The sequence below is a fragment of the Peromyscus eremicus genome, chromosome 6 (genome assembly GCF_949786415.1).
Source record: "Peromyscus eremicus chromosome 6, PerEre_H2_v1, whole genome shotgun sequence".
In the NCBI taxonomy this organism is placed as follows: Eukaryota; Metazoa; Chordata; class Mammalia; order Rodentia; family Cricetidae; genus Peromyscus; species Peromyscus eremicus.
The window spans coordinates 7,157,693-7,229,781 of record NC_081421.1 but is presented as its reverse complement, the minus strand read 5'-3'; positions in this window follow the sequence as shown (position 1 = coordinate 7,229,781).

Here is a 72,089-nt window from a genome sequence, read left to right as displayed (position 1 = left end):
CATAGAGTTATTGTGGCATGTTTTGTTGTTGTTGTTGTTGTGGTTCATAGGCAGTATAGCTAAATAGGACTATTGGTTTCTTCCTTCCTTTGGAAGTTTGAATGGTGCCGTCCATACCATAAAATCCTGTCATTGGGGAGGAGGCATACAAGCTCTTTCCAGCTCATATCCCTCTATGCCATGTGTCTGAAATTCATGGTGTCTTCAGCATTAGGGATTTACCTTCCACTTCTGGGTGGAATAAAGAGCAATAGCAATAATATGTAATGTTTTAAAATAATTGTTACTAAAGTTTTAGGTATTCTCTTTTAATTCTCTTATATTTCATTAATACTGGCATTCACCTTTAAGGCAGCATGGCAACTAATTAGATGCAATTTTGAAAAATTTGTTTATGACCAGCAATACTCCCAGTCTAACATTAGAGCCCCCTCTTCTGCCAGATAACCACCCAAATGAACTTAGAATCTTCATTTGTGTTTGCTTACACAGGCTATCTTTCCCTGATGGTGTTCAAATTGAATTTTGATTCCACTGCCCATCACTGTTAACAGTCTGAGTCTCCTTAGCATTTATGAATATGTAGTTTGCACATTCCTTGAAGGGATGGCTTGTGTTTCATTTACATTTTAAGGTGATTTCAGCTAAGTATGTTCTTGATTATTCTGTAGTGTTATATACCTTTATGTAAATAAACTCCTGCTTCATAAACAGTCATAGAGTGTAGTTTCTGTACCAATATGTTTGGCTAATGTTTAAATCTATATTCAGTTCAAAAGAAAACTATGAGTGTTTCTGTCAGACAACTATAGATAAATACACAAAATTTATTTTATTAAAATCATGGAAATGATGTGAATCCAAATCTGGAGGTTTCTTAAGTAGGAAGATGAAAATGGTATTTAAGTTTCTGGGGTCCTCCCAAGGACTGAAGACTGCTACTTGAGATATCAACACAGCCTAAATATATATTATCATAGTGCTTGGAATCAAATGACCTTGACCTAAATTTCATTCTGAAATACACTAAAATGTACCTCTCAAAAATATTTTCTGACCGTGATGGTTTAAATGTGATGCTCCACCCCAGCATAAGCCTCAGACGTTTAACATGGACCTCAGTTGATGGCTTTTTGGAAAGATTAGGAGGTGTGTCCTTGCTAGAGGAAGTGTGTTACTGGGGACAGACATTGAGGTTTCAAAAGTCTCAGAATCATTTCCAGTTTGCTTTCTCTGTTTTCTTACTGTAGATTGAGATGTGAGTTCTCAGAAATAACTCAAATGTCATGTCTTCTCAGCCTGATGATGCTGTATTCCGATTCTTGTTGAGTTCTAAGTCCCAAATAAACCCTTCCTTCTGTAAGTTGTCTTGGTCTTAGTTTGCTATCATAACAGTAGAAAAGTAAATAAGACACCTTCTTAGAATTTCATACCTAATGTCACATCAATAGTCCATAGAGCAGAACTGTCACCATTCATGGGTGAGTTCTGCAGCCATATTCTGGTATCTGGGTCACAGGCCTCACAGGATTCCCTGCTGTCCTCATTGAAGCCTTTATTCACCTTTACTCCAGTTTATGTGTTGCAGCATGCCCTGAAGTTCCTTCTTTTCTTCTCTAGTCAGAGCCCAGGCTCTGTAGTGTAACTGACTGCCACTTAGAAAGACACCTTTGTCCAGAGAAAATTATCTTGGCAAGTCTGTGAGCCTTACTCTTTGGCTTCCTCATATGAGAATGAACTAAGCTGGGTGGTGGTGGCACACGCCTTTAATCCCAGCACTTGGGAGGCAGAACCAGTTGGATCTCTGTGAGTTCGAGGCCAGCCTGGGCTACAGAGTGAGTTCCAGGACAGGCACCAAAACTACATGGAGAAACCCTGTCTCGAAAAACCAATAATAATAATAATAATAATAATAATAATAATAATAATAGTGATAATAATAATAATAATAATAATAATAATAATAATAATAATAACTAGTCCTGCAAAGGGCCTGGGGCTCTACACATGAACGTGTTGCTGCAAAGACTATGATAAATTATGCTTAAGTCTGGAATTTGTTGCCGCTTGCAACTGATATTTGAAAATTCTGAAGTCAGGCTATTGGGGTTTGTAGTTGGTACACATTACTTAAGCACAGGACTATGAAGATTGGATATGGCTTCAAACAGTAGGAAGAGAGAAACTTGAGACAAGTACAAGGTAATTAGTCATACACTTTTGTTTTTGTAATCATGTCACTATTCTCTCATTTGTTCTTAACAAACATGTAAAACAATTTAAAATTCCCCATGTAGTTTAAGAATTCCTTGAGAAATTATGCACATACCACATGGATATTATTAAGAAGTGAACAATGTAAAGGCTATTTATTAAAGAAAGGGTCTTATATTCTAGCCCTGAAGCTCTATGATTCACTGTGTCGCACTGACTAGCCACATGCTCAGAACAATCCTCCTGCTCTACCCTTCTCTTTGCCAGGATTTTGGGCATGAGTCACCATAGCCAGCTTCCAAAGTTTATCTTAATTATGTGGGAAATGACTCACTCGGAAAGTAAGGTGGGAGAATCATTGATTTGAGGCCAGATTGGGCTATATAGATTGCCTGTGAATCAAAGCAAGAACATATACTGTAAGAACATAGTTAAACTAAAGTAGATATTTTAAAAGTATATTTCTATATTTGCCATAAAAGTAACAAATATTAACACTATTCCCATAAAACATAGATGCAAATTTTACTAATTCTCAATATGTAAATAAACTATAGTTATAAGATACATTGAATATTTATTATTAAAGAGAAAATATGCATTTTATTCAATAATCTGTAATTATGATTATTTTTCAAATGGAAAAGTACTTATCTATCATAAATTAACTTTTATACAAAATTGAAATATGTCCAGTTCTTTTCATTCTTCTGTGAACAAAACTATTCTCTCATTGCCTATACATTTTTTTTCACTCGCAGATTATTAAGTAAAATAATATAAAGGACTTCTGTCCATTGATGACCATTTACTCTCCCTGATGTTTAATTCTGAGTATCCTATAGTGTTCAAAACTCTCAGAAAGTTTTAATTGTAAAAAACTCCATGACCAAAAGAAAGTTGGATGGGAAAATGTTTATTTCAGCCTCTAGTTTCACACCACACTCTACCCCTGAAGGAATCAGTGCATGTATTCAAACAGGGCAGGAACCTAGAGCCAGAAGCTTAATCAGTGACTATGGAGGAGTGCTGCTTACTGGCTTGCTCCCTATGTCTTTCTCAGCCTGCTTTCTTATAGTATCACCTGTCCTAGGGCGAGCCCACATATGTTCTGTGTGCACTGACCTGAATCACTATTGAAATTATACATTACAGACTTGCCTACATGTCAGTCTTATAGAAGATTTTTCTTGACTGAAAGTCCCTCTTCCTAAATGAATCTAACTTTTGTTAAGTTATTATGAAACTATCCAGTACACAGTCTATAAGCTGAAGAAAGAAATAGATAAATTTTATTTTTCTATTAAACTGAGTATTTGCTTAGCTCAATCAGATAGGAAACAAATAATGTTTTGTGGAAAGTCCATCCTTTTTTAGAACTGAAGTTTGTTGAACCATGAAGTGTTTTCTAAACATTATGTTTCACTATATCTCCCATCAGGAAACAAAAGTGTCCTTTTCCATGTATGGAAGTCAACAACTAACATATGGCATTTGCCATGTGATTATTGCCATAGTTTCTGTTTTCAATTGAAAAATTTTGAATCTCTGAATCCCCAGGACACACTTGCAAAGTACATAGTGTGTCATTTTATTTTAAAGTGAGAATTCCAAAAAATAAAGGAATTTGACACAGTCTCCTGAACCTCATGTAGAGAGATGGTGACTGTTGATGCCATAATTTCATGATTACAGTAGGAGAATTGGTCACTGACTTCCACAGTCCATTGCCTCTGAGTTCCTCTTATTTGGACAGTTGATTCTGCTAATTGTATGATAGTATGGTTTATATATAAAAACTGTCCATTTCTAACATAGATCTGAAGATTAGATGATTCTTATTGGCTTCTCTTTGCACATGCTAGGTTATACAGATTTAGAATTAGAATCAAGATATTATATGCTTTATTCTCCCATGAGATTATGTGAAGCTATTGCTCTGTCTACTGAGTTGGTCTAAACACAATTTAGGCTTTTTAAAATAAGGTACAAGTTTCTACATTCCCTACCTTGTTTTTCAAGGATGAAACTCATGAATGAACTTTTATTTATAACTGTAATATTGCACAAATAGTAAGATGAATAATCTTTAAGTAAAGCATCTGTAATTTTTTTACCTCTCTTTTTTCTGTCTCTCCTGTCTAACTATTTATCTACCTGTCTATCTATCTATGCATCATCTACCTATCTACCACCTACCTATTATCTATCATCATCCTCTATCTACTATCTATCATAATCTATCCTCTATCTATCTATTATCTATAGAGGCAATTAATGAGGCAATTCCATGTAGTTTAACTGGTAATTAAAAGAGGTTTATTTCAGAGGTAACTTACAACCAATAAGAGGTCGGTTACAGGATCCAGGAGAAATGAGATGCAGTCCAGCATGGTTCTCTGGAGAACTCTGACTTGGTCTGCAATCCAACATCCAGGATCACAAGGAGCCCAGAGAACCCGCAAATAGGAATCTCGGGTCTTAAAGTCTCTTCTTGGCCATGCCCGGGAGGCAGGTGATAGGCAAGTGTGGCAGACCTGCTGTCTCACTGGGGGCAGTGCTTCAAGGACAAAGCTGGGACAGCTACCCACTGCATCTCCCCCTTTTGTATAAATAAGAAAATTCTAACCTAATACAAAATTATATACAATAGGAATGATTATCAAATACTGTCCAGTAGGAATAAGGGGTAATGATCTATACAAGATGGAGCTACAAGCAACAAGAACAATACGAAACGAGAGACACATACTAAAAATCGAGTAGTCTGGAGCATAGGTAAATGGCATGTTACAGAGCTCATTCCAAAAGAAGTCCTATCCTGAAAAACCTGAATCTAATATTTACTATGTTCTAGCTAAGGTACAAGAATATTGTAACTGTAACTGTTAGTTTTCAATCCCATCAAAGACCTGAGAAGGAATATAATAATAACTGAGAATAGTGAGAAGGAAACAAGCAACTTTTGGGGGTCTTGTGAGAGTAGATAGAGACAGCTGGCAGCCTGGACAATCACCTACAATTTCTCAGTATCATTGGTGCATTCAAATTGGCTATAGGTCTAGAGTATCTGTTAGACCATTTTCTGAAGCAGGTATTTGCTTGACTATTGAAAGACTATCTTACCCAGTCTTGGCAGAGTTAAATTCCTTTGCCTACTTTGTTACCTAAAGGATGGCATCTTATAGTTATCAATTTAAAAGGCTGTTTCTTCTCAATACCCTTACAAGAAAAAGGAAAAGGAAGATTTGCCTTCATAGTGCCTCCTTATAACCCTCTGCTGGTTAAGAGATGTTAATGGAGAGTTCTCTCACAGGGAATGTTAAATAGCCCAATCCTGTGTCAATATTTTGAATGACAGCCATTGGAAGCAATATGTAATAAATTTCCTAAATCTATAATTTGTCATTACATGGATAATATTTTACTAGCTGATACAAATGAAGATACCTTAGAAAGAATGTTTGAAGAAGTAAAGAAAATTTTGCCTTGTTGGGGATTACAAATTGCTCCTGAAAAGATACAAAGAGGAGATTCTATCAATTACTTAGGATATAAAATAGGTCTACAGAAAATTAGACCCCATAACGTTCAAATTAGGAGTGATCAAGTACGGACTATTAATGACTTTCAAAGATTATTCAGAGACATTTTCCATCTACGAACTATTGTTGGCGTAAAAAGGGATGCAGTGAGTAGTTTATGCAAAACCGTAGAAGGGGATAAGGACTTAAATAGTCCAAGAGAATTATCAGATGAAGCTGAGAGAGAATTGGCCTTGGTGGAAAAGAAAGTACAGGAAGGACACGTGGATCATGTAGATCCAAAGCCGGCTTGCATTTTGGCTATTTTACCCTCTAGGCATTCTACTACAGGAATTTTAATGCAGAGGGAAGATGTTATATTGAAATGGCTATTTCTACCAAATAAACAGAGTGAAAAATTAAAAACTTATGTGGAAAAGATCTCTGACTTGTTTTTAAAAGGAAAATTGAGACTTCGTCAATTAACAGGAATAGACCCAGCAGAAATTATAGTACCTTTAACTGAGGATGAAATTGACAAATTATGGAAAGAAAGTGAACCTTGACAAAGAGCTTGCAGTAATTTTATGGGAGAGATTAACAGCAAATATCCCAAAGTGATAGAATTCAACTTATAAAGAGAGCTGATTGGATTCTGCCTCGCATTGTTCTGGAAACACCCATATCTGGAGCACATACATTTTATACAGATGCAAACAAACAAGGAAAGGCAGGTTACAAATCAGAAAATTTAAGTAAAGTGGTTCAAAGTCCTTATAATTCGGTTCAAAAATTGGAATTGTATGCTATTCTGTTGGTATTAATGGATTTTTTCAGAACCTCTCAACATAGTTACTGACTCTCAGTATGCTGAAAGAGTGGTATTACATATTGAGACTGCAGAATTTATCTCTGATGAGTCAGAATTAACCTTGTTATTTATTCAGTTACAAGAAATAATCAGGAATAGGAAGAATCCTTTATATATAACTCACATCAGATCCCATACAGGCCTGCCAGGACCTCTAGCACAAGGTAATGATGAGATTGATCAGTTACTAATAGGAAATGTGCTAGAAGCCTCAGAATTTTATAAGAAATATCATGTAAATAGCAAGGGTTTGAAGAAGGATTTCTCTATTACTTGGCAACAAGTCAAGGAAATTGTAAGAAAATGTCCTACTTGTCCCTTCTGTAACCAAACTCCATTGCCCACAGGAAGCAATCCAAAAGGTATACAAAGAAACAAATTCTTACAGATGGATGTGTTTCATTTCACAGAATTTGGAAGATTAAAGTATGTACATCATACCATTGAAACCTATTCAGGATTTTGGTGGGCAACTCCTGTGAGTTCTGAAAAACCTGATTCTGTGATTACACACCTACTAGAAGCTATGGCCATCATGTGAATTCCTGTACAAATTAAGACTGATAATGCCCCCAGCATATGTCTTAAATAAAATGGGAGACATTTTTGCTTATTACAATATAAATCATGTTATAGGTATGCCACATAATCCCACAGGCCAAGCTGTCACGGAAAGATCTAATCGAACTTTAAAGGACTTGCAGGCATGTAGGGTTTTTTCATTGTTTTGATTTTAATTTTTGTTGAAACAAAGGATAGAAGCTTGCAGGTTTTTTCTACTAGAGCACTGCAGATTTAAAAAAAAAAACACACTGAAAAGAGTGATATTTCAAAACATCTTATCAGCCGTTACTTTCTTTGCCTTATTTTAATTGCTTAATTGACCTGAAAGTACTCTCTTCTTAATAGGGGCAAAATCTGCATCTTACATGGTGTTTAATTGTCTAAGTTAAAAGAACAATGACAAAATACATAAAATTTGATAAAAGGGATTAGTGAATGATTATATATTCATGAATATGTAAATGGAATGACTAGATAAATACTTCTATTTCATATTACTTGGAAAACCCACACAATATTATTTTCTACTGGTAACTTTTAAATTACTATTAAAAAAAACAGGGATATGAATAAGAACTATGAAAAAAAAAATGGATTCTTTGTGTGTGTGGATACAATCTTTATTTAATGAAGGGATTTTTTTCTTAACTCTGTGAACTATTTCTTATAAAAGGACAGATTTGTATGCTTTTAATCATGAATTAGTCCTTTATGTGTTATATTTGGAGAACATGTAAAATTCTTGTAGAAAATATCTTGAATATGACCAATTCAAGCTAGGGCAGCGATTAAACAGAACTCCTTCCAAATATTGTCCTAAGTGCTTAAGAACCAGGATGAACTGAATGTCTGTTTTCTCTGACCAACATAAGAACTCATGGCATTGGCCAACTAGTGGAGATTTTGAGTTTAAGTACCTTCACCACAAGGATAAGGACTTGAGTGTGGATCCATAGCTTCCGTGTGAAAACCAGGTATGATAAGTCTTGTCTGCAATTGAGAATTGAGGGGAAGAGTTGGAAAAAGAACAGGCATATCCCTGTAGCTCATTGACCAGCCAAAATAATATTATCAATGACCTCTAAGGCTCCTGGATGAATTCTGTCTCACAAAGTAAAGTGGAAGTGATTTAGGAAGATACCCAATGCTAAGTTTGACCTCCAAACATTCACATATACACATTGCATGCACACGTTTATACATACATTCAGACAACACACAAACAGACACACATGCACATAGACATAATAACAAATAATTTTTTAAAAAAATACACAGCCTTTATCAGTCTAAAACATGAAATGAGAAGGTGCATTGAACACAGAATGCTTTTTTCTTAATCGACATATATAGTTACACACGAACCAATTACGTTTTCTTCAGCATTGAACTATGTGACTGTATTCATTACCTTAAGTGATTGTCACAAAAATTAATCTTTCTCTGTCAGATGTGGGATTGGTGAATATCTTTTCCCATTCTGTAGGCTGTCGCTTTGCTTTGTTGACCGTATCCTTTGCCCTACAAAAGCTTCTCAGTTTCAAGAGGTCCCATTGATTGATTGTTTCTCTCAGTGTCTGTGCTACTGGTGTTCTATTTAGAAAGTGGTCTCCTATGCCAATGCATTCAAGACTACTTCCAACTTTCTCTTCTAGCAGGTTCAGAGTAGCTGGATTTATGTTGAGGTCCTTGATCCACTTGGACTTAAGTTTTGTGCACGGTGATAGATATGGATCTATTTGCAGCTGGTGATGGGATGGCCAAACACCCTAATTGTCGTGCTAGAAGCCTCATCCAACGACTGAGGGATCTGGATGCAGAGACCCATGACTAGGCCCCAGGTGGATCTCTGGGAGTCCAATTAGCGAGAATGAGGAGGGTTTATATGAGCGAGAATTGTTGTGACCAAGGTCGGATTAAGCACAGAGACAAATAGCCGAACGAATGGAAACACATGAAATATGAACCAATGGCTGAGGGGTCACCAACTGGATCAGGCCCTCTGAGTGGGTGAGACAGTTGATTGGCCTGATCTGTTTGGGAGGCATCCAGGCAGTGGCACCTGGTCCTGTGCTCATTGCATGAGTTGGCTGTTTGAAACCTGGGGCCTATGCAGGGTCCCTTGGCTCGGCCTGGGAGGAGGGGACTGGACCTACCTGGACTGAGTCCACCAGGTTGATCTCAGTCTGTGGGGATGGCTTTGCCCTGGAGGAGATTGGAATCGGGGGCGGGCTGGGGGGGAAGGTGAGGGGGGCAGGAGGGGGGAGAACAAGTGAATCTGTGGCTGATACGTAGAACTGAATTGTATTGCAAAAAAAAAAAAAGGGTTTTGACAGCTGGTTGTGTTTATAGTCTGTGCAAAAATTTCTGGTTTATTGTTAGAAATTGTAATAATGTTAGAAATAATGACAAAGCCAAATGTTTACAGTTTAATTGCAGTTCTCCAGAAATCTTATGTGGCTAGTGAAAATGAAAATTAGACAACCTCTCAAAAGATGGTGAACACCTTTGTTCAAATGGGAAGGTAACAGTACTGTTTCATGGTAATCATTACAATGGAAAAGTGCTTGAGGATCTGGCTCCTTATAATTATGTTGAGAGTGGTCCTTAATGAGAAGGGGTATTTTGGAAACAGCAGTTAAATTAATCACTGCATAAAATGTCAAAAGATGAATGTCACTGCTCTCATATTGAAAGTATCTGCATTAATACATATCTCTAATTAGTTTTTTCTTTGAGAATTTACAGATGTTTTGTCAAATGTTCCTACCAAAAATGAAATGTTTCTATAATCAAAAAAAAATTAATCTTAAATTAAGTGAGAATTAAATAGTTTCTCATTTAACTCAAAGCACAGAAACAGGATATATGATATCTATGATTTAGCAAGTACTATAACAGACAGTATATTTGAAAATGACACATTTCTTGATGAGATTGTCTAAATGCATCCCTTTGAAATATACTTCAAAATTATTTAACAATATGAGAGAATTAAGAGATTGGAATAAGTCGCCGGGCGGTGGTGGCGCACGCCTTTAATCCCAGCACTCGGGAGGCAGAGCCAGGCGGATCTCTGTGAGTTCGAGGCCAGCCTGGACTACCAAGTGAGTCCCAGGAAAGGCGCAAAGCTACACAGAGAAACCCTGTCTCGAAAAACCAAAAAAAAAAAAAAAAAAAAAAAAAAAGAGATTGGAATAAGTCATAAAAGATTCATGCTTATGAGAAGTGATAATGTCCAAAACTTTTTAACCATAGTCTTTCTAATATTTGGACCTAGGAACATTAAATTTGTTGTTTATAAATTACTCTTCCAAAATTATTTTGTTATAGCAGGTGAAATATCCTAAGAACCTCCCATATAACCTCTGTACCACAATTTAGTTTTTTTAAAAATATATAATCTGACAATTTATTCCATTTTTTGTTTTGGATTGTTGAGACAGTCTCAGGTAGACAACGCTTGCTTTGGACTTGTTTTGTAATCAAGGTGTGATTCATTTTTTTATTAATTAATTTATTTTACGTCTTGACAGCACCCTCCCCTCCTTCCTGTTCTCTCACCTGCTCCTCATTCTGCACCATCCCCAGTTCATTTCCCTCCTTAATTTCTCAAAAAGGGCCAGGCCTCCCATGGGATTCAGCAAAGCATGGCATTTCAAGTTGCCATAAGACCAAGCACCCCCCACCCCCCGTATTTAGGCTGGGCAAGGAAATTCAGCATTAGTAATGGGTCCCAAGAACCAGCTAAAGCACTAAGGACAGCCCCTGATCCCATTACCCGGAGTCTCACAAATAGATTAAGTTATGCAACTGTCTCATATCGGCAGAGGGCCTAGGCCAGTCTCATGAAGGCTTCCTCTTTGTTGTTTCAGACTCTGAATTCCCATGAGCCAGGCTGCCATTTCTGTGGGTTTTCCTCTGATGTCCCTGACCCCCCTCACTCCTGTAATCCCTACTTTTCTCCTCAGCTGGACTCTGAGCTAGGACCAATGTTTAGCGTTGAGTCTCTGTCTCTGCCTCCAGCAGTCACTGGATGAAGGCTCTCTGATGACAAACTGGGTAGTCATCAATCTGATTATAAGGGATGGCCAGTAAAAGCTATGCATCCTCTGCTGTGAGGAGTCTTACTGGGACCTTCCTTGTAGACTCATGGAAGTTTCCACCAAGGTTGATTTCTACACACAGGTCTACCTCCTATGTGCTAGGATTACAGGAATGAGACATTATCTGAGAGCTTTTAATATGAGCAAGATTTTGCAGTAACATGTAATATAAAAGGAATATAAAGGTAAATATTTTCTTTTATGATATTATTCAAAGTCTGATTTTTATTATTTTAAAGAACTCCTTCTTGATATTCCATTATGCTTTATTTGTGAAGCTATACAACTATTAAGTATTTCTCCCAAGTACAGAGTACTTTCAAGGTCCTTTACAGACCAGATATACAAGGAGAGGTATTTCAGAGCTGTATGTAGTAGCAAATCAATTCATGTTTGAATATTTGGCACTAAACTTGTTTCTCTCAGCATTCTTTCAGCAATATTTTGCATAGTTTTATAGATAAATTTCTAAATGATCTTAATAAATAAAAAAAACATGGAGCCAGAAATTTGGGTTAAAGCCCTAGAGAAAGATCAGAGGAATAGGACAAACCAGGAGCTAACCTCACCTTACCAACTCGGCACCTTTTAAGGAGAGCTTCTTCCTGTATACTCATGTTTATAAGCCTTTTTGTTCTGTTCTCTCATTGGCCCTCTTAGCCCAGCTACATCCCTTCCTCTTCCTACACATTTCTGTCACTGTCTGTCTGTCTGTACAGACCTCCAGACCTCTATGGTTGGTACTGGGATTAAAAGTGTGTGTTACCACACTTGGCTCTGTTCCCTAGTGTGGCCTTGAACACACAGAGATCCTGCCTACTAAGTGATAGGATTAAGGGTATGTGCTTCTACTGTGTGACTTCTTTGTTTACTTATAATGGCTTGCTATTTCCTCTGATCTCCAGTCAAACTTTATTTATTAAAGCGCAAATAAAATAACACCAAATTTCAGCACAAATAAAATATCACCACATAGTTTTGCCATCAATGTTGGAATTGAATATGTAAATTTATTTTTTTTTTCCCAAATTCATTCCTTTTTCACATGTGGCTAGTGGGAATAGGAACGAATGGAAGCAGGACCACCTCTATCTGAGAGCTAAATTGCTACAGAAAGTCAACAGGAATACAGCTGAGGGAATGTGACTCCAGGGGTTTCAAAATTCTCCACGGCATTGAAGAGAGTGGTGCGGTCTTTCAATAAGATCAATACATGTAACTTGTGTAGAACAACAATCAGTAATGTGAAAGCTGCACTAGGAATCCCACAGCAATCTGTTTCAGTGTCTAACAGGGGTGTAGTGGAAATTCAAAGCAGCTAAGCTCATGAACAATGATATTTCTAAGACGTTACTGGACAAAATTTACAGGCAAAATTAAAAATACATGTGTTTTCTGTTCAGCCTACAGTATGTGTGACATTGTGACCAGTAGCATTAACAATATCATTAATGTGTGAGAATATAGTTGAGGGATTTAAAACTATTTAGAACAGAAGAAAATGATCAAACTTTGCTCAAGACACTACAAAGTAATGAAAGATAATGGGTGTTTGTGGTGAATGGTTTGATAGAACACAAGCTTTTAAAGACGAATTTTAAAATTTCATCCTCATTAATCTGCATTTTTTCCTCCATGAGCTAAAGAAAGTAAGAGGATTAATTGACATTGAACTTTGTATCTTTACTTCTGATATCACAGTTAACAGTCAAGCCTATTTTGAGAATTGGGAAGTGAAGACATTTAACGAGCAATGTTCCATAGTAAATATTACATATATTGCTCCAACAATTATTGTTTTAATATTTTGAGAAAAAGTCAAAAAGTAATTGACTATTATTTTAGGACAAAACCAGGTTATTGATTTAATGCTTCTGTTAGTATTTTATGTGAAAATGTTGCCAGAATGTTTGACTTTTAAACAGCTGTGTTCTAAATATTCTGCATGGATTATTAGAGTTTAACCTGACAACAAATCAAAGAGCTTTGGGGTCACTAGGAATACCCTGACTAGACATGAGAGAGGGTGGTCCTCATGCCTGAATTTTGGATTTTTCATAGATAATTTATGGCTTTCAGGAGAAGAGTGGCAGTCCAACTGGTATAAGTTCATTTAAACTGTATGGGGACATATATAGGAAGACAGTTATATGTGCTATGTAAGCATAGTTGTATATAAGTTTGGGGAAATAAAAAATATGATTATTTACATCTTTCTCAAAAAACTTAGTATTACTTCTCCTTTCTTCATCCCTCCTCTGTGCTGAACTTCCACCATCCTCCACAAATAAAACTCTCCAGGTTTTTATTACCCCTTTCATATCATTATATCGTGTTCTTCCCAAGTTTGTGATCCCGCTCCACCAGTGATACCTTTTTAATTTTCTGGTTTCTGTGGTTGTTCTACCTTATATTCTCACATCTGGAGATATAGAGCTAGAAATCATGGATGACAGAGTACATGTGGCACTAGCCTTTCTAGGTCTGGGTTATCTCAATCAACATAATATTCTCCAGTTGCATCTACCTTCCTGCAAATTTCATGATTTCACTTTTCTTTACAGTTGAATAGAATTTCACAGAGTGTATAAACCACATACTAATCATCTATTCATCCTCTAAGGGAAATTTAGGTTCTTTTTACCTCCTAGATGTTGTGAACAGAGAAGCAATGAGCATGGCTAAGTGAATATCTTTGGAATAGAATGTTGAGTACTCTGGGCATATGCCAAAGATGATATAGATCATGGATCATGTCATAGATTTATTTAAAGTTTCTTGAGGGTTGTCTATATGGATTCCCAGAACAACTAAAGAATTCAGCTCTAGAGGTCATGTCTTCAAATGGGACATTTATTTTTTTTCTGGATATTAGTCATCTATTAGTAGTGTTATTACCATTTGAATAGGAGAAAAAAATCAGACTTTATTAAAATTGCTTGTTGTTTTTGTTTAAATTTGGTGATTTAGTCAAAAAGCTATACTGTCTCTTTGTCATGGTCTTGATTTCAATTTTATTCATACTCAATAATGAGATGAAAGAGATTCAAAACAATGCCGGTAAGATCCCTAGTTGCTAAGCACATATACCACCTGACACCCTGAATTTGATTCTCAGAACTTAGGTGGACAGAAGATGAGAATGAATTCCCTTTATTTGTTCTCTGACTTCCATATACCTTCCCTGACATACCAGTGTGTGTACACACACAAACACACACATACACATTTAATAAAATGGATTATTCTCTACAACAATGATCAAGAGTCCAGATCAGACATAGTTAATTTGCTCTACCAAAAAACTTTGTATGTTTTATGTTTTCATAGTACACCATATTCATAAATTATTTGACATAAGCATACTAATAAAACTTTCATTCAAATACTATGTTCAGAAATTTTACGTATGTGTCTAGAGATTTCAGAATTAGAAGAAGCATTAACTTAATCCACAGATTCTAGCACAGGAGAACAAAGCAATTTCTACACAGGTAAATTGAAGAGATGGAACAATTACATAACTCATGCAGACTAAATGAATTTCTCTGTCATATATTTAGACATAATGGGAATTGTGGAAGACAAAAATTGGACATTTTGTATAATTTGTCAAAAATACTAACATCTAAATCAAATAAATTCAGTTTTAGTTAACAGTCAGAGATTTTTCATTGAACATGCAACTGTCAGATAAAATTGACTTATAATTCCAAAGTATGTTTGCTAAGTATACAACACTTTAAGTGAAATAGATATAGCTATACTAATTGTAAGTTAAGAGCCTGTGAAGATTGTCAAGAAGCTATGTGCCTATTGCTCTTTTTATGTTTATGCAAATTTATATTCCCTAAAGTAATATTTCCATAATTGATTCTTCTTTATTATTTATCTTATTTTCCAGTATGTTTTTAATTGAAATAGAACTGCATCACTTTCTCTTTTCTTGTCTCTACATCCCGTCCCTCCAGCTGCCCTCCCATAGTCTCTCCCAATACCCACTTCTCAAGTTAATATTCACATATACATATAGAGAGCCACACACATATATACGACGATATATGTATATATATATATATATATATATATATATATATATATATATATATAGAGAGAGAGAGAGAGAGAGAGATATTCAAGCCAATGAGCTTATTTTTGTTGCTTGTGTTTATATGGATTCAGAACTGACCACTCTACATTAGACAACCAGTAAGGTAAGAGGAGCATTCCTGGGAAATGCTAAAACATAAAACATGTGGTAAACATGTGTGATATTGGGAGGCACATTAATCATGAATGCAGAAATGGCAATAATTATTTATAATCCTTGGCTTTATGGTTTTCCTTTAAATGTTAATAGTGTTTAGTAATACACTGTGGTTAGTAATATAACAACATAAAGCAGCTGCTAGCACTCTAAAGCCATGAAGTAGTTCCTGCATCCCAGCTGTCAGGAAGGAATGGATGCCCTCTCTGTGGTCTTTCTTTCATCTTTTTTCAAATACCAAACCCTTTCTTTTACTTGTATTCACTCACAGTAGTAACACATAAAATCTGTCCATTGTGAACAAATTCCTGAAGTCATAAATTAGATATAAGTAATTTTGGAAGACTACAAAGCCATAGTTACAAAGGGCCAGCATTTGGGCATGAAAAGATCTTAAGTCATACTTGCTTTGTAAAAGAGATTCAGCATGACACTCTCACCAAATCTGAGAGATAATAATGAACTATAAGTGATGAACAATAGAAACTTTTAGTTGTGAAATCAATCTTTTCTTAGGAATTAAAGTTCAATATCTTGACAGAATAGAATGTAATCTTACAGCAGATGTTTAGCAAACAAAGAAATGAAAATTATTCTAATTAGTCAACAGCAGAGATGAACAAGTTACAGAGAAAACAAGATAGAAGAAAAACATCAAACTAAAGAAAGGAAAGATCCTTCGTAAGAAAATGATAAACCAGCTTCTCTTTCCTAAAACCTTTGTTCATTCCACATAGTCCTGTAGAAAAGGCCTTTGGAGCTCTCTCTGTGTTTGAAGAGTCAATCTTCCTCTAAATCTAATGCTTCTACAGAAAAGAACATTGAGCCTGGTCCAAAGAGATTGTGGAGTAAATCCTTCTTTTTGCATCTTGACTTTAATCTTAGATATTTTCTCCTGAAATAGTTGCTTCTTATACATTTTTAAAGATCAAGATAAAACATTTGGCTTATTATATTAAGGGTAGCAGAATCTATTCCAGATGAAAGTCCACAGACTATTTTGTTAGTTGTGATAAAAGAACAGAGCTGTTAATGAACTGTAGTGAGCTAGTAAATTGGAAATCGGGTTAAATTCAAATAACTGTCCCTATCTATTTTTATCTTTCTTTCCCTGTCTGTGTGTGAACATCTATCTGTGCATATACTTTAATTAATTCTGTTTTTAATTTGATGTCAATAAGGTGAATTTACTCAACATGTAAAATTCAGAAATGACTGTTTACAAACACATCTTACATAAATAAAGAGACCAAAGTCAACCCACTCTAAATATTAAGAAATTGTATATTGTAATATACATTAATTGCATCACTCATTAATTGGCATGATAAAAATATATCAACATTGTAATTTGATTGTTAGATATGTATCATGTTATATTATGTTTCATAGTCAATCCTTGTCATATTGGAATGTTAATATGTTCCAATATATTCCCATGTACTTAGATTATTTAATGAGAATTATTTGTGCCCTAGAGTAATAAAATCATGTTTATGATTGTGTTACATGGTATTGATGTTATTTTTATGAGCATCACTGAGAAATCTTCACATCATCTGATGAAAAATGAACTATTTCTTAATAACCTTCTTCTATATTACCAAATAAAATAATAAAACTGGTAAATAACAGAGTTTGTTGATAAAAAAGTTTTCAAGACCTGTGAAGCTTTTTGAACTGCTAGAACAAAAGGAAATCATTAAATATAGATTTTCTTGTGGCCCTATGCTTAAAGACCCAAAAATATGATGAAAAAACTAGATTGAATACATACTTCAAGCACAGTGGTAATATATAAAAGCAATCTTCAAAAGGCAATAATTTCTATGTAGCAAAACAAACATAGTGAGAAAAGTCCCAGGTAAACATGTCTACTTAGTATAATAGCAACTATTAATGTACTATAAAGATAAAGAACCTGAAACTGAAAATTTTAAAATATTGAGAAAAAAATTGAATGAATTACAAGAAGATGTCCAGATTCCCCACATTTATAGGCAGGCTAGGTTTATATCAACTAATGGATAAATAAAAGATGAATGATTGATATCCACAATTGGACATGAATTCATGACATTTTCAGAAATGTAGATGAAACAAGAAATAACTATGTTAATCAATATAAGCTAGACTGAAAAAGTTAAATAACACATGCTATCCTTCGTATATGGAATTCATATTTAAATCAAACACATTTATAACATGAATGTTCAAAGAAGACCATGAAGGAAGAAGGATGACTATTTGGGGAAGATGAAGATGCAGACCAAAGATGAGAGGAGAATAGATATGGCCGTGAGAAGAGGAAGGACTGAAACCAAGTACAATGAGATATATGCATGAATATGCCATAATGGAATCCATCAATTTAATGCTAACTCAAAAATAAAATATATTTTCTATTGGATGCAATAACAAAAATTAGAACTACATAAAATTCAGCTATTCCATTCATGGCTACACATTTAAAAAAATCTAATAAGACAGTTCACTACATGCTGCCCACTGTAGCGAAGGTTTGGAATAAAGACAATAAAAAATATCTGGGAAAAATATAACATAGATATCATACAGAGAAGTACTGAAAAGAGAAGGTTGTTCATTTCAGGGAAGGAGAGAGAAATAGAAAATAAATGAGATCAAAGTACGTATTTTACTTGAACAAAATGACATGAAATGTGTATACTAATAAATTGTATTTTAGATAATTTGACTATCATATTTCCATAATTATGGCATTAGAAAGTTGTATGCCTCCCCAGTTTCCATCTAAGCACTGGATTCTCAAACAGACCTATTCCTGTGAGGAGTATTTACAGCTAGATGGAAGAATATACAAAAATAGAAGGTCAATGGGAAAAACATGATCTCTAAGGCATAGCATATAAAGATGGGGATGCTTTAAAATTTTTCTCCATATTAAAGTGACCTGATTGTACTATGTATTTTATATGAAGAAGAATGCTGCTCAGAGTATGTATAAACGTGCATATAAGATGCTTGCTAGACACTTCCCTGAATGAGATACCTTGGAGTTATGAACCGCAAGATACTCTTAGTCCTGAGATTAATGTAGGATGCCCCATTAGGATACAAGAGAAGCACATGTTCTAATTGTTATAATTTCCATTTTAAAATATGCATAAACTTTTCAATACTTAATATATAAACTGGCTTTGATGTCCCTAAAAATCTGGCAGGGAATCATGCGTAAAAAGCAGGTCTTATAACTATGTGGGTGAAGGGAACTTCACCAAGGTTTTATAGCAGTAGTGACATTTTCACTTCTAGTCTGCATGGTAATACTTCTTTTAAACTAAACTCAGCCATCTCCACAAAATTCAGGAATCACTTTAAATTTTCTTATATGTAAAACTGTGGAGTAAAGTGCCAGTGATACATAAGTTAGAAGAAACAACAGAAGAACTGACATTTCTACACTGAGACAATGAATATACAGTTGCTGTCGACACAAGGTTAACAACAATGATGTTTCCACTTACATTACCGAAGAATGTTATTCTGAGTTATTTTACAATGAGGAATCTAGACACACAAATCACACAAAAATTGGAAAACATTGAAACTGTTTTCTTTAATTTTATCTCAGCTTTGAAAGTGAATATTTGTATTCATACTATCCTTGATATGTCTAGAAGTAAAATAAATTTAAACATATTGGCACAGTGTGTTCAATTTTTGTGGTAGAAAAAAAATGCTCAAAGTAGTTTGAAGACACAAACATTTAAGGGCTCCATGGTTTGGCACAGATAATCAGGGGTCTTTCAACAAAAAGGAAATGACAAATGGATGAGAGGCAAAGGCATTGCCTGGAAACACAGGTTCAGACTGTTTCCAGTAATTCACAAATATAAAAGTGAGAAAACGAATATATTTCTTTTGTGGGTATTTATGAGAAGATAGGAAGATGCTGACAGAAATAAAATAGAGGTCATTCCTGGTAGAAGGAAGACATTCTAGATTCAATGACATGTGTTATTTGTTAATCAATGATGGTAGCACATAATCCAAAGATCTGTTATCTTATCAACTACCATAGGTACATGAGTTATTCTAGTGCCTATCATTTTCCAATTACTGAATGAAATTGTTCTTTGGAAGATTCCATGATCAGTGGTAGTAGGTTCTTCATTGCAACCTTATATCAGATTTCTGGAATGTAGCAACTTGATTTAATATACCACTGATTGCTTAGAGACTGTTAACATGGACAAGGTATGAAGTACTTTAGATTGTCAATTAGAAACTGGTAAAAAGAAATAAGTCTGGGAGGAATAGTCCTACTGAGGTCAGTTTGTCTCTTCTGAGTATGAGGATAAAGAATGCAAGCAGTGAGTAGTGTGCATATCTGCATCTACATCTCCATGTATGCCATCTCCATGTCATCCATATCTTCCTCTCTGCCATCTGTCTTTGTATTTATGTATTTCTTGCAGTCTGTTAGATAAGATGAAAAATTAACTCTCCTTGTTATAAAATATTTAGGCATATTTTTTTGTGCCATGGAGGTTGTGAAGGCTGTCAAAGCTAGATGATGCTTCTTACAAGTGTCTAAATTCAAGATCTGTAGATGAATTTCTAAACAGTCTTATTAAATAAAAAAACAATAGCCAGATATAGGGATTAAAGCCTGAGAGAGATCAGAGGAATAGGAACAGCCAAAGCTAACCTTACCTCAACAACTCTGCTGCTTCCAAATGTGAGATACTTCCTGTCTACCCATACCTATATTCCTTGCTCTTCTGCTATCTGATTTGCTCTCTTTGTCCAGTTACATCACTTCTGCTTCCTGCCCAGCTCTTTCCCTTCCTGTCTGTCTGTTCAGACCTCCAGACCTCCATGGTTAACTAGTGTTGGAATTTAAGGTATGTGCCACCACACCTGGTTCTATTTCCAGTGTGGCCTTGAACTCTAGAGGTTTCTCTGCATGTTGGGGCATCATAGGCTTAACATATCTGACAGACTCATTTGTGAAGCAGGATGTACACAAAGCCAGCAGCTTGACCCCACATTCAATGCAAGTATTCCATTTACCAGATAAACTTGAATTCAGCCAATGTCATGTCATGATTCAGGATTTTAAATTCTGGAAATTTCTGGTGTTTTTGGAATTCAGCTTCTCATTCTTCTTAGTTTGTGGGTGGCTTCATCTCTTTTATTAGATGTCAGTCTATCATTAAGAGGCCAGACTCTGTTAGCCTAGTTACTCTTTCAAGAATAACTGCTCTACTGTTCCACTTCACACCAGAAGCTATTGGTCCACTGCCTGTTCAGCTGCCTTTGAAGGAAGGGGCACTGTAACTTTTCTGGATTGCAAAGCCACGTCAGAGATACTGCCATATTTTCCTGGCCTCAGTGGATGACTGTTGCCAAAGCTGCAACCACACTTATCTTGGCAAGCATCGGCAGTCCCTTCACTTTTGTGTGTGTGTGTGTGTGTGTGTGTGTGTGTGTGTCCTGCTTATCTATTTTGGACAGCGTACTGTCAGCAGTTGATGTGAGGGCACTTTCCTGCCTAGTGGATAACTTTTGCCACAATGAAAGTTAACTCCATGTGGAGATTCTTCAGTTCCCATATCTTCTCTAACACAGATTCGTGCTGCCAGGAGCAGATATGTCTTATAATCATAAAAAAAAAGAAAAAATTCTATGTTATTAAAACATCTTAAATGCCATATTCTGTAGATCTCTGAAGGTTTTGAAGATGACCTATCTATCTGAAATACATGCATTTACTGTTTACTTAAGTATTATTTTATCCTTCTGCGGTCTTTTTTGTGATTTGTAGTATTTATTGATTTACATACATTTGTCTCTCCCTGAATTCTTTTTTTAAATATTTTTATTTTATAATTAACTTAATTTCACGTATCAGTCATGGATTCTCCCGTTCTCCCTCCTCCTACCCCCAGCCCTCCCCCCCAATCCACCCCCCATTCCTACCTCCTCCAAGGCAAGGTCTCCCCTGAGGAGTCACCTTCTGTGATATTTGATGTAGTTATAATTTTCCTTGGTTATGATAAAAGATAAATTATATATGAAACTTTAGACTGACAAATATAGGATAGATAGAATATTTTCTTTAATTTTGCCAGATACAAATAGGCTAGATATTGTAACTGTAATTCTTTATTGATAACTGTTCTATTATAAGTAATCTTACTATGTTAAAGTTAAAATCTTCCTTTTTGATTAGACAGAAAAGGGAAAGTGTGGTATTGTGTTCCCCAAAATATTGTGCATGCTAATAAACTTATCTGGGGTCAGAGATAGAACAGCCACAATATTAAACATAAAGGATAGGCAGTGGTAGCACATGTCTTTAATCCTAGCATCCCAGAGGCAGAAATCCATCTGTTCAAGGATATAGCCAAGCATGGTGACTCATGCCTTTAATCACAGAAAGCAAGCCTTTAGTCCCAGGGAGTGATGACAGAAAGCAGAAAGGTATATAAGGAGTGAGGACCAGAAACTAGAAGCATTTGGCTGGTTAAGCATTTGGCTGGTTAAGCTTTCAGGCTTCTAGCAGCACAGTTCAGCTGAGAGCCATTCGGATATGAGGACACAGAGGCTTCCAGTCTGAGGAAACAAGACCAGCTGAGGATCCAGCGAGATGAGGTAGCTGTGGCTTGTTCTAGTTCTCTGACCATCCAGCGTTTCACCCCAATAACTGGCCCCGGGTTTGATTTTATTAGTAAGACTCTCTAAGATTCCTGCTACATCTAACACCCAACGTTCATGGTACGAATTCTCAAAAAAGCTACTTGCCTGTGGGCTGCAGTCTCAGCCCTGATCTATATGTTGCTGGTTGTGGTGGAGCGCACTGTTTGGATTTGCTGAAGGAGGCAGGAGGATCCCAAGTTTGAGGCCAGCCTAGGAGGCTTGCTAAGGAGAAGTTTCTGCCCGGGACCTGGACACAAACAGTGGCAGTGGAACCATGGAGGCAGTGGCTGCTGCTCCGAGTTGCTGTCTTCTTCTCATCATGTTGGTGACTGCAGTGATGCTGCTACCTGGGACAAAGGGCTTCCTGCTGCTTGTTCAGAGAAGAATTGCCTGGACCATTGTGTTACAAGAAAGCATCGCAAAGGTCAGTTTGGAAAAGTTTGGCAAGACAAATGGTGGGGAGGAATTGCTGTGACAATATTCTCTTCTAGGGAAGAATGCTCATGGTTCCAAGAGACAGACATTTATCAGACTGTGATTACTCCAAACCACAGAGGAGGCAAAAAAAAAAAATGTCTGCAGGGAACCATAACCATTCCTAACAGTGACTTTGAAATCTTCAAAAAGATCAACTTTGGACTACAAATTACTTAGGACAATTTTGAGATGGCTAGCTGAGATGATCCAGCCTGACAGACTACTTGAACAACGACTTGAAACAAGCCCTGCACTTTCTCATTATGCAGCAGCTGGACAAATGACATAGGACTTGACAATTAACCCCAAAATTTTCTTTTCAGGATCCCCTAAAGATGGAAGTAGGTTTAAGAAAATGACGCCCACATTCCCAAGAGGTAGGATGGGAGGTTTTTGGTCCTTTGAGTTATGGATATTGTCATTGTTTATGATGGTTGGTTACAAGTTTTTAATTGTTAATGGTCAGGAAAAAGCTGACCATGGAGATTAGATTCAGAGGTTTTTGTTTAAAAAAAAGAAAGAAAAAAGAGAAAAGAATATAGATATGAAGTAGATCACTGAATCTATTCTGAGAAAAAAGATAAAGAATAATAAGATAAATGGGTAGAACACCAAATCTACACTAAAAAGAAAAAGAGGAAGGTATAAAAATGACAAAAGGTAGATTACTGAATCTATTATGAAAAGAAAAACTACTTTTAAAAGGGAATTACTTGTTTTAAATAGAATAAGTAATGAAAATTTTTTGTCTGAATTTGTCAAGTATTGTTGGACTGGACATTGGTTATATATTAATGGAGTTTTTGTCTGAATCTGTCAAATGTTAATGGACTAGACATCGTTAATGTAATCTTGACTGTGTATATTGTATATACTTATTGAATATAATTTTTCTTGTATTAGTTATAAGCTTTTTTAAATTTTAGACAAAAAGAGGGGAAATGTGGTATTGTGTTCCCCAAAATATTGTGCATGCTAATAAACTTATCTGGGGTCAGAGATAGAACAGCCACAATATTAAACATAAAGGATAGGCAGTGGTAGCACACACCTTTAATCCTAGCATCCCAGAGGCAGAAATCCATCTGTTCAAGGATATAGCCAAGCATGGTGACTCATGCCTTTAATCACAGAAAGCAAGCCTTTAGTCCCAGGGAGTGATGACAGAAAGCAGAAAGGTATACAAGGTGTGAGGACTAGAAACTAGAAGCATTTGGCTGGTTAAGCATTTGGCTGGTTAAGCTTTCAGGCTTCTAGCAGCATAGTTCAGCTGAGAGCCATTCGGATATGAGGACACAGAGGCTTCCAGTCTGAGGAAACAAGACCAGCTAAGGATCCGGCAAGGTGAGGTAGCTGTGGCTTGTTCTAGTTCTCTGACCATATAGCATTTCACCCCAATAACTGGCCCCGAGTTTGATTTTATTAATAAGACTCTCTAAGATTCCTGCTACAGGAAAGTGTTGTGGATGTCATTCTGTATGCTGTGAATATGTGTTGCTCTGATTGGTTGATAAATAAATGCTGATTGGCCAGTAGCCAGGCAGTGTGTATAGGTGGGATAAACAGACAAGGAAAATTCTGGGAAGAGGAAGAGCAGAGTCAGGAGTCTCCAGGCAGACACAAAGGAAGCAAGATGACAAGGCAGAACTGAGAAAAGTTACCAAGCCACGTGGCTAAACAAAAATAAGTACTATGGGTTTATTTAAGTGTAAAAGCTAGTCAGTAATAAGCCTGAGCTAATGGCAGAGCAGTTATAATTAATTTAAGCCTCTGTGTGATTATTTTATAAGCAACTGAGGGACTGCAGGCCAGGCAGGACACCGAAAAACTTCCAACTACAAAGATCAAATATTCTGCACATTGAATGAAAAATATGCATGTTTACAAGATCATAGTAGTTCTTAAATACAGTATGTAGTCTCTGGTAACTTTTAAAAATAATTTTCATAGAATATATTTTATCATTCTCATCCTTTCTCCTATTCCTCCAAGTTCTTCTTTGCCTCCCTGCTCATCCAATTCCCTGTTCTTGCTCATAAACAATAAGAAAAACCAGAACAAGCAATGAATATAAACAATAGGACAAAAATACCCAAAACAAAATATGAAAACAAAAGCCTCCTCAAAAATATTGAGTACATTTTGTTTTGGTCAATTACTGCTGGGCATGGGACTTGCTATGGAGTATGGTTGATATACCCAGGGACATTTCATTAAAAGAAGCTGCTTTTTCCTTTCCCAACAGGCATCAATTACAAATGGCTTCCTAGTTAGAGGTGAGAATTTGTGTTCACTTGCCAATCTCACTGCTCGGGCTTTGCCGGGCTTAAACTTGTGCAGAGGTATGTCTCTGGTTACTCTTAAGCCACTGCTTTTCACACTTTGATTGAAAAACTTAATGCAAGATATTATACATTGATCATATTAATGCATTATTCTAATGTGTTGTTTCATTAAAATATGGTATGATGTTAAAGAATTTATGATAACATACAAACTGTACTACTGGTGTTTTCTTTTTTCATGTCCTTTAAAATTTGTCTAGTACATTTGAAGTAACTTTAATTATCAGTTAATGGTAAAATTATTTTTGGGTCTTTAAGATTCAATATTTCACTGTCTAAGACATTAATTGGCTTTAGAGTTAGGACTTTCAAAATACTTTTAATATAATATTATTAAAATATTAAATAAATAAATAAATAAATTATTTATTATATAAATTAAATAAATAAATTAATTAATTAATTAAATTAATTTTAATTATAATTTAATTAAATTGAATGGGAATTTACCAAGAAAACATTACTCAAAATAGGAATTCCCTTTTAATATACCCATAAAATTGATACGGGATACAAGTCCATTTTCTTTGTATATATAAACACATTATTATAAAGTTAAAACTTAAACTACTTTTCCTGCCAAGGTTAATTTCTAATTTCATTATAAAAATATGTTACTGAACATTAAAAAGCTAAGCCACGTTTAGTTTAAATAATAATATGCCATGGTGCAGGGCTAAATGAGGCAGTAATTGAAGAGATAGTATATGAGATAATTATACCATTTGTGCTAATACCTACAATTTCCTGCAAGTGGTCTCCTCCTTGTTTTTGTCTTTCAGGATACATTGTGTTTCTTGCTGAATATTCTCATAATTCTGGTACGACCGTGATCTAAATACATTGTGGTTAATGTCCAAGCTTCTCAGCTTTAAATTCCTAAAATTATAGTGTAAACAACTTACCATAGACTGTAGTTGTTCTCCAAAGAAATTTTCTCTTTCTGTGTGTATGTGTGTGTATGTGTGTGTGTGTGTGTGTGTGTGTGTGTGTGTGTGTTGTGTGTATGTGTCTAAAACATGAACCAATCTCAAATTTTTCTACTCTTCCAGTCAATGCATGCATACAAATCCCCCCACCCCAAAATATTACAGTTGCTCTGTCACAATTATCTTTAGTCTCTTTTCTCTGAGCTCTGGACCATATGGCTCTCCACCTCTCTTCTTCTGTTTGGTACAATTTCTTCTCATTATCCAAAGCTAATTTCTTAGTCTTTTCCACTCTTCTCCTCTGCATTTTGAGGACTTAGTAGTGAATACATACTTCTGAACTTACAATTTTTCTCTTGTATGAAGGAATTTTAGGGAAGTGGCCAATACTGTGAGAGGAGGAAAATCTTTATCCAATTAAATGATGTTCATGATATTTCTTCAAAGTTATTTACTCATTTTTTTTAGTAGACTCTTCAAATGAATGTACTAAAAATCCACTGAAACTTCTAGGTCAGGGTGACTCCCTCTTTTTGGTAATCTATAGAAAATTTTATTCATTAAAATTCTAAATTCTCTAACAGTTCCATTCAAGTCTACTATCACTGTTAAAAACATATCTTTGAAATTACCATGCACAAGAATGTGCACCGCTCAACACAGGATGATGAACCTTTTCCATACCAATATGTCTCATTTTTGTCAATAAAATCCTTTGCATTATTTTTCCTAATAAGAAGCCTTCTTTGCTGGTAAGACACTGCCCTGAAATTCTTTCCTCTATACTTTACTTGCTATATGCCATGAAGACTTTTTTCACTTTTTCACTACTTGTCTTGGCCGATCATCTGTCCACCTACTGCTGAACTATTTTCATTTGATTACATTATCGTTTTGTGCTTTGCATATTTTCTTTAATTGGAACCAACTAAAAAATATAATTCTCACAAAAACAAAGTAAATAAACCCAAATACAATCTATAAGTTTTTAATTACATGAAAAATTCAATCAATCTAAGGTCTACTAGCATTTACCATTATCCGCTAAATCAATGTGATCAATAACTTTTGACTCTGAAATTTGATCTCAAATGAGCACTAACAAGTCATGATTCCTAGGGAATTCTAATGACTTGTGGATACTTTACAAGGAATATGGACTTATTATCTCTGTCAAGCTAAATTATTGTAGCTTTTTTTAGGAGTTCAAATTTTATTTCTTGAGTTTTCTTTCTCCTACAATATATTGATTTTATATTATCCTTGAGACTCTTTTCATTAATTCTTGTTTTCATACTTGCCAAACAATAGTGTTTATACATTTAAAACAGTTGTTGCAGTCTTTAAAATGCTACCTAAAGAAAGCATTTCACTTTTGTGTGAGACTAGTTTCAACTATTTTCCCACATCCTGGAAATATTTCTGGGGGGGGGTTCTTTTTTGTTGTCTGTTGTCCTTTTTTTTTTTTTTTTTTTTTTTTTTTTTAAGGCAGTGTTTCCCTATGTATCCTGGGCTATCCTTGAACTCACTGTGTAGACCTGGCTGTCCTAGAACTCACAGAGGTCCACCTGCCTCTGCCTCTAAGTGCTGGGATTCTTAAATCACAGACTAAGTTAACTTCATTTTTTGAAATCAAATATTAAATTCTTTGAAAGTTTCGTAATTTTATATGTAGATCTGATTAAACCATAGTGATGATACTTTTGTGTTATTCTTATGAAAATAGAATTTCTTCCGAATTAATTCTGTTTTTCTAACTTCCTCACACACTGGAACCAATTTTCTCTCTTTACAAACTTGAAGCAGAGCCGGGCAGCAGTGGCGCATGCCTTTAATCCCAGCACTCAGGAGTCAGAACCAGGCGGATCTCTGTGAGTTTGAGACCAGCCTGGTCTATAGAGTAAGATCCAGGACAGACACCAAGACTGCACAAAGAAACCCTATCTCAAAAACAAACAAACAAACAAACAAACAAAGAAACAACCAAAAAACACACAAACACAAAAAAACTTGAAGCAGTGACAAACCAAAATTTAAAAAAATACTGAAATAATTTCATAAGGAGAGTCAAAAGAAAGTTAAACAGAGGAAAAGGAATAAATACTCTCAGATGGGGAACAATATTAAGGACAATTAGATCAAATGAATTATAGAAATAACATGAATTTTGTGATTTCCAGAGAAGACATTTATGAGAAATGACTATGGAGTTGCAAATGGTCTTATATGTAAAGAAACACAATCAGCTTCTCCCAATGAAACATTTGCAGTGTTTCACAGGTTTCCTCTGTGTCATGGGGATAGGAAGAACTAAGTGTCATTTCGTTTATAAGACCTACACTGTTTATAAGACCAGGTCATTGGAAAGGTCCCACTCTTATGACCTCATTTAACCTAATTACTTGCTTAGAAATACAACTCCAAACACAATCAGAAGTTAGAGTCTCAAAATGCATGTTGTTGGGAGAGGGTCCGCATTTGATTCCATAGAATATAAAGACAATAATTATCCTGTGGTTTGCTTTATTCTCTTTATTTTTATTTTCATTTTTATTCATGTGCATATGTGTGTGTCTGTGTGGGTATGCAAAAGGTTTGTGAATGTTTGCAGAGATCTGAAAAGGGTGCTGTACCTCTCAGTGGTGTAGTTACAGGAGGCTGTGTGTCAGCCAAATTGGTTGCTGAGAACCAAAGAGCAGCAAGTGTTCTTTGTTGGTAAGCTGTCTCTCCAGATCCATTCTATCTTCTTTAATAGAAACAAACATTTGTAAACATATATCTATTATAAAATTGAAAATCTGATTTGATGAATTTCTACATAAACAGAACAAAGGAGTAGTAATATTAAACAGAGCTATCTAATGAATGGATTACTTTCTGAATGATGCTGCCAGTCAATGATGCCTGATGATTGCCAGAGGCAAAGTTCACTGTTCCCACTGTAATAGCTCTCAAGAGATAGCATGGGACACTTTAAAAGCACATGCATGACTACTGCTCCTTTGGAGTGCTCATGACATATTTTAAACTGGCAGGCAATATGCTGCTTATAGGCTGCAGCTATGTCTTGCAGTCCACAGGGTATCTTTTATATTATTGTTTCTCAAAGAATCTTTTGTTGTTCCTGGATTATGGCTTTAGAAAAGTCTCAGTATGACCTATTTTTATAGTGGACAGGAATTATTTTTGTTTTCTTAGTGTACATTCCTTATTCTAGTAAAGTATTCAGAAAAATCTTCAATACAAGTCTACACTGGTATGGGTATTTACAGTATGAATTATAAACCAATTAAAGTTTGAGAACGAAGAAATAACGGGAGGTAAGTCTGTAATGGAGATTGCGGGTTTTTTTTTTTAATGTTGTTGTTAGCAGCTTTTTTTCATTGACTCCTTTTATTTCATTCAGGTTTAATTTACAATTGTGGTTTTCATTCCAGAACCCTACAAGTGAGCATGTGACTGACTCATCAAGAATAAGAATATTTTATTAACGGCCCCTACTTATATGTTCATGGAAGGACACTAGCATGATACATACTTCATATTCTTGAAACAGATTTAGAATGTTGGTTCATTTTATGACATGGACAAATTTTTAACTCTCAAGAAAACATAAATTACAATCAGAGAACAACTATGCTGGGAATCTTCCTAAGGGTGATGGAAAGCTAAAAGAAAGCAAAACTTGTATGAAAGGTGGAAAGAGGAAAAATGGACCGAGTAAAAGAAAAGGGAAATAAAAATAGAGAGAAAAGTAAATCCAACCCCACTGGGCTGTTTTGATGTCAGATGAGTAGTGACAACCCTGATTGTAAAGAGGAAGATTCATCCAAACTATTGTCTGGGCATGTTTTTAGTTTGAATGAGGTTTTTCTCACAAACAGTAAGATAATTTAAATAACATTAACTCATCTGCTAAGTAAAATGCAATGACTGCATTACAAAGTGAATGTAAAACTCTCTCTTGCTTATCAATAGCTACTTTAAAATGTCTAATCTTAACTCTGGCTCCATCTTTGATTTTTTAATGTTGCTTTATGTATTCTTACAGCAACTATAGTAATTTGCATACATAGTACATCAAATAGTTTAAAACTTTTTAAATATTAATTAGCTATTGAGTTCTTAAACATAAGTTATGTCATTCTGCATATCATATTTTATTTAAAACAACTTCTGTTACCTAGTCACTGAGTTAAAAATTAATTGCTATTGATTAGTTCACAAATAATATAAATTTATACATGAATAATTTTATACTTGGCTTGTAATTTTAATGAATTTTAATATTTTAACATTTAAAAGAAATCTGTGACAAATTAATTTCACAGCAATTAATCCTTAATCTGCTAATTGACACTTGATAAGTGTGTTAATTGATATAAATAGCATGGTAACTTAGATGCTAAATGTCAAATGTGTGTTCCTTACAATTAAAATTTATTGATACTAAATTAATTACACATAAAGTTACTGCCATGTACTGTTAATTATATTAGATCCTTGTCTCAAAAATTCATTTAAATTGAATATTTACATTGAATTGTTAAGTAATGAAATAAATTTACAAGTTTTTGGTTGGACTTTGAAGACAGGCTTCCCTGTACAAGAGGAAAATGATGTGCTATTCTCTATCAGGTTACAAGTTTGATATTTATTTCTATTCCTCAGAAATCTAACACTATATATAATATATATATATATATATATATATATATATATATATATATATATATATGCAATCTCAATGAAAATCAGCATCAGTAGCAAAAGTGTAAAAACAAAGAATAGAACTACATACTATCTTCCAAAACTCTAACATGCCTTTCCTTTATTAATGCAGTTATAGTAACTCATTAATCAATTGGGTTTTTTTTCCATTTTACTTAATGTTAATGTGTATTTCTTTGAATTTGTGGTACCTCACATATGTGTGCCCAGAAGGGTTTATACAAGTGTACGCACGTGCTTGCGGCAGTCACAGGCAAACCTCGGGTTGCCTTCTTTAAGAGATGCACTTCTTTTAGTTGGTGTTTCAAACAGGTCTTTTATTGGCTTGGAACTTTCCTATGTGGGCTAGGTTAGTAGCCAGTGAGCTCAAGGGATATATCTCTCTTTGATAACCATCTCATCATCCTTGAGATTATAAACCCCCAGCATCTCTAGTATTTTCTGTTTCCCCAGTGCATTCTGAGTATCTGAAGTCAGAACCTCATGTTTGTTGGGCAAATGCTGTAATGACTGAACCATTTCCCCAATCCTTAATTAACAAATTAAATATCACAGATAACTAAATTTAGCATTTCATACCCAATCCCACCTTCATGCTGGGATTGTGTCTTCTTGGGCTTGTAGAGTTCTTTTGCATGCTGTCACAACCACTGTGACCCACAGGTTCAGCAGCTCTGATGTGTCCATAGGATAGATTTTCCTTGTAGTCATCTGCTACCTCTGCTTCTCATAATCAACCCAGTCCCTTGGATCAATGAACCCTGAGCCTGTGAAGGAGGGGCTATGATACTATTTTTCCATTTAGGCTGACATCTACAGTCTCTTAATCTCTTCACTTTGACCAGTGTGAGTCTTACTATTACAGAATCTCTGCATTTGTATACAACAGACAACCATATGCTCCATAGCAACATTGAAGTGAAGAATGTATGACACTAAAGTGAAATAGAGTTCATACAAGCTGCACTGTTTTATCCTTAGAACCCTAATTTTGATAAGAATGCTAACCATTAAGAGAATACCTTTAAAAGTACAGAATTAAATGAATAAATATCCAGAACAGACTGTGAGTAAAATTAAATTTAAAAGAATGAAGTATTGAAGATATGAGTGCAATATATAGAATACACAAAAAATAAGGTAAATAACAACACCATTAAAGTGGCAGAAATGAGACTCTTGGAGCATTTTTCTTTAAAAAGAAAAAGACTAATGTACTCAAGAAAACACTAGCAGACCAAATTGAAAAAATTCATCTAAAATATTTTATGACCCAATTAGGATTTTAAATACATGCAGTAGGACTTGAATGAAGTAAAATGAATCAGAGTAATTGCAATGAAGAGAATACAAAGTATGATTGTCTGAATAAACATGAAATAACTCTGGATAAAGTTGATTATGCTCTTGACATAATCTTGACAAAGTGTTCTCCATGGTGAAAATAGTCAGTACACCAGGAAGAGAGGGAACTCTTTTAACACAATAAATGGCATTTGTATACAATGCTCACCTAGATTCCTACCCATAATAGACTGACAACTGTCACCCCAAGAATAATGACTGAGCTCTCTTTAAACCAGGCTTGCAGCTTGTATTAGGAAGGGTCAAACACAAAAAGGAATGAGACAGAAATGTTACAAAAGGTGCATTTAGTTCATGAAATGAAGTGGAACTAATGAATTTTCCCCTTCTACTTTAGCATATCAACTAAAATTATAATTTTTTCATCCCTGTTATGCACCTATTTCTAGAAGAGACTGTTTCACACCACGCTTCCTGGCATTCTGACACATTCCTCTCAAGGCATCTAAACCAGAACAGCTCCATGATTCTCTGCAAGAGGAAATTTCTGAAAGCACATACACACAAGCCACAAAAACAAACTCAGCAGATTATATACATACTCGTTCATACATATACACATGTACACACATGAATATGTAACAATACTAATCAAAGAAAAAGAGGCAATCAACCTGAGATAGTCAAGGCTATTGGAAGAGCTTGAGCGAGTATGGCAGGAAGAGGTTTGGGGGAGGAAAACGAGGAAAGAAATTGGTATAATTCTATTTCAGGTAAAATATTTTTAAAATTACAAAATAATTGTTTTTCAATACATTCCGCTGTGTACAGTGGAATTATGATATTGTTTTAACAATTATAAGATGTCCAATTTTAGCTTCGTCATAATGTACTACATTTTATTTTAATTTTAGGTATACACTTATAGTAGACATGATATTAAAACAATAGAACGAGCAAGAAGAAGAAGAAGAATTAACATATATATAGCAATTTCTTGCTTTTTCCCTGAGAATATTTATGTTCCAATGCAATGCAGTCTGTGCAAATGAGACTCAGGAGTGTATTGGTAGGTGACTTTTAAATTAACATTAGATTATCTTCAAGTAACATTCATAGAGAGCTCATTGAACAGTAAGTTCATTTAAAAATTATGTCATTGTCCCTAATACGTCAGGTATAGTGAAGAATGGTAAATATAAAATAGAAGAAAGTGCTTTCATCTCAGTGGATCATCTCTTCAAATGTTGGTTTTCAGATACATGGTAAGATGTTCCCAGATACAAATAAGGTATTTATTTTAAAGTGGCAACTAATAGTTTCTACTTGATATTTTGTTGTTTAAAATGTCATTAATTTAAATAAACACATTAATATGACTGTGTGGTGATATTTTATTTATGCTGTAACAAATCAAGCTTGCCTGGGGATTAAAGGAAAAAGTAAGCGTTATATTAAACATACCAGTCAGCCAGTGGTAGCACACACCTTTATTTATTTATTTTTTTCTTTTTCTTTTTCTTTTTTTTGTTTTTTCTAGACAAGGTTTCTCTGTGTAGCTTTGCGCCTTTCCTGGGACTCACTTGGTAGCCCAGGCTGGCCTCGAACTCACAGAGATCCACCTGGCTCTGCCTCCTGAGTGCTGGGATTAAAGGTGTGCGCCACCACTGCCTGGCAGCACACACCTTTAATCCTAGCATTGGGGAGATTCATTGGGTCTCTCTGAGTTCAAGGCCACACTGGGAACAGAGCCAGGCATGGTGGCACACACCTTTAATCCTAGCACTAGTTATCCATAAAGGTTTGAAGGTCTGTAGAGACAGACAGGAAGTGATAGAGCTGGGCAGAAAGAGGAAGTGTTATATCTGGGTGGAGAGAGAAAGTAAGATGCAGGGCACAGAAAGATATACAGATGTGAGTATATAGGAAGTAGCTCTCCCAGAAACTGAGGATTTCAGTCAGAGGATTTATGGAGTTGGTGAGGTAATATCTGGTGGCTGTGGCCTGTCCTATCCTTCTAATCTTTCAGCTTACACCCCAATATTGGGCTCCAGGTTTTTTATTAATAAGATCATTTAGCAATTAGTGTTACATAACTGTTTTTATTGAATGTTGTTGGGGGTATAATGTAAATATAAATTAAAAGGTAAAGAATCAAAATCTTCAGAAATGAATTAGCAGAGTCAACTCTTCAAATATAGAAAATTTTATAATTACATACTATCTTTAAAAATTACAATTTTCAGTATAAAACATGTACAATAATCCAAACCTGTTTAGAAAACTGAATTAACAATTTTGTCACTGATTTAAAAATGAATCCATTTATCTTTGGCTCTTGAGGTTGGCATCAAAAGCATTTTTTACGTAGACAATACTTGGGTGTTTCATTCTGAATAAATGTAGCCTGACTTCAAGTAACATATCAAATTTCTAACTATAACATTACAAGGACATGATGTATAATGAAAGATCAGCTGAAATAAACGATCTCCACCTTCCCATGTATCTCTATCATGTCATCATGTCATTGCCATCACTTACTGACTGTGTTACTGTCTAATTTTCAAATTCATTTCAGCTCTCATTGATTTGCATTTATTCTCACTCATGGAAATATGTTTGATTAAATATTCTGAAGACTATCAAACTACAAATGCTTAGAAATGCTGAATACATTTTATTTTTTAAGAGTGATATTTATTTATTTATTATATTATTAAGAGATTTTCTGTTCATTTTATATACCAACCACAGGTGCCCCTCTCCTCCTTTCTCCTGCTCCCCCTAGTCTTCCCCCCCCAATCCACCCCCCATTCACACATCCTCCAAGGCAAGATCTCCCATAGGGAGTCAGCAGAGCCTGGTACATTCAGTTGAGACAGGTCTAAGCCCCTCCCACTACACCGAGGCTGTGTAATGTGTCCTACCATAGGCACTGGGCTCCAAAAAGTCTGCTTATGGAGCAGGGACAGATTCTGATCCCACTGCCAGAGGCCTCTTATACAGGTCAAGCTAAATAACTGTCTTGCCTATACAGAGGGCCTAGTCCAGTCCCATTTTAAATGTACTCTTTGTCTGAAATTAATAATAAAGCAAGAATCAATAAGTAAATTAAGAGATGTAAAATGTTGTAAATTGGGTGCAAGGGGGCAATAGAGGGGAGGGCATGGGATGAGAAAATGAGGGAACAGGGTGGTCTAACTGGGAGAGGACCGAGTGGAAGAGCAGTGAAAGAGATATCTTGATGGAGACATTATAGGGTTAGGGAGAAACCTGGTGCTAGGGAAATTCCCAGGAATCCACAAGAATGACCCCAATTTAGACTACTTGCATAAATGGAGAGCTTGCCTGAACTGGCCTATCCCAGTAATCAGATTGGTGAATACCCTGTTATCATAGAGCCTCCATCCAGTAACTGATGAAAGCAGTTACAGAGATCCATGGCTAAGCACCAGGCCAAGCTCTGGGAGTCCAGTCTAAGAGAGGGAAGAGGGATTATATGAGCAAGGAGGTGGGGTCAAGATCATGATGAGGTAATCTACAGAGACAATTGAACCAAGCTTTTGGAAACTCAGGAACTATAAACCAACAGCTGTGGAGCTTGCATGGGACCGGACTAGGCTGTCTGCATATGGGAGACAGTTATGTAGCTTGATCTATTTGACGGGACCCTGGCAGTGGGATCAGGTTCTATTCCTGGTATGTGAGATGGCTTTTTGGAGCCCTTTACCATAGAAAATATGTAAGGAAAAGCAACTGGCATAAGACCAGAATTAAATGACTCTTATGACATCAATTTTAAAATTGTTAGGGTATAATGAAAAGCTTTCTCCTAAAGGTTTGCAAATACAAGCTTATCCACACAGGAGTTGAATGTCACCTTCTCTTCATGTAAATGATCAAGGAATCCCAAAGTCTATGGAAACAATTTACAGATTCTTGTTTTATCATTGAATACCTGGGAGAAATAAATACAAATACATTTTTTTACAGAAAAAGACAGCTTGGAGATATACACTAAAAATTCCTTCAAGTTAAGTTTGTCAAATATGAGGCTTAAATCAAAATGGACGTAAGCCATACAATAAGAAGCAATAGAGACTGACAGAATACTAAAACTATTAGGTATTACAGGAAACAATTTTATTACATGTATGACTAAGAGGCTGGAGAGATAACTCAGAGGTCAAGTGAGTGCACTGGCTGTTCTTCCAGACTACACTATTTCATTGGCAAGCACCCACATGATGGCTCACACATGTCTGTAGTTGTGGTTCCAGGGGATCAAGTGCCCTGTTTTGGTTTCCGTGGTCACCACCCTTTCAAGTGGCACAGGAAAAATACTTGTACCTGTACACACAAAATAATAAATAAGTTAAGCTTTCCATATCTAAATTCTGTGTCTATACATAAAATATAAATTTAAAAATAAAAATAGACATAGATACAAATTATGAGAACATCAAACTGGGAGTATATGCAATTATGAGAACATCAAACTGGGAGTGTATGCCTAGGGATGTAGCTTACTTTCAAAGCACTTGTCTTGCAAGTGTGGGGATCTGAGTTCAATTTTCAGAAGCCCTGTAAAATGCACAAACATGTATGCACACATGTACATGCATAGTCACATACGTACATGCATACACACACACACACACACACACACACACACACACACACACACACACACGAGAGAGAGAGAGAGAGAGAGAGAGAGAGAGAGAGAGAGAGAGAGAGAGAGAGAGCGAGCACTTTACAAGTCCAGATTGAGAGTTCAGAGAAAAGACAGACAGGTTCTTAGAACTTTCTGAGCAGGTTGACTTATCCTATGTGGTAAAATCCAAGACAAAGAAAAATATCATTTTAAAACTAAAGAAAAATGAAAGCATAAACAAACAAACAAACAAACAAGTCAGCATCAGAGGAACACCACTGTAAAGATGTTGTGGACTTGTGTCTCCTTTCTATGCTACTGTTACACTTGAGTTTCAGAGGTTTGGAGTTTTATCGATTTTGATAAACTAATGGAGCACTGACTACAAACAGTTTTCAAGAATTCTTACATTTCTGTGGATTTTATTGGTCCCCGCTTTGAGGTTCTTTATAACACTAACAGGACTATATAGAGGCTTTGCTATTTTTCAGGACTATTTTTCAGCATTGCTGTATTGTCCCCAGGAAAATGTGACAAAACTCTGAAGTGTTGCTCAGAAGCGTGGTGCTGGTAAGAGTTCAACAATCCACAGCTACTCACTCTTGCAGATTCCTCCCTTCTGATCAGGCGAGCATTAAAGATGGTATGGAAGCCTGCATGAGTGCTCGTCTGTGTTCCTCCTCCCTTGCTTCTCAGCCTCCTTCCCTCCTCCTCCTTTACTCAGTCATACTCTTTTGTTCAGTAAATTTCCTCTGGTTGTCTTCAAGTATAGACGTAAAGGTGTGTTTCATCTGGCTAAAAACAGGCCCTAGCAAAAATGTTCATGCCTTTTAACCCAAAGCCACAGCCTTTGCTATGATATAAATTTGGTCCAGCTGTTTTACAGAAGCCTGCGCGTGCCTGGTGGAAACTAATATCAGTATCTAGAGTCCCCCTGTGATCCCACCAATCTTGAACCCATAAGTTCCAGGTTGACTCCTCCTTCCAGATGTGTGCCAAGGCCAACCCATAGGGGGCCCTCCAGATACAACAGCGCTTACACCTACTCACACCAACCCTTACACCTGCTCTGAAGACACCAATTGGGCAAGGACTGGCAGGTCGACTTCATTTGCGTGCCCAGTCATACAAACTCTGCCATCACCTAACTCTTGTGACACCTTTACAGCATGGACGGAGGCACTCCCTATCTGTAGGAAAACAGCAGATGTGGTGGCTCAAGTACTCCTGGAACACATCATCTCTCAATTTGGTGTTCCACAGACCAGCCAAACTGACAATGGCCATGCCTTCACTTTCAAGGTCATCAAGCTCGTGTCTGAAGCCCTCAAAATCTCCTGGAAACTCTATATCCTCTCAAGCTCCTGGAACATCAATGCTGGTACAGCCTCTCCAGGCTCAAGTGGGCATGAATCCAGTATAAATGGTCTGTCCAATGACTGTGACCCTCCACCCTCTGGTTTCTAAAAATGCCCCAATGATTGTGTCTGGTTCATTTACCCTTGTCTTTTTTGTACAACCAGGGCACATCTTTGTTCCATCCTTTCTGGCAGTTTTCAATTTTCCCATGGCTAACCCCACTCACAGGACTGGTGTTAATCAATATTTTCTTCTAGCTGGGATCTCCCTCTCCCCTAAGCTCTCTTTCCCCTGACCCTTGCTGGATCAGGAGCAGTGTGGGAGAATGGAGAGGGAGATACCATGATGAATGAAGACCCCAGGGGAATAGGAAGAAGTAGAGTGCTGGAGAGGTCTCCAGAAATCTACAAAAATACCTCCACTGTAGACTACTGGCAATGGTCGAGAGAGTGCCTGAGCTGACCTGCTCTGGTGATCAGATGGCCGAACACCCAGGCTGTCATGATAGAACTCTCATCCAGTGACTGATGGAAGCAGATGCAGAGATCCACGGCTGAGCCCCAGGTTGAGCTTCGGGAGTCCAATCGGCCAGAGAGAGGAGGGATTGTATGAGCAAGAGATATTGAGACCATGATTGGAAAAAGCACAGGGACAAATAGCCAAACTAGTGGAAACGCATGAACTGGGAACCAATGGCAGAGGAACCCCCATGGAACTGGACCAGGCCCTCTGGATAAGTAAGACAGTTGATTAGCTTGAACTGTTTGGGAGGCCCCCAGGCAGTGGAGCCAAGACCTGTCCTTGGTTCATGGGCTGACTTTTTGGAGCCTGGGGCCTATGCTGAGACACTTTGCTCAGCCTTGGTGTAGGGAGGAGGGGACTGGACCTGCCTTGGCTGAGTCTGCCAGGCTGAGCTGACTCCCCAGGGGAGACCTTGCCTGGGAGGAGGTGGGAGTGGGGGGTGGGTTGGGGGAGAGGGCTGGGATGGGAGGAGGGAGGATGAGGGAATCCGTGGGTGATTTGTGAAATTAAGTTAATTATAAAATAAAAATACTATAAAAAATATTTTCTGTGAGCAACTTGCCTTCTCTGATTCCTCAAGAAACAGATTTCTGAGGTCAAACGGTTAACTGGATGCTTCTTCATCCATACCTCATGACTCATGACTCCCCCTCCCCACCTCATGCCATGCCAACAGGTATTAGTCAGGCTTGAACCAGTACCCATATATTCAAGAAGGTTAGGATGTTCATCTGGAAACTCCACCTTTAGGCCCACTCCTCCCCATTCCAAACTTTACCCCTCTCACAAAGACAGCCGAAGTCTCGGCTCCTCCCCCAAATGTCAAGACCACACCTATTTAAGTTCCTGCCTCTAGACCTTCCATGTGATTTTTTTTCATCCCTTCCCCCTACCTCACTTGTGTGTGGCTGGAATGTCATCCCAGAGTGCTTGGCTCATTAAACCTGGTCTTTTTAATTCCACTTGATCTGGTTTACTGCTTTGGTAGAGAAACCTACTATCTGGGTGCCAAAAATCTATCAACCACTTCATACCATACTCTGGAATTCCCATGCAAGTGCATAAATACACACACACATACACACACACACACATACACACACACACACACACACACACACCTGAATGTGAAAGAAAGGTATGAAAATAATCTATTGGATATTTACAACAACAATAAAAAGAAGAAGAATAGATTAATAGGTAATTTTGCAGATTATGTACTCTCAGTTAATTATTCAGAATGTGATAAAGATGACTAGTAACAGAGGAAGCATGGGGAACAGGAAGGCCAGATTAAAAGCATTAATGACTGTCTTATGGCTTTCATAAGGGCATAAGAATGCACAATGTACAAGGAAGGGAAGGATTTCAGGATGTAAGCAACACCCATGAAGTCTTGGAACCTAGTAGTAAAAGAAGTCTTCAAAGAAAAATACTACTATTGTCACTGAAGTGTGAGGCCAGGCCACACCGTCTCACAAGGGTTACTTCTTAAATGTTTAGAAATTTTAGGGCTGATTTTTGAAACATTTGCAGCTTGAATTGGTCATGGCGAAAATATTTGTATAATAAATTCAGGTGAATAGCATAAGTAGGACATTTCTTTGAGACTTAGTTTCCTGGAATACCACTAAGAAAAGTGTGCATCCATCCATCACAGACATGTTGCCAAGAGGAGAGGGGAAAATGTAAAGCAGCCAAACAGGACAGGTGGTTTGCAAGAAATATCATTTGTCAGACAGTGAGACAAGAGCAAGCTTCAGCATGAAAATCTATGAGACACTGGGTTGTGTCCCAAGGCGCCATCAAATGGTGTTTTATTGACAGCAATTGGATATTCCAAGATGCACTGATGTTCAAAATTTCTGAGTATGTTCCAACAACAAAGTCTCCCCAGGTAGAATATTAGGACACATTTCAAGATGATAAGCCGTGATCATAAAAGAAGTTCTGAGGTACAAGTGTGAATAGGAAGGAAATAAAACCTGAAATCCCTTGATAAACTAGAAGATATTTACTAAGTGAAGTTTTAAATATCTATGAATATAGAAAATATATACAAGTGAAACTATTGAACAATGGTGTAATAGATGGGAAAATACAGTTGCATCAAATTTCATATAAAACTATTTTACTTAGAAAAGGCATATTAAAAAAAATTCTTGGTTATTCATATACAAATACATGAATAAATGTACATGTATGTGTATATATTCTCTAAGGCACATATACAGACTAGAGAGAGAGTTATGATAAAAGCATAAATGATTTGTGAAATTGACAATAAATGTAAAAATATGTAAAATGTATATAAAAATTTAAACATAAGAATGTCCTTGAATTAAAAACAGAATTAATATTTTATGTTCCAGTCATAAACATGATGTATTTATGAAATAATATTAATATAGTAATTGTGTGGAGTTACAAATATGAGTACAACTAATAATTATTGCATCTTATTATAATGACATCAGCCTCAAAATGGAAAAGCAATATAAATTTGCATATATATGATAAAGCATTATTTCAACATATTAAAATAGTAGAAAATAAACTTACCTCATCAAAGATTAATAGTTAGATACATGAATTTGTTTTCTGTGAATCAATATTTAAATATCAAAAATGCATATATGTCTAAGATTATTTATATGATGGTAGTGTAGTGACAGCTTTTTGAAGCAAATCATGATTGCTATCAATATGGAAAAATAAGAAATTATTGCTTATTTTCAAAAATTAATTTAACTTTCCTTCTGTGTTAAATATTTCATAAAGAAATTTACAAGACATGCTACAAATTAGAATGTAGTAACTGTAACAACTGGAAAGAGAATGTTACTTAGAATATGCAGAAATACATATAAATCCTTATAAAAAAAATTAAATAACCCAAGGAGGATCCTATAATTTATCAACAAAGGCTCTTTCTTGAAAAGGCCATAGCTTCACTAGTAATCATGAAAATTAAATTGAAATCAAAACCAGATGCTATTATAGATACAAAAGCCATAATAAAATAAGATCAATAAACAGACTTTGTTATATCAAAGATATGAATAAATAAGCAAAGTAAATGATGAATAAATAAAATTAAGTATTATATAATTATCCAAAGAACAAGACTGGCAATGGTCGAGAGAAAGCCTAAACTGACCTACTCTGGTGATGAGATGGCCGAACACCCTAACTGTCGTGATAGAACTCTCATCCAGTGACTGATGTAAGCAGATGCAGAGGAGTCCAATCGGCAAGAGAGAGGAGGGATTATATGAGCAAGAGATATTGAGACCATGATTGGAAAAAGCATAGGGACAAATAGCCAAACAAATAACTGAGGAGCCCCCATGGAACCGGATCAGGCCCTCTGGATAAGTGAGACAGTCAATTAGCTTGAACTAATTTTAGGAGGCCCCCAGGCAGTAGGACTGGGACTTGTCCTTAGTGCATGAACTGGCTTTTTGGAACCTACGGCCTATGCTGAGACACTTTGCTCAGCCTAGGTGAAGGGAGGAGGGGACTGGACCTGCCTCAACTGAATCTACCAGGCTGAGCTGACTCCCCAGGGGAGACCTTGCCTTGGAAGAGGTGGGAATGGGGGGGTGGATTGGGGGAGGGGAGGGGGGCGTGGAAGGGAGGAGATATGCAAAATTAAATATAGGCTGATATGTAAAATTAAATTAAATTAATTATAAAATTAAAAAAAGAAATATGACATAAACTTTAATCAAGCAAAATCTGCTATTCATCCCTTTCTTCCCATTCTTCTACTGAAGAACCACTCCATTTGTAAGTGATTGATTAACTGTCAATATTAATAGATGTGCTGCTCCTAAGAACAAATGAGTGAGAGGTACAAGCATACTCACTGAGGGTGAGATGGATAACTATAGGAATGCCAAGGAGTGTTAGGTTATTGACTAGTTAAATGAATTATGTATAGAAAAAAACATGTTGTGATGAATCAATTTGCATTAATTTTCTCTTGTTCTCATATATCATTTCATCTTCATGATCCAAAACAATACTCATTAATTATCTGACATGGTGCAGAGGTCAGAAAAAGAAGCAAAAGGAGCTAGGATTTACCTGAAGGCCTCATGGGGCTAAAATTGAGAGAAGCATGGCACTACAGCTCTTCTAGTGTTCAAGGTACTCTCCAAGGGGATAAGGTTGATGATTTCCGTTCATTCTCTTCTCAAGGATTTTACACAGTCTACATTGCTGATATCCTCAAGCCAGCAATAGCACATTAGAAGTACTCTTCTGAACTTTGATTTTGTTACCCATTTAGCTATGACTTCAGTCAAAGAAATTTCTCAGTTGTTAAGTACTTTCATAATTCTACTGAGACCAATGGATAGGTTTATAATCTCAGTATCTAAGTATAACTACAAAGTGCCCTTTACCAACGAGCAATATATTAATTGTTGTAGGAGATTAGAAAGTGAATTAATTATTGGAGGTGGGTGTTATACATCCCATCACAAAATTAAAATCATTTTGTGCATGTAATCAACTTCAAGCAATTTATATAATCTGTTACATTATGTCTTCATATAGGAAAAAATGAAGGAAGTAATTTTATGTGGTTATATACACAGAAAATATAGTGTAAAAATGCAGTGATATACCTCTATATTTGCCATAACACCTACATCTGTGAAAGAACAGCATGTGTGTGTATATGAAGAGAAAAAAAAAGCAGCTTTAAGACTTAAAACGTGCTCCCACTCAGGAGATGACTAATTGGGTCCTAGTCATTTATTTTCTAACCAATATTCACCCTTTTTCTGCTATTCATTCCCTATTCATTATTTCGGAAAAGATGTGTAATTCTTGTTAAAATATACTTCATTGAGATAGAATCTTGAAGAAATGGAAAAATGAAAACAAAAATTAGAACTCTGTATCATCTATATGTAGAATTGTGAGAGTTCATAGAGACCCTGGAAATATTGACTACATATATAAAATTATATGAACACTTTTTAGATTTCAGGAAAAAATGGAAGAGGATATAAAAGAATAAATTAGTTTTATATAAACTTGCAAAGTCTATGGCAACTATGTAATTCAGAAAACTTGATTGGAGTCAAATATATTGTATGAAAAAATTATTATCAATAAAAGATAAAATTCTAAACATAATTTTTAATAACAAATCCAGCATTGTTTAAAATAAGAAATCAAAGAAATATTGGCCAAGTTGATTTTATTCAAGAATGCATTATAAGTTTATTATAGTAGATATTCATATAAAATAGTCCTGTTTTAATGATGTTTTCTAACACAATACGGATGCCAATACTCACAAAAAAAGTGCCTCTGGTTATTAGTTTGTTACAGTGGATCCCTGATGGAAAATAGAGTAAACATCAATACTTTCCAAAATAAATTGCTCATATTATGTCATTTACCTTATATAATTTATGAATGAATAACTATAATTAAATTAATGTTTTGTTTTACTTTATTGATCCTAAAAGTAAACTGTATAAAATATGAAGTTATATTTTTAAAAAAAATATCAAACAGTGAAACTTTTAAGGCCAAGTAATAGTTGGAAATAGTTTTGAGTACAGGGCCTGAAATTTAAGTAGCAAATGATGTTAGGCAATGTGGCAAATAATTTCTGAGGCATAAAGAAAAAAAGGAGTTTTTGGAGCAACTATAGTGCTGTAATACTCATTTTCAACTGATATTTTTGGTCAAAGAATTAGCAGATTTAGAGTATAAAAGAAATAAATATAACCGTTTATACTCTAGATTTGAAATGTACTAACATTGTTTATGAACCAAAAAGAAAAATAACAAATCATAGTTCCTAAACTTGAGCAATTATGTCTGTAAGAACAAGTGGCAATAAAATGTCGTTCAATACCTGGCCAACTGCAGCAAACTTGGAAAATTCAGTATACCCAAATTTTATTTTATATGATGAAATTTTAAAGATATTCTTTTTCAAAATATTTCAGTAGCTTATTCTGTGGGGTGTTTATTAAGAGAAGATATGGTGAATATAATATTTACATAAATATGCAATAATTCTGGTAGAATATATGGCTGTACTTTTAAAACTTAATAAAGTTACATCAAAGTCTCAATATTTAGGATATAGTTTTTAGAGAACTGGTGGGGGTGCCTTTCTGTGACTGAAATGAAATGTTTCACAAGGGTGCCTTCCACATCTTTTTCCTAAACACATGGCATTTACTCAACAAGAAGAGTTTGGGCATTTCTCTATCTCAAGTCTGGAATTAGGATTGCTTGACCAATTGAGAATGGAAGTAGGGTGTCAGGGCCTAGACTATAGTAGCTTTGCTATTCATCATTGGTCCTCTCAAAAACAGAAGACAGTTGATGAAGATAATCTCAGCTCAGTGGATACTGAGGGAGAACTTATCTGACCCTGACCCTCTGCTTATTTCTCTCAAGCATAGGAGGACACATGTTCATGAGCTTTCAGACCAGTCTGGACACCAACTAAATACCATTGAGTGTTCCAAGCTCTTGCTATGTGTAATGTAATTTTCTTGCTAAGTTATCTATTCTCTAACACACACACACACACACACACACACACACACACACACACACATATATATATATATATATATATAATGAGCTCTTAATTAAGAACATTTGTGGGTTCTTTTTAACACAGAAATTAATAAATAAATATTACTAAATTTAAACAATATTAATGAATATTCAACTTAATTATCTTGGTCTGTCAGATATGCAGCTCAGCCTACCCTGCTAAATCTGTTTGAATGCAAGTCCAAGTGATATCTTTATCCAATAATATTTAATAAGTAGCTTATAGTATGTTAAATAAAACTATTTCTAATGACTCATGTTAATTATGTAAATATTTAAAGTGATTTGGACTAAAAGCATTAATGTGTCACCCTAGTTTTACATTATAACATTTCAAAAAATATGCATTCTAGTATGTTAATAAAAGTGAGCGTGTCTATAATATTTTGTATTTCCAATGTTTATATTTATTTCTTGATGCTGCATTTATTTTATTTTTAGATTCATGAACCTTGAGACGGTTAGAATGTAAATATCCTATCTTTTCACTATATGTTATAAATCATGATGTGTTTTTTTGAAGAAGCAACATTTGACCTTTCTTTGCTAGGTGCAGAGATAAAACACTGGAAATAAACTAGGGCAGTATATAATAGTTTAAACTGTTTATAATTAGCATATAATATAATATTTTACGGCTTCAGAAAAAAATAAATTATATCAAGATTAGATAGAAAACAGTGAGTTGAGGAACATAAAAAGTATTCATAGAAAGGTGAATTCAACAGAAAGAAAGATTACTACCTGCAGTTTGCTATAGCTCTCAGTCAGGGTCTGGAATCACATCCTTTTCCTCTCATGAAGAGACATAAATGTGTTACAAAAATAATATGAAGTATACTGGTTGTAGGTATCTCCATTCTAAAATAGTGTCAAAAATCTATTGCCAAAAAAATAGCTGTAAATTAGAAAGACCTTCACCAATTTTACTGAATATGTTTACTGTGTATGGATATGATGATGAATAATACACATCAGAAATAGTGAATTATAATGTTCAATTTTGTAGTTCATGGATCAAGGTGTTATATAAATATCTTGCTGTAGAGCAGTGGCATAGTGAGACCAAGTACACATGTGTCACCCACTAGTGAGTCAAAAATTAATTCTAAGAATAAGAAATGATAAGGACTAATTCTTGCTGAGGAAAACAGTTTAGGGAGGATAGAAAATGTTTTAGAAGACACTATTCATCAAAGTACATGGAACATAGAAAACATGTTAAATGAGACATGTGGGGATGTACACATAGCGTAAAACCAGAAGCTTATCAATAGATCTATGAAAGAGAATAGCCATTAAGTCTCGTTCCCACATCTAAGACTTAAGTTGTAATTGAAAGATAGTTTATACAAGAATTTAATTACTAGGAATCAGAATATTTTACAATATAATATTTATTCTAGGGTTTATTTTATGAGTAAGTTGATGATATAGCACCAGATAAAAAAATATAAAATAAAGAAAATTACTGATTTGAAGAAGGTATCATGAATTTGTGGATATAATATTCCTAACTTACATACCTACCCTGTAAAATGGGTTTGTTCAACCTTAAGGAAGATACTCCCCTCCTTCCTTCCTTTCTTTTTTTATTTATTATTTAAATCAATTTTTAAATTTAAATATATATTGATCATATTCCTTTCTCCCCCAAATTCTTCTAGAGCCCTCCCTCTCACTACTCACCCAACTTTAAGTAATTTCTCAAAAACAAAGTGAAAACCCAGTACAACAAACACCCCCAAACAATGAAAACAATGTAACCCCCAAAAAAAAGTAACTGTAATCAAATAAAAGCACACAAAAAAGTATGGAGTCCTGTCCTAGAGTGCTTGATATATCAATTGTGACCCTACTGGAGAAAACTGATTTTTTCCCTCTCCCAGCAGGTATAAGTGATTGTTAAGTCCTTAAATTTCACCCGACTGGGTGGGTTTTCATTCATTAACTTAAAAATATGTAATAAAATAAAATACAATAAGGTAAAACAAAAACTATCACATCAAAGTTGGACAAGACAACCAACGGAAAGAAAAAGCCCAAGAGAAGGCATAAGAATCAGAGACCCACTAATTCACACATTCAGGAACCCCCGTAAAACACTAAACTAGAAGCCATAATATATACACAGAGGACCTACCTGGTGAAGACCCATACAGGCACTGTGCAGGCTGCTTCAGTCTCTGTGAGTACATAAGAGCTTTGATCATGTTGATCAAAAATGCCTTGTTTGCTTAGTATCTTCCATCCCCTCTGGCTGTTACATTATTTCTGCCTCATCTTCTGCAGGGAACCCTAAGCTCTGGTGGAGAGATTTGAAGGACACATCCCACTTAGGGCTGAGTGTTCCTAGGTCTCTATATTTGTTCCCATCTGCTGCAGAAGGAAACTTCTCTAATAATGGCTGAAGAAGAGTCCCTAATGTATGAGTAGAGTAGAATATCATTATTCAGGGTCATTTTTATCATTATATATATTAGACCAGTATTGTTTGGTTTTCCTCAAGGTCCACAGGCTATCTAGTCACCCCCACCCAATTCCCAAAAACTATATCCTAAATATTGGGACTTTCATGTAACTTTAAGTTTTAAAAGTACAGCCATATATTTTAGTCACCAAAACAGTTTATGGTATGGCCTCCTTTTCTGGCTCTGGCTCTGACTCTGGCCCTGGCTCTGTCTCAGTCTCTCTGTCTCTCTGTCTCTCTGTCTCTCTGTCTCTCTGTCTCTCTCTCTCTCTCTCACTTTAACCAACTTGCTTACTCTCTAACAATTCAGGAGGTCAAAACTCTGCAATCAAATTATTGGTGGAGTTATATTTCATCTGAGATCTCAGAGAAAAAATATTTTTTCTGATATTTTCTAGCTTCTATTGGCTTTTTGAATTCTTTTTTCCTTTTATGGCATCCTCTCAGCTATTAATTACACCACTGTCCTGTACATCCAATTACTTTCCATCTCATTTCTAAAGTCCCTGTGTCACTCTTTCATGTACCAGAACTCATAGGATTGTACTGGTCTACTTGGATCTAATTTGATAATTTCAGGATAATTTCCTCTCTCTCTCTCTCTCTCTGTGTGTGTGTGTGTGTGTGTGTGTGTATCACCAATAATATTTTAGAAGATGAGGTCATGTATTTGAGAGAGAGAGAAGGAACAGAGGAAGAATTAGAGGGAGAAAGGGACAGATAGAAATGATTTAAGTATAGTGGCCATGAATGAAATTCTCAAAAAAAAATTAAGTGAAAACTTAATCATTATGCTAATCAGCAGAAGTTTGTAGTTGACACATAGAATGTTCTAGTTAAAAGAAACCTTCATGGCCTTTCTCTGCAGTAGGAGATAAAATGTTCCATATCAAAGATGTTTCTGCCTTGACCCTCATAACCCACTAATGTGGCAGGAGGGAGTCCACAGACAGAGCTGTTGTTTTTAGAAACTGTAATGTCAAGGTTTAGGGTTGGTACAATCTTCAGTTCTTTGAGTTGTCTTGTTCAGAAGCAGAAAATGACAAGCAAAAATCTTATATGAGGTATTCCACCCCTTTGATGACAGAAATGGTATACTGAGAAGGAAATAATGGAGGTAGAAACAATGTCCTCAAAAGCAAAGGAATGAATAATTTCATGTTGAAGAAAATTTGTCAGTATTGCCCTGACGCTGAAAAGATGTGCTAGGGAATTCAGAATTGTAGATGAAAATGGTCTTCTAGAAGAAACTGATAACAGTTGTTAAAAATATTTAGTTTGGTATAAACTTATTTATTGTCAAAACTAAAGAATGATAAAGTCTGACATATATAACTTTAACATGGTAGTTCAGGAGAGTTCAGTTTTATATTTGCTTCTTCTCAGGGATCAGAGGCTAAGCTGTAGTTCTTATCATGCAGTTAACTAATTTTATGCTAATTATTTAATATGTAAAAATCACTTAATAATCAACAGCATTATTTGTTCAAGGAACATAGATTGTTGCTTTTTGAACCTGTGTCACATAAAAAAAGAAAAGTACTACTTTGAAATAAGTAGTTAAAATCTAATTGAGAATGACAGTATCAACTTTTTAATAGAAAAATTAGTTTATTGTTTGCTTTAGACATGTATGTCTAAACAGGGAATAAATTTATACTGTAATATGAATATAGATAGAACTGTGATTTTATATGACTACGGAATTCAATCTATTCTGAAATACACCTTAAGTGACATCTAAAGTTCAATTTTCCCTATGGTATGATTGAGTTACATTTTATTCTAACCATAAAGTGGAATTACACTAAGTTAAAATTTAATAATACGATTGCAGACAATATAGAAATTATGCATAATAGTGTAGGCATTCCATTCATCAAGAAATAAATCTACATATAAACTATGATTTATTATGGAAAATACCATTTTATACCTGTGACATGATATATGGCTTAATCCTGAATTCAACATACTTAGAAGCATCATACTACCCATGGACTAAATTTCAACTGCATAAGGTGCATGGTTAAAAGTGACATTATTTTATATATGGTTTTACTTTGAAAGTATCCAAAGCAAGATAGTTGCAAATCTTCTAAATTACATAAATCATTTTGAAAATATATTTTAAAAGCTTTAACTTTTCAGGAGACTGAAACAATTTACTGAGCAATACATTTAACTGTAACTATTGTTCGTATGTCTTAAGAACTTCTCTTATTTCAAAATCAGGTAAGTTCTCTGTGTACATCCTTGATTTTTTTATTTGACTCTCTCTTCTTGAAGTATATTTATATGGTTAATTGTGGGAAGGTTGTTTTCCAAATTGATAGCTTATATGTTTAGACAACATTGCTGAGAGACTTTAAATACATTACTTTTACAACACTATTGATTAAACAGAGATGTTGTAATAAAATAGTAATGCACACTTTGATCAAAAAAGGAAACTGAAATTGCTGCTATTCATTAATTATCTGATACATATTCCCATTAGTATGTGTCAAAATATGTAGGCTGACTTTTCTGTCCCACCGTCCACTCCCCAAATATCCACACAGAAATTTATTATTAATTATAAATGCTTTTCTGATATCTTAGGCTCACTTTTAGTGAGCTCTTATAACTTAAATTGACCCATTTCTATTCATCTATGTGCTGCCCCAAGGCTTGTTTCCCTCATGCACCTACTTGCCATCCTGCTAACTCTATGTCTCCTGGCATCTCCTCAGACCCCACCCCTCTTCTTTCCAACATTCTCATTATCCTGACAATCCTGCCTAGCCATTGGCCAATGAGCTTTTTATTAACAATGAGAGCATACTGTCTTCACAGTGTACAGTAGGATTATGCTACAGCAAAAAATATCTTCCATTAAGTATTCCAGACATTTTGAAAATCTAAAATGTATCTTTTAAAAAATACATTTCAGTATTTTTGTATGTGTTTTGATGACTCTTACTGTGTTATTTACTGCTTTTATATCTGAGTATTAAGTTTCTAATGTGGAAAGACTTCCCTAATAACTAGTGTTAAAATTTTGCTTTTTAACAAATAATACAAGCTTAAAGTATGTTCTTCCAGCCTTGACTATCAGAAAGAATAAGCGAGATTGACTCATGAATTATGATTTTTAAAAAAAAAAATGAGACAATTAAGGGAGTAAATAAAGTGTTATGAGATTAATTTCTGATTCCAAACTAGTGTAGTTTAAAGTAAAAAATACAGTAGTTTTGTTTAAATAAATAAGGTAGAACATTTCGGTAAGCACGTTTCATAAAATTTTATATTTTGAAAGTTCATGCATATTCTCTTTTTTTAATGTTGTAGCTTTTATTTCAAGCAGGTTTAAGTAAATATATGACTCAATTTCCCTCTTCTAAAGCACTCAGATTGATCCTGTCTGTTCTTTTAGCCTACAAATTCACTGACACTAGCGGTGGCATGCTATTTCACTGCCTTTTTAAAATTCTTTTCTAATTCAAGTGCTTGAGATGCAGAGTACTCCCTCACTTATACACTCCGTTTTTGCAAGCTAGTTAAATCTTCCCCAATGAAAGTAAACCCTGATTTTCTTTTTTTTCTCTGCACACGCCTTTAATCCCAGCACTCGGGAGGCAGAGGCAGGCAGATCTTTGTGCGTTCGAGGCCAGCCTGGTCTACAGAGCGAGATCCAGGAAAGGCACAAAACTACACAGAGAAACCCTGTCTCAAAAAAAAAAAAAACAAACAAAAACAAAAACAATAACAACAACAACAAAAGTTGATCCTAAATGCTATCTTCCATCGCATTTATTACAAACAAACAATTACATTCTAATTGAATACAAGTGTACTGAAATTTGGCCCAAGGATTTTTATTATTGAAAATAGATTCTTTATTCAATAATACATCAGACCAGTTTCCCCTCCCTCCACTCCTCCCAGCTCTGCCTCACCTCCCCTCTTTCCCAGACTCACTCCATTTCCATTTCCCTACAGAAAAAAGTATATTTTCAAGAGACTACGATCAAACATGATAAAACCAAAATACAATAAGACAGCCATAACCCTAATATCGAGGTTGGACAAGGCAATCTAACAAGGGGAAAAGAGTCCCAAGAGCAGGCAAAAGACTCAAAAATATCTGCTCCCACTGTTAAAAGTCCCACAAAAATATCAAGCCAATAGCCACAACATACATGCAGAGGACCTGGCACAGATCCATGCATGCCCTGCGCTTGCTGTTTCAGTCTCTGTGAGCCCATGCTTCATTGATTCAGTGTTCTCCCAGTGTCCTTTATCCCATCTGACACCAGACATCTTTCTTCTCTATCTTCCAGGGTATTTCCTCAATGGAGACCGCCAATTTAGACTCTTTCTACATGATGTCCTGCTGCCATCTGATAGTGGAGGAAGACTCTGATGACAGCTGGACAAGGTACTGATCTTACTGTAGCATTAGGAACCACTTCATTGACTTTTTTGCTTTGATTTTTGCCAGTTGTGTTTGGTTCTATCCAAGGTTTCTGGGCTATCTACTCTCTGGTTCTTTTGTTTTGTTTTGCTTTGTTTTGGTTTTGTAGGTTTGCTTGTTTTAACTTCCTTTTATTTATTATTTGTATCTTTTCCATCATGCCAGCCCTAAAGTTTTGAACAAGGGAAAGTTGTCTCCTTTATTCATCTGTCATGTGGCAACATAGGAAGGGGAAAGATGCCCTCCCCCACCCATACTCTGTGCCCATCAATGCCTGATGCAGGCGAGAGAGCTGGCCCTGAGGTCATAGAGCAGGAGAGTTGTTCCTGCCCCTCATTAGCTATAGCCCTTTGGAGTGTGGCCCTTGAGCCATACTTGGACAACACAGTAGAGCTGTCCCTGAAGGATGTGAAAGCATGGAAAACAGTCTCTGGTTTTAACTATCCCGGCAGTGTAGTTACACTTGTGGTATGGGTCTCAAGTTAAACCAGATAATTGGTTGGCCAGCCCTGCAAATTCTGTATCACCATGGCCTGAGCACATCTTTCAAGGTAGGAGAGATTGTAGGGTGGAGGTTTTGAGTCAGGGTTGGTGTCCAGGTTTCTCTTTGGTAGACTACTGAGTACCCTTCCATCCTGAAGACAATAGATCATGGGGGTAAAGGCTCCATGCAGGCACCAGCTCAACCTCTTTACATTTAATGAGATGTATGGATATTGTCCTCTGCAAAGAGGTGCTGGCTGTCGATTTTTGGAGAGCAACCCTGTGTGCTAGCATAATCCTGTGTTGTTTGAGGATCTCCATGGGAGCCCCTTGGCCAACAACTCAACTGAATGAAACCCTGGCTCACCACTGGAAAGCTTGCCTGACTAGAAAAGATGTCCTTGAAGACTCTTCATCACCCATTACTACAGGTTCTCATTAGGGTCACCCTTATATGTTATGGGAAGTTTCCATCCCCAAATTCCCTCCCCCAAATTCTAGCTGTCTCTCCCCTACTCTCTCCCTCCATCCTCCCCACCTGATACTTCTTGCTCCTGTCTCCACTCTTCCTAGTCAACACACAGAATCTATTTTATTTCCCCTTCCCAGAGAGAGCCAATAGCCATTCTTTTTATGTAACCTCTCTGGGTCTGCAGACTAGAGTTGATTATCATTTATTAAATTGTAAGTAAGTAAGTACATAAAAGGTTTGTCTTTCTGGGTCTGAGTATCCTCATTCGGGATGTTTTTTTCTAGCTCCATTTTTTTTTTCTGCAAATTTCATGGTGTCTTTTTTTTAACAACTGAATAATACTCCATTATGGAAATGTACCAGGCTTTATTTAGGCATTCTTCACTTGTGGGATATATAGGTTGTTTCCAGTTTCTTTCTATTATGAATAGAGCTGCAGTAAATGTATTTGGCAAGTGTCCTTGTGGAAGTTTTAAGTGTCCTTCAGGTAAATGCCCAAAAGTGGTATAGCTGGGTCTTGAGTTAGATTGATTCCCAATTTTCTGAAGAACAACTATATTGATTTCTATAGTGGCTATACAAGTTTGCACTCCCACCAGGAATGGAAGAGTGTTCACCTTGCGCCACATCATTGCCAGCATGAGCTGTCACTTGTATTATTGATCTTGACCATTCTGACATGTGTAAGAGTTGGAGAACCAGGAAATCTAAATAGATGTCTCAAGTTTTCTTATAGTTTCCATAGTTAAAAGAGCATATGAGGACTTATACTCTAAATTTCCTTTATCTTCTTGTGGTCTAAATGACTTCATTCTAAATATAATATCAGGCAGTTCCTTGACTTATCACTATTCTGCAAAACTATTTATGGATAACACATAGTAACCTACAAGATTAGAGATGATTGTCAAGCAGTCACAATGAAGCACTTTATTGTCACATGGCCCATGTCTCCCATCCTCTGTATCCTTGCCTGTATAGAAACTGAAGTTTCCTATCTTTAAAGTAAATACATTCTAAATATTGTTGGTTTTAAAATCATATTCAAGTTTAAAATTAGAGTACTTTAAAATATATATTAATAGCATAGCATCTTTATGTAGCTTTAGTACCAAATGACAACATAAAATTATTGTCTAATTTTATTTACTACTACAGTTGACATCTCATCTTTGTTTTAATAATTGTTTGAAATTCAATGAGAAAAAAGTTAATGTTTCCTAGAACTGTAAGGTACTTAACACTTCAAATATAGCTATCTGAATAACCAGAGCATTGATTAAGATTAAAACAAATAATCTAATTTTATATCATCACAAATAATCAATTTAATAATGAAAGACATGTTGTCCAAAGTTTCTCCAGTCCTGCTAGGCCCTCACAGTCCCGTGGCCTGCCTACAAAACTATCACTCAGAAGCTTATATTAATTATAACTGCTTGGCTATTAGCTCAAGCTTATTAGTATCTAACTTTTACACTTAAATTAAACCATAATTCTTATTTATGTTTAGCCACGTGGCTTGATACCTTTTCTCAGTTCTGTCTTGATATTTAGTTTCCTCTGTGTCTGGCTGGTGACTCCTGACTCAATCCTTCCACTTCCCAGAATTCTCCTCATCTGCTCACCCCACCTATACTTCCTGCCTGGCTACTGGCCAATCAGTGTTTTATTTAACCAATCAGAGCAACAAATATTCACAGCATATAAAACAACATCCCACAGCACTTCCTCTTTTCTGTCTAACCAAAAAGGAAGGTTTTAACTTTAACATAGTAAAATTACATATAATAGAACAGTTATCAAGCAAGAATTACAGTTAAAATATCTAGTCATTGTATCTGGCAATATTTAAAAAAAATTATCATCTGTCCTATATTTGTAAGTCTGAAGTTTCATATCTAATTTAGGTTTTATCATAAACAATGAAAATTATAACTATCTAGTCTTCAACTACATCAAAGATCCTGAAAGAATATAATATTACCAAAGTAAACAGGAAATGCATTATAAGCAACTTCTTAAATTCTGGAAATGTCAGATACACCTGCTTTCTTGGACCCTCATCCAAAATTCTACTGCAACATTGGGGCATCCATTTTCAGCCTCAAGGTGTAGAGTTTTTTCATCACTTTTTCCTGTGTCCTGTAGAGTATATGGCGTTTTCTTCTGCAAAGCGGGAACCTAAATGAACATCTCACCTTGCAAAGTTCAGTGGTCACTTTTCCATGGGTCTTGCATGTCCAGTCGATACAACATCTTCTCAAGGAGTCCAGTTTCTCACTCAAATGGCTATTATTGCCAAGAAGAAGATAAACTCCATATGGAGTGTCTTTGATGCCCATATTCCTCTTTGAAATAAATTAGTGCTGTCAGGAGCAGACTTGTATCCAGAAAGTCTAAGTTTTTAGAACTGTTTAAATGCCATATTCTGTAGGTCTTTGAAGTATTTGAAGATCATCTATCTAATTGAAATATATCTATGTATATCTAGAAAACTAACATGACTGTAAGTTTGATTATCATAGATGACTTATTATTAATCTGTATTTCTTAATTATACATTACAATTTCAAATGAGCTGTACAAACATAATACCTTTAACAAGAGTAGAAATATATATAGTATAACAAATTAACTTTAAATTTGTATCAATAAACTAAAATCTATAGCAATGTAAAACATTTCAAATAAGTTGTTACTCTATAAAAGTAGATTCAATAATTTACCCTTTTATCCTATACTAGCTATATCTTATCCCCCTTTTTTCTTTAGAAGGCTATTGACTATGACCATAACAATTTGTAACCAATATCTAAACAAAGACAAATATCCATAATCCAGTTTTTGGGAATGTGGGCATAGTTTTCTAGGCTATTTCCTGCTGATTGTAGGAGCTGGTAGTCTTATAGAGATCCTGAGAAAATTTGAGTTAATGGTGAAGTCCTGGGAAAATCAGCTATAACCTTTGTTGACAGGTATTATCTGTTAAGGTTCAAGAGGTCTGGCTTGATCAAATATGATCCATCTTAACCTGGAACAAATCTATAGCCTCTTGCTTCCTGTGGAAACAAAAGCAGAGCCCCCTTTCCAAAGCAATATATCCTTAGATTCAAATTTGAAGTCAAAATATCATATATATATAAAATATATATAATAAATATTAATAATATATTTATATAATATATAGATATACATAGATTTAACTCAGCAGCCTTTACAATCAGATGACTTTCTGCAGTTAAAAATCCCAACAACAACACAATCTTGATTCTCTATGTAATATTCATCATTACATGGCTTATTTTTTATATTACCTTTACTGTCTCTTTAAAGACTTTACTTTTTAAAACTATTTCTTTATGTAATTTTCTATATTGATTTTCTTCTCTCTTCCAAGTCTATGTACATTTTTACACATAATGTAAACCATTTAGAGTTTTATTCTATCTGAATCTGACTTATAGGGAATCTATAACCCTTCTCTGATCTGGAGAGATTTTAAACTGTTAAGCTGCTTGTTTAGGACTGAAGCAGCAGCCTTGGCTGCTGACTCTGCCCACCTCAGCTTTTCAACATGGCAGAGGTAATTCACTGCCAGCTGTGGAAGCCATGCTCTCTGCTGACTCTGCAAGGCAGTGGATCCATGTCTCCATCCAGCAGCATGTAGCCCAAAAACCATTTTTTTTTGTACTAGTGAAAGATAAATCCACCCCACAGCATACTGTGCAGCTTGGAGATGCCTCTGTGTATGGAAGCAGGAATCCACCAAGTTGTAGGTCAAGCCCACATGCTACAAACCCACCATAGTGTGGCTCAAGTCTGCAGGCCATGGTTGGCCTGAGAGACACACTAGAAACCTGTTTTTTGCTCCGGTTTAGAATCTTTTTTAAAGTTCTCTCAAGTTTTAGATAGAAACTCTTGCCACCCTGTCTGGGCATCATTGTAGACAAATTGCTAAAGGTCTTATTAAATAAAAACCTAGAGCCAGATATAGGGGTAAAAACCTGAGAGATTGGGGAAATAAGAAAAGCCACAAGCTAACCTCACTTCACCTCAGTCTCCAAAGAGACCTACTTCCTATATACTCATTCCTATATGCCTTTCTGTTCTGCTCCCTCATTTGCTCTCTCAGCTCAGCTACATCACTTCCTCTTCCTGCCCATCTCTGTCACTTCCTGTCTGTCTGTACAGACCTCCAGACCTCTGTGGTTACTGCTGGGATTAAAGGTATGTGTCACCACACTTGACTCTGTTCCCATTGTGACTTTGAACTCACAGAGATCCAGACAGATCCCTGCCTCACAAGTGATAGGATTAAAGGCATGGGCTACCATTGCCTGACTTCTTAGTTTACTTATAGTGGCTGACTTTTTCCTCTGATCCTCAGATAAATTTTATTGGAGGACACAGTATATTAGGGGGCAAAATATATCACCACATTTCCCCTTTTTGTCTAAAATTAAAAAAAAATATAACTAATATAAGAAAAACTATATGTAATACGTACAATAACTATATACTATATGTACAAGCAATAAATACATCAACAATGTCTAGTCCATTTGCATTTGACAAATTCAGTAACAATATTCCATTATCTATCCTATCTTGGTGAGTCCTAAATGTACTCAATTCACATTCATTCTTTTTTTTTTTTTTTTTAGTTTTTTTGAGAAAGGATTTCTCTGTGTAGCTTTGCACCTTTCCTGGAACTCACTCTGTAGTCCAGGCTGGCCTCGAACTCACAGAGATCTGCCTGCCTCTGCCTCCCAAGTGCTTGGATTAAAAGCATGCATGTGCCACTGCCGCCCAGCCCCAATTCACTTTGTATCCTATATTATCAACAGAATAATAATTTCTATTTTATATTATCAACAGAAAACTGTCTTATCATGTCTTTCAAGTTTATACACGTTACACAAAATAGTGAGTTTCTTTTCTGAAATTGTTAACAAGGAAAACTGTAACTACAACTATCTAATCTTCGACTCCCTCAGAGACCTGAGGAGGAAATAATATTACCTAGTAAAACAGGAAGTGCAAACAAGTGACTTCCAAAAAATGTGAGTTGTAACAGAAACAACCAGCTTCCTGGACTGTCATCTGAGGTTGGGTGCCATTTGTAGTCGGAAGTTTCTCAGGTCCCACCATGCCCCACAGTCCTGTAGCCCACTTATAAAACTCAGAAGCTTGTATTAATTATAACTGCTTGGCCATTAGGTCAGGCTTATTACTGACTAGATCTTACACTTAAATTAACCCATAATTCTTATTTATGGTTAGCCATGTAGCTTGATACCTTTTCTCAGTTCTGTCTTGACTTCCTGCATCTTTTGTGTCTGGCTGGTGACTCCTGACTCAGCCTTCCTCTTCCAGAATTCTCCTTGTCTGCTTGCCCCACCTATACTTCCATGCCTGGTTATTGGCAAATCAGCGTTTTGGTTTCTTTTGTTTTTTTTTAATCAACCAATTAGAGCAACACATATTCACAGCATGCATAATGATATCCCACATCAAAGACATCCTTCCATTATGTCATTGTCTAACCTCATCTAATAAACTTGTAGTTAACAGTTTCTAGGACACCTGGGACACATAGTTTGAAATCTGAAATCACAACTCCCATTTTAATTGCTCCTCTCCTCCACAGTCTTGTCTTTGCAAAGCCGGATGTCTAAGGCTTTGTACTGAGCTGAGATACTTTCTCTCTGGCTCAAGGAGGGTCCATCATATTGCCACAGAGTTGTAAACAGCTTGTTATATCAAGTATTATGGACATCTTGAAGGAAAACCTTTTAAATAGTAACCATGCTGAGCCCAAATTGTGGACTTAAGTGGGTCTTAGAAGCAATAAGAGAATAATGAATAAGTTGAGTATAGAAACATGATATCCCAAGTAGTAGAAAAGCAAGATGTTTATTCTAGTTCTATTGTAGCATTTCATATTGTTTTTTTTTTTTTTAATTTTTATTTTGCAATACAATTAAGTTCTACATACAGGCACAGATTCCCTTGTTCTCCCCCCTCCCGCCCCCCTCACCTTCCCCCCAGCCCGCCTCCCATTCCAATCTCCTCCAGGGCAAAGCCTTCCCCACAGACTGAGATCAACCTGGTGGACTCAGTCCAGGTAGGTCCAGTCCCCTCCTCCCAGGCCGAGCCAAGCGACCCTGCATAGGCCCCAGGTTTCAAACCGCCGACTCATGCAATGAGCACAGGACCCAGTGCCAGTGCCTGGATGCCTCCCAAACAGATCAGGCCAATCAACTGTCTCACCCACTCAGAGGGCCTGATCCAGTTGGTGACCCCTCAGCCATTGGTTCATATTTCATGTGTTTCCGTTTGTTTGGCTATTTGTCTCTGTGCTTTATCCGACCTTGGTCTCAACAATTCTCTCTCATATAAACCCTCCTCATTCATATTGTTTTTATTTTAAGTTTTTCAAAATAGCTAGATTATGACAGTTTAATGCTTAAGATTTTATAGGTAATATAGTTATATATGTAGGAGCTGTAGAAGGAAAATAATATAATCAAATTTATTTTATAAAATATTAAATAAAAATAAAATTTAAAGAAGCCCTTAAAATATATATAGTTTTGATTAACTTCATATAACTTTGGAATTTTGAAATTTTTCCTAAAATACTAAATCATATATCTAAAGTGATGTGGATATAAAAATTTTCTTTATTTATGTTACTGGTTTGATGAGAAATGTCTTTCATAGAAGAAAAGATCTACTTTTTGATGTCTCAAGAAACAAAGGATTTCTTTGTTGATGATGAATTTTCTGTTTTTCTCATTGTCTGGAAAATTTACAGTTGCATTTATTGTGTGGATTTGTTTTTCCAAAACATGATTTTGATATTTCTGTGCAGGGGAATTTTCTAGACTATGTTAAGTGTGCTCAAGTCTGAGGCGCATGGCTTTAGGTTAATATACAGATATCAGCTTTACCAGTATCTCTATGGTTGGTACTGGGATTAAAGGCACATGTCACCACACTTGCCTCTGTTCCCTAGTGTGGTCTTGAACACACAGAGATCCTGTCTGCTAAGTAATAGGATTAAGGGCATGTGCTAGCACTGCTTGACTTCTTTGTTTACTTATAATGGCTTTCTTTTTCCCCTGATTCTCCAAGCAAGCTGTATTTATCAAAGCACAAATAAAATATCACCATATTTCATCAAAAATAAAATATTACTACACGTGTCCTTGAATGTTAGAAACTCAGAGAAATGCAGCCCATAGAGAATGTTGGGAAGTCAGAGAATAAAACTTAAACTATGATTAAATAAATGTATGTTGCATGACTGCCAAGTATCCCCATGGAGTTGTCCTATTAGATAATGTTTTTTAATTCATCTCCAGGTTAAACTGATTGTGTTAGAACGGCATTTTCTCTAAATTCTCTTCTCTTTCCATGAACTGTTCTATCAAAGGAAAAATCATTTTGAGGTTTACTTCTTACTTTTTCTCCTTTTGTTTCAAGTATGTAGAATGTTAGTCTTTGTGATATTAGTGGTGCCACATTAGCATACTTGTATGAGAACCTGCAAGGCATGAGAGGAGATTTGGGAATATCAAATGATACCAAGGATGCTTAATTGTTTCCCAATAAAGAGATTCTGGTGTGCACAATATGAAAAGGAAACAGGGACGGTATCTCTTGCCTATGGATTTGATGATGCAGTAGTAATTGGCAAGGGTTAGAGGAGTCACTTCTTACTTGGGAAGAAGCTGCTGGCCAGGCTAGTTTCAGGCATTAGCATATGTATGTAACCAGGAGGACAGATACCTTAGTTCTTTCTCTGTAGTCTTCCTTGGCTACTCTTTGTGACACAGAAATCTGACAGATAAGTAGTAGATCTCTTGCCCTGGGCAAAAGAAGGGTATACCACCCAGATTAGAAGCCCATGGTATCCTGTCAGATGTCACTATGCATTCCTGATTAGTCTGTTCTGAGATTAGTTGATGACATAACCCTAACATTTGGATACCTCATTGCATCAGATCAGACATGTCTCAGTTTGGCAAAGAGCAGGATGAACCCAGGTTCTTTCGTGAAGAAATATTTGGCTCATCTCTTTAAAATCAAATGCTCATAAACGACTCTTTCCTATGCATCCAGACACCATGTGGAAAGATAGGAAAGATCATAAATACTGTTCTGTATTCCATGTGCATTCTTTAATCCTAAATAAAATGAATTATTATATCAAAATGATTTTTAATCCTAGACTATGACTGGATTTGCTCTAATTTTTTCTTCCAGGAATCATGGTAGTTGTTTCCTCAATAGGCTGATCACATCTATTAAAGTTAATAAAGTATCTAATACATTTTCCCATCAGAATTTTAGTGTGACTAACACTGCAGTGATGCTGCTCATGAATCATAATCTTTTAACTAAACTTTAAGCAGATGAAGAAATACAGCTATGGAAAGGAATCTAGCGTAAGCTAATCAGACAAGGAAAGGCACTGATTTTTCCAAAGGGATAGTGACTTCTGAATACCCCTGAATAGTATCCACAACACTAGAATTTTCCAACTGTGGGTCACCAAGACATAGTGCTAAGATAGGCAGGTCACTGAGGCTTCATTATGCCCCTCAGAAGCATCCTAGGTCAAGTTCCAGGTCACTCCTAAGAACTAACACAACAGCCCCAGAGGCCTATTTGTTCACATTCTAAGCAGGCAGACAATCAGAACATTGTGGGATCTCTTGGATAGAAGAGAGTCATAAATGCCTGGGTCTGATATGGGCACCGGCCTATTGGTGTAGTGAATGGTCTATAGTAGGTGATATATCTTTCATTATCTGTTGATTCAGCTCTTGAGGTTTGCTATTCCAAAAAACCCTTACTTAGCTTGTATTTTGGGGTTTTCTAGAAGCCTTCCTGACCATACCATAAAAGATAGGCGCTCTGAAAAAATTAAAAATAAAATGAATAAAATTGAACAGGACAAGCATTCAAATTCTAATTAAGAAAAGAATTCTTCCCTGTCTATGAATTTTTGCTTCAGTCACAGCATTTTTCACATTAATATTGGAAGAAACTTGCTTTGCAGCACTGCATCTGTTAGGCCTTATTTTAAAAATAGAAGGGATTTTAAAAAGAAGACACTGTTTTAAAATTAGTTACTCATACAGATCATACTATTCATTTTATAAAAGTGTTTGTTATTGGCAATGTCCCTAAAGGAAATGATGGCCTTGTGGAATGCATCTTGTTTCAGGGTCAAAATTAACTCGATCATGTAAGACAAAGGAGAACACATTGTTAGAATGTATATGAAATCATGAATTCAAGTATTACCTGCCCCATCTCTTTTTGCATGAATTCTCTTTGAATTACTTGTTTTCCTTTCTTTTTATTTTCTTCCTTTCTTTTTCTACACTTTTTTCTGTCTCTGTCTCTGTCTCTGTCTCTCTCTCTGTTTTTTAATTTACTGCTTATAGACTAAATAAATATGTTGTATAAATATGTTGTATAAATCATATGTTGTATCAAAAGTCACTTTCTCATAGGAAATTAGGTAATTAAGGGATACCATCACATTATGTCCTTATTATAATCCCTATAAGTCTTTCAAATTTGAAAGCTTGTATTTTAAAAGCATTATTACACAGTTGAAAAGTTTAATTCCATAGATTTTTTTAAATTGATAGTCTGAATTAGACTCATAATGTGATAATCTCCTGATATTGAGTAGCAATGTTCCTTAGCTCCAGAGATGATCACAGATTTTTGTGGGTGTCATTGGCATACATGCCTAAGCTGAAAACATTGTGCTGTACTCCTGAAAGCTACATGTCAGTTCACCATTTGAATCCTGTATCACATAGTCCCAAAAATCATGACCGCAAAGAGGGGTGGACCCGATTATAGGTATGTCTTCCCACCTCTAGATCCAAACTGAAGACCTCTGTCTTCCTGCCTCAAGAGCTGGATCAAAGGTATATGTCTTCTTAGGTCAAATTACCTCAAAGTCTGGACTAGAAGTGGATTCACCCACTTCAAAGAAAGAAAAAAAAAACTCTCCTAGGTGTATCCTCCATTCCTGGATGGTAGTTCATTCCAGATGTAGTTAAGTTGACAACCAGAAAAATCCATCACATGTTTAGTTTTTGAGTCTTCATATCTGCTGCTTTCTTGCATTATTTTGGGGTGATTTGATCATCTACTGGCATTGTGCAGCACATATTTTCCATTTCCCAAACTGAGTTTCATCCCTGGACAATACCTATGTACACATTTTTTACAAAACTCATTCATAACAAAGTTAAGTTTTCAAAACTCGTATCAACCTAAGGCTATACTTGAACTTTTTAAATGATATATTTAATAATTCTTGACCATTTTAAACAACTTTATTACACTGAAATGAATTATTATTTTAGCTTCAATTGGCATTAGGATTCCTTAAACTAATTTCTGCTGTGGGATGTTCTGTATGCTATGAAAATGTGTTGCTATGATTGATTGATAAATAAAATGCTGATTGGCCAGTAGCCAGGCAAGAAGTATAGGATAGGCGGGATAAGCAGAAAGGAGAATTCTGGGAGATAGAAGGCTGAGGAAGGGAGACGCAGCCAGCCGCATGATGAGAAGCAACATGTAAAGATACCGGTAAGCCATGAGCCACGTGGCAGCTTATACATTAATACAAATGGGATAATTTAAGATATAAGAACAGCTAGCAAGAAGCCTGAGCCATTAGGCCATACAGTCTGTAAATAATATGAGTCTCTGTGTGTTTGCTTGAGTCTGAGGGCCATAGGAGCCGGGCAGGGACAGGATAACTTCAGGTACAAATTTCTATATTTTCAAATAAAGATTGACTAAAAGAATTTAACTTTAAGAAATGAATAAGTCCACACTTCCTTACACAAGCTAATTAGAATCTAACTACAAAAAAATGTTTCATTTAGAAGATATATTAAAGTCACTCAGTTGTTTTTATGAAGCTTCTACAGTATGTTCATCTCAATGATAAGAGATACTATGTCTTTATAATCTGTCTTAATACTTCCTTGTCAATAACACAGCCTTGCTAAAGTTAATTCAGTCTTCTAATAGTGACATGCTTACTCTGATTATGTTATAATATCAAATATTTGAGAAAATAAGTCATTAATTAGATTGAATATAGACATGTATATGAATATTCAAGATTGAGGGAAAAAAGACATTAACTGCAACAATTTAAGATTTTAAAATATTTAACATTGATATGTTGGTTAAAAAGACAAGTAATATATCTATGTGAATTAAAAATAGTTATCAAAAATATAGCTATGTATAACTATTTATACAGTATTTCATATGTAAAGAATATACATAAAGGGGTATTATGTTCCACACAGGAGTGTTAGCATATCTAATATAATGTTTTTGTTTTTATCATTTCTATTTCCTATTCTTTAAAAATCATAGTCTATTGTTTGATTCCAAAGCGTTTCTTAAAGTCTCATAGGCTGTTTGCTTGCTGGTCTGTGGTACTATTGGAAGCTACCTGCACTCTTAGTAAGCAACACCTGGTCAAAGGAAGATAGATCAATAGGATTATATCACTGGAAGAATTTTAGTGTTTGCTACCCTTCATGATTTTTTTTCTTTTCTGTTATTTCCTTAAATATAACAAAATATTGAATAATGAGAAAAAATATTATTACATAGAAGTTGGACAACACAAACCAAAAGAAAGAAAAGAGCCTAAGAGAAGGCGGAAGAAACAGAGAGCTAATCATTCATGCACTCAAGAAACCCTTAAAAGTGATAAACTTGAAGCTGTAATATATATGTAATGGGCTTGGTACAGACCTGTGCAGATCCTGTGCATGATTCTTCAGTCTCTATGAGATCATATGAGCTTTGCTTATGCTGATGTAGATGACAATATTTTCTAGGTGTTCTCCATACCCTCTGGCTCTTACACTCTTTCTGTCTCCTCTTCTGTAGACCTCCCTGAACATTGCACGAAGAGATTTGATGAAGGAATCTCATCAAGGGATGAAAGTTCCAGGGTCCTTCATTCTATGCATAATGTCTGACTATTGATCTTGATATTTGTTCCCATCCATTGCAGAAGAAAATTTTCACTCTGACAATGGCTAAGCAAGACACTGACCTATGAGTATAGCAGAATATCATTAGGATACATTTTATTATTATGTTTTTTTTCTTTTTCTAGACCAGTATTATCTGGCTTTGATTTTACTCTAGGTGCTGGTCTATCTAAACTCAGGTTCTTGGTCATCCAAGCACTGTTAGATGTGGTTTCTTTCTTATGTAGTGGTCCTAAAGTTAAATCAGTTATTGGTTGGTTACTCCCACAACCTATATGCCACCATTGTCATAGCATATCTTGCAAGTGTTACATAATTGTAGATCAAAGGTTTTGTGGCTGGGTTAGTGTTTATATTTCTCTTTTGGTACTGGTCTGAATACCTTTCCATATCAAAACCCTAGAATCTAAGTTTGAGCGTCTATGTAGATACCATTTTGTTATATCCACATTAATTGAGCTGTATAGGTGATGTCTTCAGCAATGGATCATTGTTGTCAGTGTGTGGAAAGCAACCTATAGTATTGGCAACAGGATGGATTGTTTGGGAATTTCCATAGGGGCCCGTTTGGTCAACAACTCAAACAGGTGTAATCCAATTCTGGTACTGGAAGCTTCAATTGGATGATATTATTCAGATAACCTTCATATATATATATATGTATATATATACATATATATGTATATATATATATATATATACACACACACATATATATGGAAGTTTCTGCTATATTAGGTTTCCATACTAACTTTCAAATTTTAGTTGTCTCTCCACATATTCCATGCCCACTTGATCCTCTCATTCAATCCCCCCACCTGTAGTTATATATTCTATTGTCCTTACTTAAGGAGATCTATCTGGTCCCTCTACTCCATTACTCTATACAAATCCTCTGTAGTACTATGGATTGTAGCTTAATTTTCATTGACTTATGATCTGATATCCTCATAGAAGCCAATGCATACTGTATTTGTCTTTTTAGTCATTAAGGATGACTTTTTTTCTAGTTCCATCCATTTGTCTACAAATTTTATAATGTCACTTTTTTTGAATATTTGAGTCATATGCCATTGTGTAAATGTATCACATTCTCTTTACCTATTCTTCTGTTGAAAGTCATCTAGATTGTTTTGTATTTCTGGCTATTAGGAACACAGAAGCAATGAACATAGATGAGCAAGTGTCTTTATGTCCTTTGGATGTGTGCCCAAGTGTGATATAGCTGGATCCTGAAGCAAATCTATTCCTATATTCCCAAGGAATAACCACAATGATTTCCATAGTGGCTGTATAAGTTTAAAATCCCACCAGTAATATACAGTGTTCCCCTTGCCTTATATCCTTGCCAGCATGAACTTTCCCTTCTTTTTATTGCTCTTATCCATTCTGACAGGTGTAAAATGAAATTTCAAATTAATTTTATTTGCATTTCCTTGATGGCTAATAATATTAGACATTTTAAAAGCACTTCTCAGCCATTTAAGAGCTCTTTATTGATAATTCTCTGTTAAGCTTTGTAACCAGTTTTTAAATATGTTACTTGATTTTGTTGATAACTTCTTTCTTGAGTTCTTTATACATTTTGAGTATTATCCCTCAATCTGTATGGAGTTGTATAAGTGATTTCCCATACTGAAACCTGCTATTTTATCCTAATGAAGTATATTTAGCTATGTAGAAACTTTCCATTTTCATTAGGTCCAATTTTAATTGTTAATAATGTTGCCTGTGCTAAAGGTTTTCTGTTAATAATGTCTTTTTCTGTGCAAATACATCCAAGGCTATATCCTCACTTTCTCTTCTATCAGGTCCAGTTTATCTGGTTTTATGTTGATGTCTTTGATCCATTTGGAACTTATTTTTGTGAAGGATGATAGGTATGAATCAGTTTGGATTCTTCTGCAGGCAATCATCCAGTTTGGCCAGCAGCATTTGTTGAAGATGCTATGTTTATTCCAGTGTAATGTCTGTCTTCTTTATCAAAAATCAGGTGTCCATAAATGTGTTGATTTATGTCTGGGTCTTCAATTTGATTCAGTTGACTATGGTGTCTGCTTTTGTGCCAATACCATGCTTTTTTTTGTTTGTTTGTTTTTTCGAGACAGAGTTTCTCTGTGTAGCTTTGCTCCTTTCTTGGAACTCACTCTGTAGACCAGGCTGGCCTCGAACTCACAGAGATCCGCCTGCCTGATAGCTCAGCCATTAAAGGCTAGCCTCACAACCATGCTGTTTTTATTACTAAAGTTTTGTACTACAACTTGAAAGCAGGAATGGTGATGCCTCTAGCAGTTTTTGTATTATTCAGAATTGTTTTAGCTATTGTCTTTTTGTCATTGGTGTTTTGGACTTTTTGTTTGTTTTTGTTTTATTTCCTCTCTCTCTCTCTCTCTCTCTCTCTCTCTCTCTCTCTCTCTCTCTCTCTCTCTGTGTGTGTGTGTGTGTGTGTGTGTGCGTGTGTGTGTGTGTGTGTGTGTGTGTGTGTGTGTGTGCATGCGTGTGTTTCAATATGAAGTGGAAAATTGTCATTTCAATATCTTTGAAGAATTGTGTTGGGATTTTGATGAAGATTACATTGAATCTGTAGATCCTTTTTGGTTGGATGGCCATTTTCATTGTGTTAAATCTGACCAATCCACGAGAATGGAAGATCTTTCCATCTTCTGATAGCTTCTTAAATTTCTTTCTTAAATAAATTTTCTTGAAGCTTCTACCATGCAAGTCTTCACTTGCTTGGTTAAAGTTACCCTAAGATATTTTATTTTATTTGAGGCTTTTGTGTAAGGTGTTATTTCCCTGATTTCTTTCTCAGTCCATTTGTCATTTTTGTATAGAATGGCTACTTGCTTTGTGAGTTAATTTTCTATCCAGCTACTATGTTGAAGGTGTTTATCAGCTGTAGTAGTTTCCTTGTGCAATTTTCAGGGTTAGTCATATATACTAACCTATCATCTGCAAATAGAGATAGTCTGTCTTCTTCCTTTCATTTTGTACCTCTTGATATCCTGCTTTCTTGGCTATAGCGGGCTATGTGTTTGCAGATATTACCTCTGACCTAGGGGATAGGGGCAAATCTGAACATTTTTATTCCCTTCTGGTGAATTTTTTTTTCTCTATAACATCCTTCTGCTGTATGTAAAGAGGTATACTACCATAGAACCAAAGGAATGGGCTTGGTGGCTATGGAATAAATCCTTTGTAACTGTGAATAAATACAAAGGTTACCCTTTCACAGCAAAGAAAAATTAATTGAAAAAGCAAAATAAACCTTTTGTTACTATAATTACTGTACCCAACTTTAATAAGGGAGAAGGTGAATTTAACTAAGCATGATTTGATTACATTCACATAGAGCACATATTATTATTTTTTTACACTATGTGTACCACTAGTGACTTTAAAATACAGATTACCTTCCTATTATAATTTTGACTGCTTTCATCACTTCTTGGACAGACCCTGAATATCCATATCTCAATTAAAAATCAGAACCTTCAGGCACTAGCTATGTGAACCAAATAGCAGTAAACTCTAAACCTTGATACTATATCAATGAGAAAGCAGAGTTTCTCAAAAGAATATATATGACTCTGATTTGAAACTTTTATCATATTCTCAGTGTAATAAAGAAAATGCATGCATGTTCTTCTGATATTCAAACGCTGAAGAATGAATCTCATTGTGTCCACTTCATGGCTAAACCTTATTTGATGTTAAATAAAGTCACCTGATGAGGCTTTGCATAATATAACCCAAAGTCTTTTCAAATAAAAAATACATCTGTAGAGTATATCTGCATTCAAATAACAGACACTTGAAGAGGGGTAATAAATTCAAGAAAATGAATATTCTCTCAACAATGGAGTTTTAAAAATTGTACTTCAGCTACAAAGATATTGGAGTCTCACTGAGATAGTGAGTCCCTATCCATGTACAATCCCTGCCATGCCATGTATAATGTTATTTTTGGGAAAACATAGATCCCTGCAGAGAAACATTTATACACTCCAATACATTCAATGTAAGGATAATGCCGAAATATGAGTGCAAATGTACCACAGGTTTAGAGGTGATGTCAATCAAATGATGTTATGCAAGTGTTTATGGTATTAATTAGTGCTTGTTCCTATTTTTTTCCAGAATTTTTTTGAAGTTACCTAGTTTTGGTTGAATGTCTCAATGTCTAAGATACTGTAATACTCTTTCAGAGAACCAGAGTTAAGCTCACCCACCCACTTCAGACAGTTCATAACCACCTGTATAATTCCAGCTCCAGAGGACCTGACAAAATCTCCTTGCCTCCAAGGGCACTGCACTCTCATGTACATACTCCCTAATACAAACATATGAATACATAATTGAAAATAAAAAGAGCAAAATCTTCATATTTTACAAAGTCCAAAATATACCTTCAATCAAATGGAAACTGTAGTCACATCCTTTATTTGATATTGTATAGATATAATAATGTCTGGTATTGCATATATTGAACCAATTTTACTTTAATGAATCCAAAAGTTAGGGCAATATAAAATGAAACAAAGGAAATTTCAAGTTAGAGCTTTTGCAACATGGCCTCCTATGAATGAACACTTGCATTTGATCTAAAGATTCAAGTCACTTCATATTTACCTTCTTATGTAATTTCTATGACAGATAAAATTTCCATGGAGATCCCTTATTATCAGAGTTGGGAAGTCTGAAGTATGCAGATGTAGTCTTTCTGAAGTTTCCAAAGTGATAAAGAAATATAGGATATAGATATGATAGGATAAAAGGGTAGATTATTGAACTTATTTTAAAGAGCAAGAACTTGTTTAAAAATATTTTACGTTGCTATGGATTTTAGTCTATTGATACAAATTTAAAGTTAATTTTGTTATACTGTATACTCTTCTTTAAGGTATTATGTCTATGTATCTCATTTAAATTGTAAGAGATAATAAATACAGATTAATAATTAGTCTTCTATGATAGTCAAACTTATCATCATGTTAAGTTTTCTAGGTATACATAGACATAATTCAATTAGGTAAGTAATCTTCAAACATTTCAAAGGCCTGCAGAATACAGCATTTAAAATGTTTTAAAAACTTAGACTTTCTGGATAGTAAGACATGTCTGCTCCTGGCGGCACTGATTTACTTAAAAAAGATGGGTATTGAAGACACTCCATATGGAGTTTATCTTTGTCTTGGCAAAAATAGCCATTTGGACAAGAAACTGTTCTTGCCTGAACTGTTTGACAAAATGTTGTATCAACTGGACATCCAGGACCCACAGGAAGGTGACCACTGAACTTTGCAAGGCAAAATGGTCCTTCAGATTCCTGCTTCTCAGAAAAAACTGCCAGACATTCTACAGGACACAGAGAAAAGTAACTGAAAAACTCTAGGCCTAAATATGGAGGCCCCAACTTTGCAGAGGAACTTTGGATGATTGTCCAGGCAGGCAGCTGTCTCTCTCATTTCTAGAACTTCTGGAAGTTACTTACAATGCACTTCTTGTTTACTTAGGTAATGTTATATCCTTCTGGGTTTTCTGATGTAGTTGAAGACTAGATAGATATAATTACAGTTTTCCTTATTATGATAAAAGATAAAGTAGATATGAAACTTTAGACTCATAAATATAGAGTTGATGATAGAATATTTTCTTTAATTTTCCAAATATAAATAGACTACATATTATCATTGTAATTCTTGCTTGATAACTGTTTTGTTATATATAATTTTACTATGTTAAAGTAAACTTTTCTTTTTTAATTAAACAGAAAAAGGGACATGCTGTGGAATAATGCTTTTGTATACTGGTTTAATAAAACGCTGATTGGCCAGTAGCCAGGCAGGATCTATAGGCAGGATAAGCAGACAAGGAGAATTCTGGGAAGAGGAAGGGTGAGTCACGAGAATCCAGCCCTCCAACCAGGAAGCAGAATGTAATGGCACACAGATTAAGCCATGGAAAATATGGCAACATATAGATTAACAGAAATCAGCTGAGTTTAAATATAAGAGCTAGTCAGTAGTAAACCTGAGCTAATGGCCAAGCATTTATAATTAATATTAAGCCTCTGTGTGATTTTTATAAAAGGCTGCAGGACTACAGGTGAGAGATTTGTCCCGACCTCAGACCAGGCTGGACACAGAAAAACTTCCAGCTACAACAAAGCTTTATTCCAACTTGTTTGTTGTGGAATGTTACTTGAAGATCTGTTGCATTTGTTTATTCTGTGGAACATTTGTTTAATGATGCTAAGATACATTGCTTTCTTTCATGTTGCATTTGTTTAACTCTGTGAAGCTCTGTTACCATGCCTGTCAAAAACACATCATTAGTCTAATAAAGAGCTGAATGGCCAATAGCTATGTAGAGAAATGGATAGGCAGGGAAGAGGGCATAAAGAATAAAATAGGAGGAGAGAGAAGAGGTACGAGCAAGAAAAGGAGAGAGGATGCCAGGGGCCCCCAGCCACCCAGCCACAAAACCTGCCAGGGAGCAAGGAAAGGAAGATATACAAAATAGAGAAAAGTAAAAGCCCAGAGACAAAAGGTAGATGAGATTATTTAAGTTAATAAAAGCTGGCTAGAACCAATCCAAGCTAAGGCTGGGCATTCATAAGTAAGAATACGTCTCTGTGTATCTATTTGGGAGCTGGTGGCAGATCCCCTAAGAGCAAAGTGTAAAAAACAACTAACTACCGTTGTCAGTTTATGGTAATATAGATATCGCTGTAAAAGAGCATAGAATTCTGTACACCATGACAACAATGGACAAGACACTGGCACTATGATGACGATACCATCATAGTTCACTTCTAGAATCTTACCTGCATGTACTATAAAATAAAAAAAAATCATGGAGCAATATTCTCTGTTCCATATGCTCTACCTACCACTCAGCTCAGGGCCGTATTTAAAGTAGCACACATAGAGTTCTTAATGGCTGATGACATAGAGGG